Source organism: Oryzias latipes, chromosome 11 (assembly GCF_053564925.1).
Source record: "Oryzias latipes strain Hd-rR chromosome 11, Olatipes_Hd-rR_3.1".
NCBI lineage: Eukaryota > Metazoa > Chordata > Actinopteri > Beloniformes > Adrianichthyidae > Oryzias > Oryzias latipes.
Genome location: NC_136247.1, coordinates 8,443,319 through 8,514,237, shown reverse-complemented (window position 1 = coordinate 8,514,237; position 70,919 = coordinate 8,443,319). Strand labels below are relative to the sequence as shown.

Below are 70,919 nucleotides of genomic sequence, written 5' to 3'. Positions count from 1 at the left end.
TAATATGTTTTAATAGATTGGGAGGGGCTGGTGCTCAGAGAGCAGGTTTTTGGAGGAATGCTCAGAAATGCGTAAATGGATCAAAATTCCTCTTTGGTGTTGTTTATAGTGAGGAACGAATAGAATAATATACTTATATAGTATACTAGTTCAAAAAGTTAATTTTACCAGATATTGGCCCGTTAACCCTTTTCGGGTAGATGAAGAGCTCCTGGCCCGAGTGGAGATGTTTGGTTATCTTGGGGTTTTGTTCATGGGCGAGGGAAGGATGTAGCATGAGATTGATATGGTATAAAGGAGCTGATCTGAACTGGTCAGTCAATATTTCCACATCCACCTGTGGTCATGCGCTCTGGATCAAGACCAAAAGGACAAGATCCTGAAAACATGCAGCTGAAATTAGTTCCTTCCGTTGAGTTGCTGGGGACTCACTTAGAGATAAGGGGGAGGAGCTTGGCATTGAGTCGCTGCACCTCCACATGGAGAAAAGCCAGTGGGGGTGGGCCTGTCTATTAACTGGCCTGGGAGCACCTTGCCGAAAAGAGATATGCAAATGCATAAAAACCAAAGGCACTTGATTTACTAAGATTTTGTACTCAATGGACATCAAACAGTCTCCAAGAGCTCAAACCTAATTTTAATACTGCCGTTTGTCTAATGTGCAACCATTCTCACACAATTGTTTCATAGTGAGTCTCTAGTCACGTCATTTTAACATCCTGTGTGTCTGAAGGCCCGTACACACCGGGATGAATTTCACGCGCGATATTCGCCGACGTTTAACGCCTCGTGACTAAACAAAGGGCACCAATGTGAGTCTGCACACCGACGCGAAAAAACGCCACGCGTAAAAGTGTCATTTTTTTGGTTTGACGCGCCGCGTCAAAAACTATACGACCAATGAGAATGGCGTTTTTGCACACGTGTCTGGAGCTTCTGAAGTTACAGTAAAACACAACTTGGGGGCGCTCAAACACAAAACTGTCTTGCTGAGCACACATACGTCACGGCGAAGAAGATATACGCCAAGTAGCGTCTGCACTGCCGCAAAGAAATAAGACGAAGAAGATGCACTCACTGACGGACATTCTAAAATATCCCCGAAAAACACTCATGATACATTTTCAGCTCTTGTACCAGTCGATAAAACTCCCCATGTTCTTCTCTTCTCGTAACTATGGGATGTACCCAAAATCTGCGTCTTTTCCAGCGTCTTTCATCATTCAACACAACAATAATTTCTTCATCGCTGGAACTGGAGCGGGAGCTACTGGTGCTGGAAATATTCAGGTTTTCTTTGTTTAATTCTGACAAGCGCGTAAATACTTGCTCTCTTCTTCTGAGTAAAAAGCAACTTTAAGAAGCGTAAGTTGCGCAGCACCACCTTGTGTACAGGAGTATTTCTGTTTTACATTAAGCGCCATTTAATGTCAGGGAATGAAATTGCATGTTCGCTCGGCTCATCGTCAGCGAAAATCGCCTGGGTGTGAACACAAAAGACGTGGCGAAAAACGCTTCGTCCCGGTGTGTACGGAAAAATTTTGTGCTCGTTTTTCTATAGAAGCTATTTGTTTGTATTGTGTGTAGAATAGATGACTTTATACACAGATGACAACAATCACTCTTTCCAGGCCCCCCGAGCACCAAGATGACCATTACAAGTGTTGGCTTTTTGCTTATGTATTGCTTCTGCTTTATCATTTTAATTAAGGTTGTAAGGAACTGAAGCCATGAAGAACTGTTACAATGACTCAATCAACAAGTCCTCCTCTTTGTTTCCTCTACTCCTCACTTAGTTAAGCTTGTGCTTTTTAAGATGAACCTTCATAAACTCGATATGTAAAGGTGTCATCCGTCACTTCTTTTACAATAGATTCAACCCGCACATTGATAAAGATGCCTGAACCTTCAGTATAAAGCTGATGAAGTGTGTGCGAAACAATGTGAGTGTGTTTCCTAAGGAAAAAATATATATATATTCTACATTGATTCACCGTAATCAGTCTTTTGTTGTTCTACAAAGGATTAAAATTCACTGAAAGACAATTGTAGTAGTGTCTCCACAGGACCTTGACAAACATTGTTTTTTTCAGTTTCTAAAAAAGTGTGCAGATTAATCAGAAACAACCTTCAGCATCATGGTTTTTATTGTGTTTCCCGCTACACTCTTTTGTCAAACCGATTGAGTGTTTTCTATCTGTTTTTAGTTTTAAAGTGTTTTCGCAGCACATCAGACTATCAAGTCAAATGCAGTGAGTGGGATGTTAACTACAAAAGGCAGCATCTGTACATCCACTTCTTGAAGAGATGCACAATTTTGGCAGAGATTTGTAAAAAAAGAAAAAAAGGAAAAAAAAGAAAAAAGCAAGTCAGTATTGGCCCGTGTTGTTTTCTCAATTACATAGTTTAGCTTCGACAATAAACTCTTCCACCTTCTTGTTCAGTTAGAGGCGCAAACACTGACTTAATTTCTATGTCCAGACTTATAATTCCCAGAGGAAAAAGAAAGTACATAAATAAAGCTTGTTTTTATGTCTTTTGTTTTTTGTTCAGCATCTACCAGCTCAGTGGCCTTGTGATAGTGTCCTCCCTGTGACTGGAAGGTTATAAGTTCAAATCCAGGCCGAGTCATACCAAAGAGTGTGAGGGGGTTAATCCACCAAATGGTTCCTAAGCGCGGTTGTATCTGCAGCTCATCGCTCTCCAGGGGATGGGTCAAATGCGGAGAACAAATTTCACACACCTAGGTGTGTGACAGATAATGGGATTTTAACATGACAAAACTTTGGAAGAATTAACGGGAGTCAAAAATAGCCAAGTATTGGGTGTCACTGAGATGAAATGACTTGTGAAGGAGATGGACCAAGAAGATGGAGCCCTCCAAACGGAAAACATGGAGGACTGTGGTGTGTCGAGTCGCCTCAAAGCTCCAAGATTGTTGATTGTGTGTTTCCATGGTGACAGGGCCTGCTCGCGACGCATCTATGTGCTGATTAAGAGCAGATGGAGAGCTGTGTGAGTCAGCAGCATTGAGCAGGTATTAGCAGGTGTCACAAGTCGCTCTGAGTAATCCTGGTCACACATAAGGTGGAACTGAAACAAGCCTAACCTTTCAGCTGCTCAGATCTCTGCTGCAGTGAGAAGCAAGAGCAGAAGCTGCAAATGTCACCGCTGATGCATCCTCTGAGATAACTGCTGCACACAAAGAAGCAGCACCCTGAGGTGCAAAGAGTTTGTCATCAAGGACTGAATGAGCTCCTCCTGTTTGCCTGCTGTTTGGATCTTCAGAGGGGGCTCTCAAACTTAGGGCTTTTTCTTTAACCATCTGGATTTGGAAGGAAAACATGGCACTGATGGAGTACAGGCAGTTTTTTTTGTATGTATCATTTGTTTACTTGTTTTATGGATGGCAATTGGAATTTTTAATTAATGGGAATTCCTGAATGACAAATGTTTTAAAGCAAAAGTAATAGTGATAAAACAACAACAATATTTACAGTTTTCTTAATGACGAGATGTAAAAAATTAAATAGAGGAAAACTTAAATGTTGAGTTTAGATTTGAGAGTACATCTGAAGTTGATGTTTTTGTACATCAGATGGAAGTGAGATCATTGTGCTGATGCAGACTGATGCCACAATGTGATGGATGGTGAACAAATGCCCGTGAAAGAGGACAGACGTGACGATTTGCAGGAGATCAGGCAAATGTTTAGGAGACAGGCTGTGTATAACCTGGAAAGCACACAGAAATGAACAGGAAGTTTGGATGTTCTGGACGGTGATGTGATCAGAAGTAGGAGTTCTGGTAATGATGCAGGAAGCAGGGTTCTGAACCAAATGGAGTTTATGGGGCAATTTTTGGGGAAGACTTAAGAAAAGGGACTTGGGGCCAAAGTTCATTTGGGCCTAAAGTACAGCTTTTTTGTTTGGAAGCTGTGATTGCTCTGGTGCCGACCCCAGGCACTGGCCCTGCACTTTAACACCTAAATGACAGACTCTTTGACATATCTTAAATTCCTCGACCCTTTCAGAGTTCAACGCAATTCTGAAACAGAGAGAAGCAGCTTTTTATGTTGGCTTTGCACCGATGAGCAGCTCATTACCAGCGTAAAGTGTCAATGATGTCAATTGGGTAAGCACATCACTGCCATGCAGTGTTGCACATCAGGCTCCTTTTCCCTGATGGATCCATTCAGGATCCATTGGAATTACGTTCATTTCGTAAACAGTTGAAGAGTTACGATAGCCGAAAGAATGTCAACGCTGGAGCTCAAGCTCTGGTGTGAAAGGGTTAAAGACATGGGCTATGGTACCGGGGCATTGGAAATGGGATAGGGGGGCTGTCAGCGCACGCCAAGAAAAATCTCATGGGCAACAGACGGAGTAAACACCGCCCCCTACGGTTTCAGTGTACCTGTTAGCCCTGCCTGGCCACCGACTGTAAAAATAGTTTATGAGTGAAGCCAAAGACGGCGAGCAATCAGCCTCCTGTGGCGCTGTAAACCAACAGCCTAACTGGTGTGCTAGGCTAGGAATAGGCCAATCAGTTAGGAGCTGATGAGGCTGAGGACAAGAATAGGAGGCAGACTGGGGCATTAATAGTTTGTACAGGGAAATATGCAGACCAAGTGATGTTACTGACATGAGGATGAAAAGATAGCTGTCAAGAATACCAGCCAGACTCATAACCTTTTGGAGGAGGGAGGGCTGATGAGAGGTCAATGTTAACAACTTTTCCACTTTGCAGACTGTGGATTTGATGCCAAGAAATAGATTTACAGTTTCATTTCCATTTAATTTAAGGTAATTTGAGGTCAACCAGGACTGAACTGTGGGGTTCTTTTCTTGAGTTTCATTGCTATGCAAAAAAAAGACCCCCCCCCCAATTCCTTTGGCCAGTTTGAAATTAAAAAAACCTGGAATTTCAAAGAGAGAGGGATTTTTACTTTGAAATTCTTGAAGGAGGTCGACCATTTTGAGAAGAAAGAGCAAAGGGAGGCGTCCATTACTCATTTCTAATCACATTCAATGAAAGCTTCATAATTGAGCAGAAAACAACGGATCTATTATAGAAATGGGATAACTCTGAGGAGTGCCAAGAAATACATATACCAGACAATACCTATAGTTTCAAAATTAAAAAAAAAGCCAGTCTACTTATCAAGATTTTCACTGCATCAATCTGAGCTTCAAATTCTATTCTTGTGTCAACTTCATGTTAAAAAAATGTGAATCTAGTGTGTTCTCTCCCCCTTCACCTTTTGTGTTCTTGCTGTTTTGCTCATTTTTCTAAAGCATTCGTTGTATGTGACTTCATTGGATGTTTGTGTTAACGAAGGGAGGAAAGTAAAAGGTGGGTTGGTTTTCTATTTTAATTTCTGTTTATTTTTTGTTTTTAATTGTAAAGCATTTTAAGCTGCGACATGATGAATAAAGTTCGATTTTGATTTATTTCAGTGCCATTTTGCATGCTTTTGGTTGTTGTTTTTGTTTTCTACAGAGTACTGTGTTCTGTGTCTTGATTGGCTGGAGATCTCTTCAATCTCCTTCGTGCCATGCTTCCTGTACAGAATGCGTACAGTTTGCCACATAAATCAATCTTTGATCCCAATCAGTTTCTTTCTGTAATACTGGGCTTATTATTTTTTATATTTGAAAGAATTTAAACAACAAAGAAAAGTGTTAAAATGTTAGTCTGTCTGAAAAAATGTAGAAAGTGTTTAGTGAGAGGTTTTATCAGCATTAAAACATCTATAATCCTATCTTGTGGATTTCACCTGTCGTGGATCAATTTGAAAAACATAACTTCTGTGATAAATATGGGACCAAGAGAGAAAAAAATCCTGACGGAAGAGTTAAAAAAAGAAGAGGAACTGGGATCCGAAAGATAGAACTTGACCAAAGCATTGGAAATACATGTCTGACTTTTAGAAAAAAGGGTTGCCAAGTGAAAAAGATGATGAAAAGGAGGGGCCATGGAACACCTGAAGTGATGAGGTACGGCCTACACCTGAAGGTTTTGAGCTGAAAGAGCTGAACGCAGCCTGAAAAAAGTCCAAGAAATGCACTGTAGGTGGAGCGGGTGATACCAATGGAGGCGATTGAGAAGGAAGGTGTGAAAGATGCTGTCAGAGGCCACAGTCATATCAAGAATGATGAGCAGAAGCAAATGAGAATTTGTTGCTACAGGAATGTCTTTGGTGAATTTAATACGAGCAGCTTCTGTGCTGTGGTGAGGACAAAAACTGGACTGAAATTGTTCACAAAGTTTTAATTTGGTTATGTGGGAGTGGAGTTGACATGGCCCGACTTTTTGAGTATTTTGCATAGAAAAGCTAGGGTGGAGAGAAAATTAAGGTAACAAACGTCGGTCGTTTTTAATATTCTTTTAGCTGCTGTTTGAAAGAGAGTTACAACAAGAAAGTTTGAGTTGAGGTGGATTATCAATAATATCAAAGAGAGGAAGCAGAATTGACCAAAAACCTACCAAAGCTTTGATTTCTATTCAAGATTTTTGAGAAATGTAAAAATTGGAACTGCGAGAAAGGATTTGAAAACAGGAATTCAGATGACAGAGGAGGTGTGGACACAGCATAGGGATGAGTCGATTGGCTTCAGTGTTATTAAATACAGAGTACAGAATGTAAGTGTTATCTTTGTTGGAAACTAGAGATAAGTAGTTAAAAGTAGTTAAAATCAGGTAAAATTTGTATATTTCTTCATGAAAAGAGGGAGCAGTTTTCTTTAAGGCATTGAATTTTGCGACTAAACTAGTTTCCATGCAGCAGGGTGTGAAAGTAAACCGAGGAGCAGAGGAAAATGAGACGGAAATATCAGCAATGCATGAGGAGAAGGTATCAATATTAATGTCCTTAATATTTTTGAAATGAAGAAGTTTCATTACTTTGAGGCAGGCTGACATAAAAAATAAGAGCAGAGGAAATAATCCAATATTATAGAGAGATTCAGTTGTGCATTTAGCTGAGCTGAAGCCAGGAATGAAGGTAGACTTTGTAACTCTAGAGATGGAGCATGGTGAGGCATCTTCCGTGAGAACATGTATTGTGAATTGAACAAAGAAATACTCAGAAACACAATTCAAAAATAGGTTTTCGTTGGAGTGGGTCTTTAAGTTTAGAAAAGTCTTTGGGTTGTTGGTATGTTTTGATTAAAAAGATAAAAATGAAGCTTAATAGAAAAGTTTAGAGGATCTTATTTGAGGTACAAGGAGATTGTGGAGTTCACCAATGACGGAGCAGATGTTGCAGAGACTGAAGGCAACGCTGGTTTTGTCCTGCTTGACGTTAATGTTGTCCGACCTGGCTAGAGAGGCTAATGTCCTGTGTCTGGCAACCAGAGCAATGATTTTGGAAGGACAATGAGAAGGTAGACTAGACAGACATGATTGCATTTGAGTTGTCATTTTGGAGTGTATGAGTGTGCAAGTGTTCTGAACACGGAAGCCTAAAATCTAGGTCTACACGTTTACATACACTTTTTATCAAAAGTGGCCGTTGAAACAGGAGTCGACGCATTTGGTGTGAACGTGGCTTCACCTGAATAGTTCAAATTTGTCCAGGTTTGGCTGAAGTAACTGGCAGAAACAGAGTGACTTGTGCCTGTCATTTATCATCTTCAGGTCCAGAGGAAGCGTGTGTACATTTCACACTCGCTTTATTAAAACGTTTTTTTTTAAAGCAGCAATATCTACAATCAGTTGCTTCATGTCATCCAGTTTTTTCAGAAATTATGAATAAAGTTATAACAAGTCCAAAGCAATCACAGGTAACTGTTTTATTATCGGTCCCACAGCACGTCTTCTTTAACAGCGGAGACATTCCACCTCCAACCAAGGGTTACGCTCCTCACTTTGTTAGCTGGCCAGCACTCTTATTAAGACAAAACAAAAGGTCGAAACGCTGTCACATTTAGTGAGGCGTTCTGTCTGAGCATCTCTGTAATCAGTGCTTAGCCCTTGTGCTATCTTGTAGGGTCCAGATGACCCCACAAAATAGAACCGTTAACTTTGGGAGTGGGGTCATCTGGACCCCACAAGATAGCACAAGGGTTAAACACAAACACAGTGCTTGAACCTTGTCACTTAAGTGATCGGATTCCTGGCACAGTCTGACTCCTCCAGCCGGCTCTGGCCTCTATGGCTACTGGGTGGCTGGCTGAGCTATCTGTGGTCCTTGTCTGTCTGCGGTGGGTCTCTATTGCGTATTGTTGACTTAAAAAGTTAGAACATTCATTAATCAATCAGAATGTTTATATCACCTGAGTCATATGTGCGTCTGACATCCGTCCCTCCGCAACGCAAGATTCACGCAGGAGTTTTATTTCCAGTCCACTGACTCGTCAATGGTGCGTCAAAAAGCCGGAGAAACGGGCAGCGGGTCTGCGTTTCAAAATAAAAACTCCCGTTTTACCTTCAAGATAAGAATGAATGAAATAATATTTTATTGGCGTGACGTGATAACCCAAGTCACTCCAGGAACAACACCTTGAGGCGTGGACGTCGAAAAGTTTTATTTTGGAAATACAGAAACATCATTTATGACACAGGACATGCATTTTACAAGGACTCAGTGAGGAAGGAGAAAGGATGGGGGACTGTCAAGGTTAAGGATGAAGTAACTGACACTGGGGTGGCAGGCCAAGTCACACCTCCAGGACAAAACGGAGGAAGGGGGACGGACCGGAGACGCAACGGAGACAATGAAAACTGAGTGTTGTGATGCTGACTTCCAACACAATGAAAAAGAGATGCACTGGAGACAGACTGGTGTAAGTACGAAGTGGCTCTGGTAGCTAAATGCATGGGGTATTCACTGTGTTGAGCATCAGTCTCTGATCTTTAGCCTGGTAGAATCTCCAAATTGTTTTTCAGCTTCGCACCGAATGCTTGGAGGTCTGAGATCATCTCCCAATACTCCCAGGATCCTCCCGCTGTTGTTTAGTCACATGCTGACACAGTGAGAAGGTGACGGCATAATTACAGCCACATGGTACAGAGTGGGAGGAATGCCTCCAAAGTTTCCTCCCTATCAAAAGTGTGCATTCAGCTCCCTGACTCCTTCACTGCACACCATCGTGAAGTGAAAAGAGCTGCTGGAAGTCACACTGAGCAGCACTCTGGTACAAACCGACCCCCTGCTTCAGTGCTGGAAACATCTCTGTGCCTCCCATCTGTCAGGAGGCTGAGGCAAGTCAACAAGCAGAGAAAAGCTTTCCCAGAAAGAAAATAAAGCAAAGCGCCTAAAATGAATAAAAAGTAGATTTTTTCACAATCAACTCTGTGATTCATTCACTTGTAAAAGCCAAACGAATGTCTCTTAATTTACTAATAAAAGAATGCAAATCAGGTTATGGCCCGCTGACGCTTCTGGAGAGAGCTGGGAAATGGCTTCTTAATCACTCAAGTTTGAGGAGGACGAATAATCTCCCGCCCTCACACACTCCCCCCAACACTGAGTGCTCCTTGAATTTTGAAGACCTAATGATTCGGCATAGTTTTATGATCAATTTAGATCTCAATAATGGCTGAAGCCCTGAACCCTTGTTTGCACGGGTATTTATCCTCATTTTTACTTGGTCTAGTTAGGGTTGTGTACGACAACACACAGTACTTGCAAAATTATTGACAATTCCGAAGAACTCACCTGTTTAGCAACTGGTACAGTAGAAAAACATCTGACTCTGACACCAGGTTTTATGTGCACAGCAAGGGGAGGGAGGTGTCTTCTAATGACTGGCTGATGGTGCACAGTAGGGGGGGGGGTTCTAATTTCCCAGCAGCTGTCTGTACACATGCTGTCGGCTGATGTTGACAGTTGTGTCCCCTTACAAATGGGGAGGGCTCAGGTGAATTGGAAGGAAGCACAAAAACTCCACCAAGCAACACTGACGGGCCCACCACCCAACGCTCACATCAGAAAAACACATTTCACAAACTGCAATGCACACTGGGAAAGCGACAGATGTGGTTGAGGGAAAACTATGCTCATGAAAGGGATTTGGCTAAAATTCTGAAATTGGCAAATCGCCAAATTGATTTAGCAAAAGTTCTGTTCAGCTGAGTGACTAAAGGCTGAAAGGATATAGTTTAGACGACGATATTGCTCTTTTTTGGAGGCACTACATTTTGGAATGCCTAGCTAGGTGGGAGGAGGCTATTTTCACACCCCAAAATGTTTTAATTATTAAAATGGCAACTTACTATAACATTACCAAATTTACATAAATGATGGCACAGAGGAAACAAAAATGAGTTCAGCAAGTGAAAAGAGCCCATAAACTAAACTATCATCAATCACTATCCAGACTACGCAATGTACAGCAGCAAACACAAGGAGGGACCTCCACTTGTCACACTGTATGCTAGTGTGGGATCATTTACATTCACAAAAGCATACTAACCACACTACCTTTGGTCATGGGCTGTAACCAGTGGTTCCTGTGGTCTAACAGAGTCCACACATAAAATTTGGATGACCCAACATGACAACACAGCTGAAAGAATATCGCTACACAAGTCCAGGGCCTTAGTTGGATGGTCGTAGCTGGTCGTAGAGACTTGAGGCTCTTGCGGCCTCAAGAGAACTGCAAAACACCCCTGCTGATGCGTCCACACCTAAGGGATATACGCAAAATGGAATGTACGATTGTTGTGCATGTGATAAGTGTATCGTGAAGTACAGTGGGGCAAAAAAGTATTTATTCAAGCACCAATTGTACTAGTTTTCCCTCTTAAAAAGATGAGAGAGGCCTGTAATTTTGATCATAGATACAACCGAGATTTCTGGCTCTCACAGGCCTGTAATTTCTTCTGTATGAGGATCGTCTGTCCTCCTCCTGAAGGAATGGCATCTGTTTGCACACAAAAAGACACCTGTCCAAAACCTCAGTCGCACTCCAAACTCCACTATGGCCAAGACCAAAGAGCTTCTAAGGACACCAGAAACCAAATTTTTGACCTGCACCAGGCTGGGAAGACTGATTCTACAATAGGTAAGCAGCTTGGTGTGTCAGCTGTGTGAGCAATTATTAGGAACTGGAAGACATGCACGACCACTGATTATCTCCCTAAATCTGGGGCTCCCCGCAAGATTTCACCCCATGGGGTCAAAACGATCACAAGAACGGTGTGTGATACTGATGGTAGGTAGCCTTTGTTACTTTGGTCCCAGCTCTCTGCAGGTCATTCACTAGAGATCTTTTTGAACCCCGCGGGGTGAGATATTTATAGGTATAATGTAAGTTGCATGCACTTGTCACGTAGGGGTGATGCTGTTGTACAGTGTCCTAAAGGTGGAGTCTAGTCCTTAGTAAGGCACCCATACTGGTCCCTTATTGACCGCAGAAAAATGCTGCACACAGGGGTTGTGTGCATGATATGCAAGTGCCTGTAGTACTGTACACCCTGTACACACTGTAAGATGCCAACACAGACTACACTCTTGTAGTTTTTCTAATTTCTAACTGCCAGGCTGTCTGCAAGGAGTACGTAAGGGGCCCGCAAAGGGCACACAAGGAGCATGCGCTTATCACTTGAACAGCACTAAAGGGCCCTTTGCGCTGTCCCCAGGTTTTGGGAACTGAAAAAATGAAATATCTGTACAACACACCAGCGTTTCACATACTTCACTCTTACGTGTTATTTAAATGTTTGCAATGACCGGTCACCTGAACAATGTCTGTAGAAAAAATGTGCATAAACATTTACACCCTACTGGCTCACTGAGTGATCTTTGATCTTGAAATTTTACCATTTTCCCGTTTTTCACCCGCAGACAGCCCATATCCACCAGTAAGGGCAGTCGTGACTAAAGCATAAGGTGTTTAGCAGAATGTTTTCATTTGAAGGTGCTTCAGGGGAACATCTGAGAGCAGGCAGAATGGAGGAGCACAAAGTCAATCACCAGAAAGTTCTTTATGTTTGACGGCTGCATGGTTTAGTAAAAATACCAAAAGCTAAAACAGCTAATTGAAAAGAAAATGGCTGTAACAGCCAAAGCTTGAAACTGCATTTAGTAGCAGTTGAGAAGTTGAGAATGGAGGATTGACTGAATCCGTCACTTGAACAGCTGTAATGTCAAGCAAGAAGAGTATGATAATGCAGCTCATGTCTCAGGTATATTGACTTGTCTGAGGTCAGGTATAAGTCACTGCAAAAACACCTTAAGTCCACTTCCTCAGTGGGGTAGGGGTGATGTTGGTTGAGGGAAGATGCCCATTTTGTAGGTAATTAAATTAATTGATGAGAATGTGACTTTGTCTGATCACACGGCGACTTCCTGGGATTAGGGATTTAGATCGATCGACCCCATGTGACATCCAAAGGCTCTGCTGGGGTTTTCCTTTGCTGATGCTTTGCGGGACAGAGGATCGATCGTGACCTTTGCCTGCACCCTGTGATGATCTGCTGTGTGGGAATGGAGCATTCTCAGGTCTGCAACAGGACTTTCTTCACGTCATACATTTTAATTTGACTCATCTCTGCTGTAAAAATAAAAAGGCAGCTTTGAATCTTTTATTTGCTTTTATTGCACAGATTTTTGCCAATATATTTTCCCCCCTTTTTTTAATAGAAAGGCCTGCATTACTTTACTGCCCAGGAGTTTCAAGCATCATCAAAAAGACACTTCCTTTAATTAATTTTTTCCCATGTTTATGGTAAAATGATACACTGTTCAATCTACATCTTCACTTTAGTCTCATTGTTTCAGAAACTATGATCTTTGTTTAGAAGCATTTTTGTGAATCGAACTATCTATGCATTTCTATTTCTAAACTCTTCATACATTTTCTAAACCTGCATCTAATTCTAAATTACTAAGGCAAACAACCACACACGCACATATGTGGGACAATTTAGAATCACCTATGAACCTATCAACCATGTCTTTTGACTGTAGGAGGAAGGCCTGGAGGAAACTCCCACAGGAATAAGGAGAACATGGAAGAATTCAGAAAGAAGAGGTTTAAAGTAAGCAGATATTCATGGCTACTGAGTTAGCAGAACCAAGCTTGGCTAAAAAGCTGAGAGAAAACACACAAGGGTGGGTTTTGTCTGCCACTACTGGAATAAGTTTGTTGTTTCATAGAAATATGACCAAAAATGCACTTTCTTAGTTATATGCAGTTCATTGGGGCGATGTGCCCTAGATTGTTTTACAGATGCTAGGTATGCCTCACCTAACCGCTTTACATAAGAGGGACAATGCGCTCAATTACACATGCAGGTCCCATTTTATTTAAAGGTTGTTATTTGTCTGTTGAATCGGTTAGTTAAAAAGGGGTCCAAGTCCACAATTTTTCAAAATAAAGATATTATATGTTCTATAGTCTTCAAGGGAATAGCTATCTGATTATGTGCAAAAAAGTTCCAAGTCCGTTGTAATGTATTGACTATGCTTGATATTTAAAATGCATTACGTAAGTGCAAAATTCCTGGATTTGGGCCTCTCTTGCATGGGTTTTGCTTTATCCCATAGATGGCAGTACTAGTTATCCGATATGGCACCACCCCTGTTTAATTCAAGAAGGGCCCAAGTCCAGAGACTTTAGTTTGCTAGTCCTCTGAAATCATAAAAGTGAAGTGCTTCATATTATAGCATTTGTAAGCTATAAACTGGTGCTAAATCTGGGTAAAGTATTAATCATTTGGTGTAGCCTCCCTTTAAGCTGTGCAATTAAAATCATTTCCTGGAAAAACAAACCTCTTGGACTTGGGCCCCTTTTGAACTAACTGATTCAATTATATCCTAACAGAGATTGTGTATCAATTTCAAGTGACTTTAATTCCAGCGCCCCCTTGTGACCACAAAATTATGCAGTAGTGCGAAGGGTTTTAAGAACCCACACTGGATGACGCTCATCGCACCCCTTTGGAATCAAAATCTGATTTCCCATATATCAGTCTTGCGCTTAACAAGCTGAGATATGGGGCTCAAGCCCCACCTGTTACCTACTGAACACCTCATAAAATCACACAATGATAAATTCTAATCTATTGTAGTGACCTGGGGGTTAGCCCCGCCTTCAGCCCCTAAGGCTCATGGGAAGTGGGGAGCTTAGGTGAAACCTTGAGTCAGAGGGCTGGAAGCTGAAGTGACGCTCCATGCTGTTTGGGCTGTATGTGTGCTTGATTAAATGGGCTCTGTGCTGAAAAGGAACTTCTAGTGCTCTGCCTGTTTATTTCCTCTCTGAGACTGTACGGGGTCGTGTGGTGTATGGGGCACGGACAGCTCTCCAATGAAGCCATCTAAATGGCAGTCTGGCTTTTGCTTCCCCACTAAACTGACGGTCCGGCTGGATCGTTACATTGGTGTCAGAAGTGGGATGCTAAGCCGCTGCTACATCATGGAGGGCTGTGTGGTGGATGCTGAGCTGGAGCATGAGATGCTGGAGGCAGTTCGGGACAACGGAGGAGCAAGGGCGAAGTCATCTCCGTGATGGAGCGAGCACCCACCGTCGTCTGCAGCCTGGCCCTGCCCGACGCCAGCGCTAGATCATCTGGACCAGACTGTGATGACGGTGCGCAGCCCAGCTGAACTTTATCGACTCAATGGCTTCACACAGCTGGAACCACACCTGGCTCAGGTCAACCTGGCGACCGGCCATGAGGGCTGGACGCCGAAGGGGACTTCTCACACACCCAGGCCTGGCGTTAGAGGGCGCTACACTGCTGGACCTCCCACCTGCGGAGCTGCGAGACCTGTCAGCACGGACAGCAGAGCTTCGCTTTGGGGAGGAGGGTTCGACGAAACGGATCCGTCAGCAGCTGGAGTCTCGTCGTCGCAGCGATGACCACGAACGCCTGGGATGCTTGGGGACCGTTACTGCTGATGTGCAGCTCTTCGCTTGAAGAGAGTCTGCTCCCCCATGGTGATGTGCACCTTGATGGCGGTGTTTCCACGGAGGTGGGGACTGATTCTCCTGGCTGGGCACATACTGGCATGGGACTGTGTCAGTAACGGATGTGCTAACCCAGCCAGTTAAGAGGAGGACTGTACACTGTGGAGGGCGAAACCCAGGATTGTGCAAAGGAGTCTTCAGTCAGTGTGTTCCTGTGTTTTGCTGTTGTGTTGTGTTGTTCAGTTCTGCAGTTATGTGAGGGTTGTGGGGACACTAACCCTCTTAAGTGGGGGCAGTGTAGCGACCTGGGGGTTAGCCCCGCCTTCAGCCCCTAAGGCTCATGGGAAGTGGGGAGCTTAGGTGAAACCTTGGCTGTGTCCGAATTACCGCCCTAACCCCTATATAGTGCGGTCGCCATTTTGTAGTGCTGTCCGAATCTACAGTTCAAAAATCATGTGCACTAGAAATTTCCCAGAATTCTTTACGAAAAACCAGTGTGGATCGATGCTCACTCGATCGGCGAATATTGCCCAGAATGCACTGCGTTCATACCAGAATGCATTGCGTGTGACCCACAATACACTGCGCTTGAATTATTCGAAGATGGCGGACGGTTGCGCGAGAAAGAGGACTTAAAAATGTAAGTATATTTAAAAGTATCAAGTATCTATTGTAAAATATATTTGTAAATACGTTAGATGATGTGTTTAATATGTTATATTCCTCAATCGACTATCTACATTGTTTGGAAGCTCATCAATTTCGGTAATGCTAAAGCTAACGCTAGCGCGAATTAGCGCCGAATGCTAAAAAACAAACGCTGTTGATATTACATAAAAAACGAGTGAGTTCTAACCGTAGTAATTAGTTATTAAAACATTTTTTAAATGTGTTTATAGTGTAGCGACTAACGTTGTTGGGGCTCTGTTAATGTGTTCTGTGTTACATCGTTGCTCCAGTGTGATTGGATGAGCGGGAGAATGGGCGGAGGAGCAGACAATAAAAGAGGGGTCGTGGGTGCATGAGGGGGGAGAGGATGGACGCGTTGATGGAAAGTTCTGATTATCGTTGTACTGTATTTGGCGTGGTTACGGCCGACAGTAACTGTTCCTAAGTCATTAAAAAGCCTCACGGTTAGAAACAGTCGCCTCCGCTTCATTATTGCGTCGGTGGGACGCTACACTGGTGTCAGAAGTGAAAGAACGGCGTTTTCGGCTAACTCAGTCAAGCTAGCGCGGCGCACGACATGGCCGTTCAGCGGGACAGGACCGGCGCTCGCCCAAAAATCAAGGAGGAGATGGAGTATGGTGATTATGCGACTTCTCCGGGACGAGAGACGGATTTTTCCCGCGAGTATGACCACATGCTTCGGCTGAAACAAGCGGCCAGGAGGATGGCCGCGGACGCTGGATTCGGCGCGCGCGCGGCTCACGTTGGCGCCGGCGCGAACACCGCCGCCGGAAGTGACTACAACATACCGGATGTAAATAAACATGGCGGCGCCCTGTGCAACCACCTACCAATGAAAACGCCTAAATACTCCGGTAAGGCTGACTGGGAGGCTTTCTATGCACAATTCGAACTGTTAGCTCGGGCCGCCGGATGGTCGGAAGACACTAAAGCTCTCCAGCTGGCTCTGTGCCTCACAGACGAGGCCTCCCATTGTCTGTTGCTGCTTAGTCCAGAAGAACGGGGCAACTTCCAGGCTTTAGTTGGAGCTCTGCAGCAGCGTTTTGGACAGTTTGGCCAGCCTGCTATTTTGCGCTCAGAGCTAGCAAACAGACAGAGGCGAACAGATGAGCCACTGCGGGTTTTGGCCTCTGACATTGAAGCTCTTACAAGAAGCGCCTATCCCCACATGCCCGCTGCGGTCCAAGCTGAGCTGGCGAGGGATCAGTTCATCCGAGCCCTGTCTCCGAGGGACCTGCGAGTACAGACGCAACTGGCCCACCCCTGCACCCTTCGAGAAGCTTTGGAGACGGCGCTGGAAAGAGAACTGGTTGGAGCTGCTGCTGAGAATGGTGCCATTGGCTGCAACCCTGTTGTGAGGGTTGTGGAAAAAGCAGCCCCCGACCCAGAGGAACCAGGATGGGTCCAAGGGCTTACAGAACTGATCCGAACCGTGGCCGTGCAGCCCCCGAAAAAGGGTAGCCGCTTCCGCCGCGACGCCCCTGTCTGTTGGGTGTGTGGCCAGGCTGGACACATCAGTGTGCGGTGCCCCAAGCGTATGAATCCTCAGGGAAACGGCCCGGGGTCTGTGTAGGAGGGACGTCACAGGCCCGTTTTCGCATGTCCCACCCTGATGATCTGCTAGCAGATGGAGCCCACCTTGACAGCCGGGGGAGGGAGGCTCAACTCCCCCCAGAAGCAGACGACAGTGCGGAGTGGACCAGAGTTGTGGGCTGGACCCATGTTGGGGACTTTTGCCACGTTCCCATAACCATAAAGGGGGTGTCCTGTGTAGCACTTGTGGACACAGGGTCCACTGCCACCCTGCTCAGGCCTGACATGGTCCCAGCTGAGATGCTACTGGAACCCACAGCTGTCAAGCTACGAACTGTGACCGGGGACTTGACTCCCATGCTTGGCCGGGGGACAGCGAACATTCGAGTGGGTGGCATGACGGTGGATTGTAAGGTGTGGGTTGCAGCTGTGCAGGATCAGTGCATATTGGGCTTGGACTTTTTGAGAGCAGCCCGATGTGTGTTGGACCTAGGGGGGAATACCCTGGAGTTCCCTGGGGGGCCTAAGGTGCCCATGGTCCGACCCATTCGGGCCCAGTGCTTACCCCGAGAGACATCAAGGGCGGTAGAGATGCAACAGGACCTGTCCCCGCCCTACTCTATTCCGCTGCCCACCACTCTTCAACCTAAGATCGAGACGCAGCCACTGCCCTCAGATCAGCGGAACGCAGCAGTTGAGGCTGACAGAGTGACAGCTGTGAAGGAGATCTGGAGGCGCAGCTGTGATGGGTTGCAGCCGGGACAGAAGGATGAACTGTGGAAGGTGCTGTTAGAGTATAGAGACATTTTTGCACTTTCTGAGGATGAGGTGGGGCTGACGCACCTAATTCATCATGAGATCGATACTGGAGATGCCCGCCCCATTAAAACACGCCCCCGCCGCCTCCCCCTTGCCCACAAAGTGGCTGCTGACAGTGCGATTGAGGAAATGCTGCGTGGCGGCATCATCGAGCCGTCAGACAGCCCCTGGGCTTCAGGGGTTGTAATGGTCAAGAAAAAGAAGGGTCCGAAAATGCGGTTCTGCGTGGACTACAGGCCGCTGAATGGGGTGACCAAGAAGGACTCGTACCCGCTGCCCCGCATAGATGAGTCTCTGGACTTGGTGTCTGGCTCATCTTGGTTCTCCTCATTGGACCTGCGCAGTGGATATTGGCAGGTGCCGCTCAGCCCCGAAGCCAGACCAAAGACTGCTTTCTGCACCGGGAGAGGGTTGTGGCAGTTCCGCGTGCTCAGTTTTGGCCTGTGCAACGCTCCTGCCACGTTTGAGCGCCTGATGGAGAAGGTGCTGGCCTCCATTCCCCGTCAGGAATGTTTGGTCTACTTGGATGACATTCTGGTACACGGGGGGTCTTTCAAGGCTGCGCTGGAATCGCTGAGGAAAGTCCTGCAGAGGATTGCTGCAGCAGGTCTGAAGCTGCACCCTGACATTGCTGCTTCATGAGAAGAGACCTGGAGTTTTTGGGTCACAGGATTGGGGGCGAGGGCATCAGCACTTTGGAGGAGAAAGTGCAAGCTGTGAGAGACTGGCCAACGCCCACCACTCTAAGAGACTTGAAGAGCTTCCTGGGGTTAGCCTCCTATTATAGGCGGTTTGTTCGCGGGTTTTCCTGCATTGCTGCCCCTCTGTTTCACCTGCAGAGGAAGGACTGTGACTTTGTTTGGACGCAGGAGTGTGAGCAGGCTTTCAGCTCTTTGAAGAAGGCTCTGACAAACTCTCCTATCCTGACCCCCCCAGATCCCAAATTACCCTTCATTCTGGATACGGACGCCAGTGATGTGGGAATGGGGGCCGTGCTGAGCCAGATGGGGTCAGCAGGAGAGAGAGTGGTGGCTTACTTCAGCAAGACCCTCAGTAAAGCGGAGCGGCGCTACTGTGTGACTCGCAGGGAGCTCCTGGCTGTTGTCAAAGCCATAGGCCATTTCAGATACTATCTGTGCGGCCTCCCCTTCACAGTCCGGACAGACCACTCTGCTCTGCAGTGGCTGATGACCTTCAAGGAGCCAGAAGGTCAAATCGCTCGCTGGCTGGAGGAGCTGGCTTCATTCTCCTTCACAGTGGAGCATAGACCGGGCTCCCGCCATGTTAATGCTGACGCCATGTCTCGACGCCCCTGTGCCCTGGCAGGCTGCCAGTACTGTGAGAAAAGGGAGGCTCGGGAAGCAGTAATCAGCAGAGAGGAGCAGAGCCACACCGGTGAAAGCAGCTGGCCAGTTTGCAGACTGGTGCAGGGTGTGGACTCCACTGAATGGAGAGCGCATCAGGAGCAGGATGTTGACCTGCAACCAGTGCTGCAGTGGGTGGAGGCCGGCCGCAAACCTGAGTGGGGGGAGGTGGCAGGGTGCTCCCCCGGCTCCAAAGGACTCTTCGAAAAGTTTGATGCTTTGAGACTGAAGGATGGAGTACTTCAGAGGGCCTGGAAAGAGCCGGCTACCGGAGAAGAACGGTGGCAGGTGGTGGTCCCTCGTACGCTGAGAAACTCAGTCCTCCAAGGTTGCCATGGAGCTGCAGGGTCTGGACACTTTGGCGTGTCAAAGACCCTCCGTCGCATCCGCCAGGGGTTCTACTGGGGCCAGCTTAGGAGGGATGTGGAAGACTTTTGCCGCCGCTGTGACATCTGTACAGCGCATAAAGGCCCCCCTGATCGGTCCCGCGCTGAGCTCCAGCAGCTGGCAGCAGGGGCACCAATGGAGAGAGTAGCAGTGGACATCATGGGCCCGTTTCCACGCACAAACAGATGTAACCGATTTGTTCTGGTTGCCATGGACTACTTTACAAAATGGCCGGAAGCATATGCCATCCCAGACCAGGAAGCAGTGACTGTTGCAGATGCCCTGGTGGAGGGCATGTTTTCTAGGTTTGGCGCTGCTGAGGTCATTCACAGTGACCAAGGGAGGAACTTTGAGTCTGCTGTGTTTTCCGCCATGTGTGAGCGTTTGGGCATGCGGAAGACACGGACCACCCCCTTACACCCCCAAAGTGATGGCTTGGTTGAACGTTTTAACAGGACCCTGGTGAAGCAACTAGCCATCCTCACCTCAGCACACCAGAGTGACTGGGACGAGAATCTTCCACTCGTTTTGATGGCATACAGGTCTGCAGTGCAGGACTCCACCTTATGCACACCTGCTTTGCTCATGTTGGGACGAGAGCTACGCACGCCAGCAGAAATGTCTTTTGGGAAACCCGCCGATGCCCTGGGAGCTCCGCCTGGACCTGAATATGCCAGGAAGCTGCAGGACAGAATGGACACGGCTCATGCCTTTGCCCGCAATCAACTGGAGAAAGCCGGCATAAGGCAGAAGAGGAACTACGACCTGAGGGCCAAAGGCAAAGACTTCAAGGCAGGAGACCTGGTGTGGGTGTATAACCCGAAAAGGAAAAAGGGTAGGTGCCCTAAGTTGGACTGTCAGTGGGTGGGGCCCTGTGAGGTGCTGGAAAAGCTGGGAGAAGTGGTCTATAGGGTTGAGCTCCCACCTGGAGGAAGGCGTGTGACCCTCCACAGGGACAGACTGGCTCCGTACAGGGGTGATGCACGGCCACAGCAGTACTTTGGGAGGTCGTTGCCCCCCTCAGCTACCCCCACCCATGCTAGGGCTGGTCCCCCCGCCAATTCCCCACATGCACCCCCACAGCAGCAGGTGGTCTCGGGACATCACATGGCGCCATCCGTGCCGGCTCCACGGAGGCCCAGGAGACTGAGACAGCCTCCCCCCCACCTCCGTGACTTTGTGTGTGACCCCACGGGACGTGGGACTTTGTAGGGGGGAGGCAGTGTAGCGACTAACGTTGTTGGGGCTCTGTTAATGTGTTCTGTGTTACATCGTTGCTCCAGTGTGATTGGATGAGCGGGAGAATGGGCGGAGGAGCAGACAATAAAAGAGGGGTCGTGGGTGCATGAGGGGGGAGAGGATGGACGCGTTGATGGAAAGTTCTGATTATCGTTGTACTGTATTTGGCGTGGTTACGGCCGACAGTAACTGTTCCTAAGTCATTAAAAAGCCTCACGGTTAGAAACAGTCGCCTCCGCTTCATTATTGCGTCGGTGGGACGCTACAATATGTAGGGACTGACGAGGATAAGGAAAATCTGATCCATCTGTGGATGGAGAAAGATAGCCTGTTTGTTATCAGGCAAGCTCGTGCCGGATGGGAGTAAGAGACACTTGATGATCAGATTTGTATTTATTTATCATTAAACTGTAATCGTTGTCATGTTGGGGTAAAGGTTGTTGTTGAAAGAGGAGAGGAGGAAAGAGCACGAAGGGACAAGGAGTGACAGGAGAGTCTGTTAAGCTTACCTGAGTTTAAAATATTGTTCACAAAATGTAACGTCGTCGTTGTTTTTGCAATTTGTTTAATAAATGCAGGAACAAAAATGAATTATTTACATGTATTATTTAAATCTGAGCCATTTTTAACAATCTCAAAAGAATTTTCATATAAAAATCAAATGTACATATTTACATTTTCGTTTTATGTTAAAATTTATTTTTATACATCTTAACAATACTCCTGGTCTTCTAGAGTCATGTGTGTCACAGTTGGAGCTGAAAGGAAAGCAGAGATTTGACCTCGCAGACGGACGCCACTTTACCCGTCCTACTGGTTCCTGCTGTGGCTCAACATCTGTGGCTCCCAGCAGTCCCCTTCGCTGATGCACAGATTGTGCAGAACTGACCTGCAGGCAATGATTTTCATTGCAAAGGTTGGTTTTACTTCCAGTGCCCCCAGAAATATTGCTCTCCTCCTCATATTCATAATGCCAAATGCTCTCTCTCCACCACAGAGCATGCCTTGGCGTGGTGCTGGTTGTAACGGGCCTGAAGCGCATTCCTCATGGGTTCCCTGTAGGGTGTCAGCAGCGTGATGGGATGAGCAATGCAGGGATACCCACCATCACCCAAAAGAATCCTTCAGGTGGGTAATGTTTGATTTACATAAATTGGGCTTTTACGTAGAACCTGTGAACTGTGGACTGATCCTTGATTCCCAACAAAAATATCTCTAAATTTGGCATTAGTCACGTACAGCCTGCAGTTGAATGGAATAAAAAAGCTTCCTGTTAAAATAACAAGCTGCATTTTCTTTTAGGGCCTTTATTCTTATGTGGCAGCCATCAATGCTCCTTGTGACCCTTTGGAAGGAGAAAGACCAAGCGAGCTGCTAAAATCCAGAGGCGACTTATGGTAGTTCATTCCCACTGGGAAGCTGGGTGACCCTGCTCATCAGCTGGAGGATGCGGTCTGCCGTCCTGTGGACAACGTCGCTCACAGTGGACCGTGGCATGTCAAAGGCTCTGGTTACCACACCGTAAGATGTGCCACACGCCAGCCAGAAAAGGAACACCAGGACCTCAGTCTCATGTGTCTCTTTATTCTGGTTACTGTAGACCGCAACAAACGCCGTAAAATTAATTCAGCAACTCCTGAATCTCTCCCGCCGAGACGAGAGCGCTTCTCCCAACTTTATATTCCCCCGTCCTGCTCCAGCCCTCCCATTTCCTTATTCGGCCCATGGCTGAACCCCATTGGTCCAAACTCCCTAACAACAGGCTGAGCGACAGAACTGAGGGCCAATCAGATCTCTGCTTGAACGATGCGTTCCATGAACTCCAGAACTTTTAACGCGGCCCAACAGCCAAGTTAAACTCAGTCCGCGACAATATGTTTAAAACTAAATATACAAATGAATGTGTGCATTTGATGTAATTTCAACATTTTTAAAGTCCAATAAGTCTGTGGATTCTTTTTAATAACATTGTTATACTGTTGCTAATAAATGATGAATATTTCTCGTGGTGGTTTTGCTGATGGTCTAGTCTGGTTGATACGTGGTGAGTTTCTGCTTCATGCAGGTGAGACTTTAAACGTGATCGTAGGTCTGAATGTTCTGTAGATGTGAGACAGACATGGAACCAAACACACACACCCACGCTGCAGGAGTGACGGGCAGCAGGTTTACGTTTTTACCATCTCTGCGCGATTCACCTGCTGCCGGTCCCCCCCACCCCCTCTGCTTTCTTCCTCACACATCCCGTCCCCAAAACTGCGCGCTCTTCCTCAGGGAGGCAATTCAAAGGTTTCCGGGTGGTACAAACTCTGTGAAATAATAGATAACAGTAAACTGATATTTTTTTCTCCAAGCACCGCTACTACTGCGCGCCTCTGGCATTGCATCGCGCCCGAGAAGGACTGGTCTAATGAAAAAAAAAAAGTATAATTAAGGATTTGTCTGCGAGCCACATGTGACCATCAAAAGAGCCATATATGGCTCGCGAGCCATAGGTTCCCGACCCCTGATATAGGGTTTTAGTAGTTAGGGGTTAGGGCGGTAATTCGGACACAGCACTTGAGTCAGAGGGCTGGAAGCTGAAGTGACCCTCCATGCTGTTTGGGCTGTATGTGTGCTTGATTAAACGGGCTCTGTGCTGAAAAGGAATTTCTAGTGGTCTGCCTGTTTGTTTCCTCCCTGAGACTGTCCGGGGTCGTGCGGTGTATGGGGCACGGACAGCTCTCCAATGAAGCCATCTAAATAGCAGTCTGGCTTTTGCTTCCCCACTAAACTGACGGTCCGGCTGGATCGTTACACTATGATCACACATTCAATTCCATCCCACACCACTCCAGTGTAAAAGCATAAAATAACAGATTTGTTTGATACACACATGAATATATCTTAACATATCTTCTTAGTAGTTTTGTTTTTACAGAAACCCCAAAATAAAACAAGAAACTCGCCTTCCAGCCTACCTGCACTCCTCATTTGTTGCATCACAGATCCTCAGTAACAGATTGCAGGCTGAAAGCATGGGGAACTTTTATTACCAACACAACAGGGTTATGTCAGCAGATTTTTTTCCCACTTTGTAGACCGCTGACTCCTTTAGCACCCTCCACATTTACTGCATGCGTCAAGCAGGTAATCCTGGCGCTCTAGACTTGTACCATTTCAGAATTCTACGTGCTGGAGCTAAATGTGGACAAAGCTAATGAACTGGTTCTCCACACTGCTGGGCTGGTTCCCCTAACCCCTAATGACACAATTATTATCCTCATAATCACCTCAAACTAACTTTTTTATTATTTTTGGGAGGAAACATCACATTATCTCTTGATCCACATCTCATAATTCTCACATTTCCCATCAACACTCCATCATCAAGACCAAACACATAAAGAACTCATAAAAACCCACACATTGGATTAAAATAATCACTGGCTGCATGCATGCCCATGTGACACTGCATGGTGTTACCCTCAGAGTTGAGGTGGAGTAAGCCCCCCTTGGCAGAAGCATCACCTACTCCTTGTGTAAATGCTATTATTCCCCCTGTTCTTTGGTGTTATGGGTCATACTTTCTGAAAGAGTAGAAACCCATTTTCTGATGGGGCACCAAGGACTTTATGTCTATGCAATCTCTCTGAAAATTGGAAACACGTGTCCTCGTTACAAGCAATCTGCTTTTTCCTGTGCTTATGAAACCACGGTAGGGCTGACATCTGGGCCGCATGTAAATAGACTATTAATATGTACGCTTCAAAGAGAGGAATTAATCTGAGAGATCCTGAATGCTCTGTGTGCGCAATTCCTTAGACTTCCATCTGCATGTTAACATGTTTTAGGAGGAAAAGATGTCGACAAAATGCAGTCAAAATTTTCTGTTGTCACTATTCAAAATGAAGTTACCCGGAGGTGTCAAGGCTTTCTCAAACTCTCAAGGCCGCGAGCTTTGAGGAGGTGAGCAATTTCTAATCAAAATATAATTATGTTTGGCCTCAGAAGAGAGGAATTTTTCACATCAAACCTAAATGTTTCTGTCATAAAAAGGGACAAATCAGAGATTGGTTTTCCATGTTTACTCTCAGAAATAAAATGAAAAATGACAAGAACGCTTACAAATCCATCTCGGAGTTCAAAGCTATGCTTCGCCCGTGTTGTGCAGAAATCGATGTTGACAGAAACGCATGGCTTCAGAGAAAGCGAAGGTATCCATGGGGACATGAGAATTCTATCATCCGTGTTTGTCTGTACACACATCAAAGAGTGCAACAAAAACTGAAGACCATTACAAATATGAAAAGTGGGAAGGAGAAAAAAGTCAACCTGAGATAAATGCAGCAACAAGTTTAGAAACATCGGAAACCTGAGAGAAGCTTCTGTGTTCAGCTCGGCTGTTAAAGGTCAGCGGCGGTGGCATCACTGTTTACTGAGGAGGACAGTGTTCTTTAGATTCTGATCTGTTCCCTGTCAGCTGGACCTCAGAGAAGCAGAACCAAGGAAGCCCAGTCTGTGGTTTTACCAGCAGACAGAACATTTACCAAGTCTACACCTGAAACAGTGACTCCGTTCAAGCAAGTTTGAACGTTGGAGGGAGGTTACAAATGACAACAATGTCCCATTTCTAATGTTAAAATGTCAGATTTACAGATTTAGAATAAAAGTACATTCTGTCTGGTTTTAAAAAGTCTATGTAATGTTTAATGATAGGCAGGTGAATATACTCCAGTAATAATAAAACTAAATTATCTAAAATAAAATCTCAATTTTTATTTATGTAAAACTTCAGTGAGTTTACATTTATTTTAACATTTAATTGAAAATAATTCTGTAATCCTAATGCACATTTAAACAATTTCTATTATGCTGTTAGTCTTGCTGATCTGAATAACTGGTTTTGCTTCTTTTTTTTGCATTTTGTTTTGTATTCTGAATTAAAGAAGTGAGCAGACACATTTATGTGTAAAGCTGAAGAGTATTTGTCCCTGACGGTTGATCTGAAGATGGAATAATATTTGAAAGCAATGAACACATTTGGCTGAATCCAGTTTCTTGACAGTGGAAAGGTCAGGGATAAAGCTAAAAGTTATGTATCTATGAAAAAAATCTAAATGTACTTCTCATTTTGTTTTTTTGTTGGTGGTGGTTTTATCAATAAAATGATGAAGTTTTTCAATGAAACTATGTATTCTAGTAGGTTGGCAGTTTTTGCAGATCTAAAGTTTAAACCTCACCACCCCTGCTGCTACATTCAGGAGTCCAGGATGGAGAAAGCCGGAGTGCAGAGCAGAGGAGCGAGCTGCTGTCAACAAACAAGCATCCATTAACACTTCAGTGAAGATTTCGTCCACGCCGCTCCATCCGCCGACCTTCTCGCTCAGAGAAGACCTCTCTGTTTTAGTCTCATCGTGCTAAACCAGTCTGTTCATTTTGCCCCCTAACAGGAGTGCGCGTGTCCCACCTGTGCTCTGACACGTGGGGGACGTGAAACAGCAAAGTCACGACTTTTTAACACACACACACACCCTGACACACACACACAGGGTCTGCAGAGCCCGCAGCAATGAAGGAACGTCACAGTGATCTGCATTCTGATTGGGGAGGAACCCAAGGAGGTTTGTTCTGATCATCTACAGATTCATCAGTTCAACTCAGGGACAGTTCCAATCGATGGGATAAATGTGGCGTCACTCTCAGCTCTGGCTAAAGCTGCTTTAATCATAGTTGCTCAGCTCTGTGGTGGTCATCCTCCCAACAACAAATGAGGCTTTGGAAATGCACAGGTGGGACGAACAAAGAAGAAACAGAGTTTAAGGCAGATTCTTGACCTGAGGAGTTCATGTTAATTTATGAACCTCATCCCTGCATGAGCCAAGTCTCACTTTTCAAGTGGAACAGATTTGTATTTTTGAATCAAATATTTTGTGACATTTTTACTTGTTTATAGAGAACAAACACACAAAGAACAAAAAACAATGACCATAAAGTGATCTGAGCTATAAGACATAAAATGAAAAGAAGCAAACATCTATACATTCACAATCTCTACAAACAAAAATATTACTAAAAGGGGCTGGAGATGAGGCAACAGTCACCGGATGGCTGTTAGGATTTCTACTTTCCAATTTAAGAGAAACATAATCAACACGCTGTTGAATGTGGAAAGTAGAGAGTTGGGCAAAACTCAATCAGGAGGAGCTAAAGCAGCCAAGAAACTAGACAAGAAAAGGAAAACAAAACCACTCGGCAAAAAAACAACAAAAATGCTGCAGATCCTGAATTTCCACATATCCTGTGCAGCTGTTGCCACAGGAACATCAAATCTCTTGGAGAAAATCATACTCTTCCACCATGCAGCTCCAAAACACCCTATAGTCCCTTTGGTTTTCTTCGTCCTCTCCTGCTGTGCTACTGAGATCATTTTACTCACCTGGTTCCTCTTTGTGTCTCTACTTAAGCTCCAATTCATGGTGGATTTTCTGCTTGTTCCAGATTGTAATCAAATTTAAATCCATGTTGCCATCCACATTTCTATCCTATACCTGCCGAAGTCTACAGTGTGACGCAGCTCCGGCCTTCAAGTCTTTTTCACTTCCTCCCTAATCAACCACTGGATTTTATTCTTTGATTTCCATTTGGTGGACTTGTCCTAAAACATCCTTACGAACTAAAAAAAAACACAGGTGGACTTCTTCTTCTTCCAAGAGATCTCTAGATCTAACTTCCCTCTCCTGCTGCTGCCATCTTCAGGAGGGGCGGGAAGTAAACAGTAAAGTCTCTTCGCCTGTCAGTCAGGATACTCATCGTCCTCAGTCTGCCTGTATCACGCCCGCAGTTTTAGTCATGACCACCAAGTAAGAACCAATTCATCTGGTCCATCTATGTTAACATATTTTGAAATCTCCAGTTCCTCAGAAACAAAGATCATCATTACAAAAAAAAAAATTAAATTCTTGCTCACACACATTTAAGTTGTTTCTGGGTCGTCCATCCATCACCAACGTTCTAACATAACAATAACCTTTACTTTTAATATGATTTTCTGTCTTATGCTACGTTCAGGTTCATCGACCTCAGAAATGCGCATTCAAGCAACCACTTCCAATGCAAATTCTTATGTAAATGCATATAAAATGCGCGTTTTGGGCTTCCGCACGTTTTCAGGTTCTACGATTGAACACAAGTGCCAACCGTTTGAAAATTGATCATGGAGGAGAAATTAATAATTGTGGTTTGTTCCTGGCTGGAACTCTTTGACACCAAGTCTTTCATGTATGAGAATAGAGCTATGAAAGAACAAAACCTGTAGCAAGACTCGCAATATTTACAACGCTTGACCATGTTACACCAAGTAGGTACAGTAGGTGTGAACTCTGCATGCTAAACACGTGCTTAAGATCCCGTGTTCAGCACATTCTTGAACGCGTATCACATGCCCGGTGTGAACGTAGCATGAACGAAGCAAGATCCATGATTTGATATCTGACTGTAAACCTGCTCACTTCCTTTGTGAGGTTTTATTGTTTTTCTTTGAAGCCAATTGACTTATTTGTACCAAAAAGCCCTCTAGTGGTTACCTAATGAAATGTCATGCTTACCTTGGTTTTAATTCCCACCCTAAACAAGGAGAGGTTTACCTGTTCACCTGTTTGCTTCTCTGAGTTTGTGATAACTATGCAGAAGCGCTTCACAAACAGGTGGATTCAATCCAGCGTCCCTCTAGTCTGTTTTTTTTTTCTCCCCAGAAACCAGATCAGGTCTCAAACTAGTGATGTTTTTTCTGCTGGAGTTCCAGCTTTTGCAGAAACGTCCGGAGCTTCAAGCAGGTCATCCGGGAGGGCCGTTTAAGTTTTATGAGAGTTGACAGTGTCATAAATCATGTACAATCCATAAAAGCTGCAGCCCCCCCATCCAACACAACACAACTTATTCCACCGTGAACCTCAAAGTTCCAGCTGCCTGTCACAGCAACAAGTGTTGATTATCGTGACAAGCAGATGCACGAGCAGCTCAGAGGAGCAGAGGAGCCACTTCATATTGTTTCTGGATGAACTCCTCCAAAGCAAACTCCAGCTACACACCAGAGGACGGAAGAACAGCGAAATCTTCCTGTGCTTGATTTCATATGAGACCGTGGTGTCATGAGACTGTGGTATGAGCAGATGAAGACAGGACTGGAGACGTTCTGATGAAGACTAGTCACTGATCAACCTCAAAGTAAAAGTCAAGGATTTTATTCAGGTACGTCTCACACTAATGAAAAATTGCACACAGTTCAGTATAAATTAGGACTTTCCTACACAAAGACAACAACACTCATGTGGGGAGGTTGGTTTAATGCTGCTCATTCCAGGGCTTTTGCTAAAAAAAAAAATGGAAGAACTGTAAAAGACCATTACAAGTCAGCTAATTTTGGTTTTTATGGCATTTTCTACCCAAGAATGGAAAAAAAATACACAAAGTGCCATAATAAAACAAATTCCCTCCATCATCTGGTTTGGTTTCATTCTAAATGAACTAAACATCATTTAGTTCCAGCAGCTGCTTATATTTAGAGAGAATTTACTTCTTTAGTTCTCATGTTTGATCCTCACCAGAGTAAAATAAAGAGGAAACAAGTGTGAAAACTGTATTTTTGAAGATCTGGAGTGTAGTTAAAAATTAAAAGCACAGAGCATAAATGATCCATCCATAAAAGACATTTGATGATGTATCTGCACCCGCTCCTGGAAGTTTTATGTTGACTTTGACTATCCAACAATTCAAAAAGTTAAAAAAGTTCTGTCATTCATGCTTTGATATTTAAACCTAAAATGGTTTCTACAAGAACTATGTCGTCATTAAGCTTAGTGGTATGATTAGTAAAGCTGTGAGGTCCTGTTCTCTGTCCCATACTCATCAACATAATTTGACAAAAAGTTGTAAAACAAACAGAACCATGAGCTGGTTCTACGCCAATGCAACTATAGCTATAGCCGCACGTTCAACTGGTTAAAAACGACTCCGTCTTTTTTGCTACATAAAAACAACAGGTAGGGGTCCGGATGTTTTAGGATCTTTAGCTTCTCCAAAATACTTTGGTCTCATCACACAAAGAGGGATTATTTCATCAACATCATTTAAAAAAAAACATTTCTTTCTGAGGGTTGGCCAACTTAATATGGAGAACTCATGAAGGACGTGGAACAGGGCTTTTGTCCGTTTGGATGTGTGTCTTATAATGAAAAAAAAAGCAAGCTGGTATCTTCATCCGGTTTCTGGTGCTTTATTGTCAGTGAAAGTCTTGACTGCAGGGTCAGATGAGACGAAACACGGGCTGGGTTTCAGTTTTCAGCCTTGCTGTGTTCAGTATGAGCGTGGTGACGGCAGCTGCACATCGAGGCTGCAGCAGCTTGATGTTCTCATCATACATTCAGTTTCACGGCAGCTGCTGCTCTGATTGGGTTAAACTTTTTTCCTCAGTGATTTGATAAGGTTTAAAGTTTGTTTCTAACCTCCAAGTGGTCCTCTGTTTTTCTTTTTCTTTTCAGCAGCGTTTCTTGTTCTTTTGTTTCAACAACCTGTTTCTTCTCCTCTGTTTGGGTGATGGCAGAGGGCTGCAGATGAGGTTTCTCGGCTTCATCTCCCTATTTGACTTAATTGTCCTTCTAATATTCCTGCTTTCTTTCAGTAGCCCTCCTCATTTTCTATTAGTGGGCTTAAATATTTTCTATTTCTCCTTTTGGTTTAGGAAAAAAATAAATAAATGTCTTTCTCAGAGGAACTTCAAGACTCTTGGTGTTGTTGTTATTGGCCCTCGCCCTCCACAAATGGTTATTTTTAATTGTCTACACTGATGTTCAGCTGCTCTAGTGTCTAGTGTTCATGTTTTTGTCAGCCTTTTGGGAGCAGCTTTCCTTGTTTTTTATCGCAACAGCTACAATAGCGCTTTCGTCAGAAGCTTGTGAAGATAGCATGAAACAAAGATCTAACACAGACCTGCACAGCTGAAAGTACAAGAGGGACCGCTGCACCAGTCCCTCCACAGGGAATGGGAAGCTGACGACTTTCCAGCTGAACAGTTGGAACTGGCAACTATCCTTCCAGCGCAAAATGCTTCCCTTTTTTTCTTCTTCTACTGAAAATCCAAATGCAAAGCAAGAATCAGCATATCTGGGATACAATCCAAACAAATTTCTATTTAAAAGTGGAAATTAAAGGCTGCATGGCGGCACAGTGGTTAGCAGCTTCACCTCACAGCGAAGAAGGCTCCAGCTCAAATCCTAACTGGGTTCCTTCTTAGAGGAGTTTACATATTCTACCACCAGAGTGGTTTTCTCCGGGCACTCCAGCTTCCTCCCACAGTCCAAACTATGCATGGTATATCTGTTGGTGAATCTAAACTGTTTCTAGGTGTGAGTGTGCCTGTGGTTATGCAGCCTTCACCCATGGTGTACCCCGTCACCCTCATGCATGTTGTCATTTATCTTTTTATTTTTAACCATCCATCTTAACCAACACTGGCATAATGATGGTCATTGTGTTCTTAGGCAGGACATTGTCTTTAATTGTAAAAACCTGTGCTCATCATTGATAAAGTGACACCTTAATAACTAAATGGAACTCTTGCGTATTTAACCAAAAGTGGACCCACTGGTCACTTTTGTGTCTTGCTGAGAGCTTTCTCTGCTCCGCCATGTTTGATTGGAAGCCCATCTTCTCACTCTATGACCTTCACTGAACTCCAGCTCAGTTCTGACCCGTCATTGTGACTGAAAGGAGGCAGAAACCCAGCGCTAATGCGCTGTGTCACATCAGTGGCCCTCCCACCCCCACCGCCATAGCTAGCCATGTCTGAGATCTGGGGTGTGAGCGGGTGGCGAGCGTTTGAGAGTCGGAGGCCCGACCCTGCGGGACAAAACACGGCCGGATAAAATGTCATGGCTGCTCATGAGGGCGTCACTCAGGACAGGCTCCTTCTCCCTGCTGCCGCTTCACATTAGGCTCCTGATTACTGCCCCCACCCCCCCATGTCCTGATGTAAAAATATCACTACACAGCCCCACTGGTCTCTCAGTCCTACTTGACGGAGGAATTACAAATGAGGAACATAGAAAGCTCACAATTAAGCCAAAAAGGAAGCTCCTACGTAAGAAAGCTGGGGGTCCTTCCTCTCCCCATCTGCACAACCACTCCACATTACTACCACACCACTGCCGTGCGGGAAGGTGGAAGTCTGCCCAAAAAAAAAACAAAAAAAAACTGGGTTTGCTTTTATTCTAACGTGATGATCTTAACTTTTCAGGACTCTACTGATGCAGTTTGGTGGAACTCAGTCATTCCTGTCAGACAGAAGATTCTTATTCAGGAGTTTGCTGAAGATCCCAGCGGTCAGCCTGGAGTCGAACCTTTCCTGTGGCCCTGTCAGGTGTGAACGGAAAAGGAGCGGTTACTCTCTCAACTCCTTTCAAGACCACAACTGTTAAGGTACAGTCAAACCTTAACTTCGATTGTCAATATTTACCATTTCTTCCAACTTCAAAAATAGAATCAACCAAACCAAAAAACAGGATTTGGTGCCAAGAAGTATTCCTGCAACAACCAAAATTCTACCTAACCGAATTTTATTTTTCTGTTCCACAGACTTCCTCAATCCTCTCCGTTCATCTCAGTCTTCCCGATGAAGACTGCCGATAGACTGAGCAGGCAGAAGGATTAGAAGCATGAATTAGATTTCTGGAAGTTCCTGTTTGCATTGGCTCATCTTTTTTTGGGTTAAAATGTTTGTTAGATTTTTTTTTTTTTTTTAAAAAGCTCCAGCTTTCCAGTCTTTTGTCCTGAGGCTCGGATGCACCAGAGTGCCTTTGGGCACCCAGCGGGGACAGACTGTTTCAAATCTGTCAAAAATAATAAAATTCTTTTATGTTCTTCTCAAAGAACAGATGCTCTCTGGGATAAAAATGGTCCGGGTCCTCGAGGCGTCAGGGAAACGTGTCTGCATTTTGTCTTCCTCTACTTTTTTTTTGCTCAACGGCAGGAAATACTTGGAACGTTTACGGAGGAACACCAACCACGATGACACTTGGAAGCACCGTGCTGGTGGATGAAGCAACCACAGGTGGAGGTAGAGCAGCAGACCACCAGAGGAAACCATAGAGCTGAGGGGTCAGATGGACGAGGAGATAGTGACTCTGATCTGTATTTGGAGGTTGGGCCTTTATTAGTTCGGAGATGTGGGTTTAGATGAAATAATCTGTTGAGTGGTCATCTTGATTTTTCTCAATAATTATTGATGTTTTAAGGCTGTAGAAGCCCTCACTGTAAGAGGGGGTACCCCGCCTTCGCCCAACAGTAGCCAGGTTGGGCCTTGGAAAACCCGTGACCCCGTAGGGCAGTGCTAATAAACTCCAGGCTTCGAGAGACGACCTCCTGCTGGTTTTCCAGAAATCCTGCCTATCTGCTGCTGATTACCTGGATCAGGTGTGTTTAGCCAATGAGGAGCTTCAATGGCAGGTTGGTTAGAAAACATGTAGGACACCAGCCCTCAAGGCCTGGATTCTGACACTCATGCCGTAAGGAATACAGCGGTTGAGAAAATAAATGGATGGAAACCCCCTCACTACACACTTTAAACCCTTTTCTCTGTTGTACATTGTTATAGAAAAGTTATAGAATAAGAACAAAGATCTGCCAGCAATCAAAGATTTATGTCGATTTGGCAAAGTGAAGGCATTCTGTACAGGAGACACGCCGTGGAGGACATTGAAAATGTCAACAGCAAATCAGGGTGCAGAAAACAATGTGTTGTAAAAACTACATAATGCTACACTGCACCAACAGAAAAGCGACGCCACAAAATAGCGAGGGACTGGATTCTGTTTCTAAGGACAATTTTGGATTTCCGTCTCTGTGGAGAGTCTCCTCCTCTGGGGACAGAGCCAACTTTAGCATTTGTCAGCTCTGCGTCAGGATGAGGATGAAGAGGGTCAGAAAAGGGGAGGGGCCTGTTGGTGTCTGAAATCCATCTAAAGATCTAAAGAAAGTCAAATTCATGACTCAACGGTTTGTTCTTGGGCATTTAATGACTGACGTTGAATAAATTAACATAATTCCAGATTTCCTGTCCTCTCTTTAGGCGGAGTGAGGTCACCTATCTAAAGAAAAGTGTTCATGCCAAGGAGTCAGATAAAACCTTCTCTGAGGCAGACTTTATTTTTACTTCTGCCCCCCATAGGTCCCACTGACCCCTTCAGGAGTCCTTCTGCCATCAGAGGCATCTGAAACGGTCAGAAGCTTTGAAGATTGTTTCTGTGAAGCAAAACACAGTAAGAGATCTCCAGAGCGCCATGAAGCTGTCGAAACCCTCGAGACTTTGTTCCTCTGAGACATTGTCCCTCCTCCCCCTGCGGTCCGCTGCTTCAGCGTTTGTCCTCGCGGATGTCGAACTGTTTGTTGGGTTTGGTGGACTCCAGCATGAGCTCGTACAGCTGCCCGATCTGCTCGTTCTGGAAGTCGGCAAGCTTCTGCTCCGGCAGCTCGGCACCAAACCTCACGGAGCCGGGCCCCCGGCCCGCCGCCTCCAGCACCTGAGCCTGCAGGGTGTCCTTGTAGTTCTGGGTGAGACACACAACAGAACAGGGTCAGCACTTCTGCAACACGACGGAAACAAGCTTGGTGTTGGAGGAACTTCAGAACCATAACTAGAATGTCGGTCCTGTCGGGGGAAGACGCTCCTCTGAATGACTTTATGGGAGGAGCTGCGCCAACAGAGGATGGTTGTGGACGCAACCTAAACACACAGAGTCCCTAACATCACACCGACCTTGGGGGTTCTGGTTGGGACCAGAAGCACATCAGTGTGCTGGGATAATAAGAAAATGGTTCTGGTGGGATCACAGCAGCTCCCCGTGAAACTCAGTTTAACAACTTGGAGCAATGTTTTTCTTCTGGCCTCCAAAGCTTTAATCCATTTAAATTCAGAGCAATCTTCCATGATGTAGCTTTAAGATTTGAAGATCATTTCTCAGATGAAATCAAAGCCATCCCCTCACTCTGTACGCTCTCCTTCGCCTCGTTCTCAAATGCCTTTGTGTTCCTCCTCTCAGAGGCCATTTGGCCCACGGGAGACCGTTTATTGGAGCCCTCCCATGGGCGCCACTGAAATAAATGGATTAGAATTGCAGCACTCAAGCCCGGTAATGTCATTTGGGACCTGCTCCTCATCTGGTCCCAGACTCGCGCTCGCCGGCGAGGAAGCTGAGATCCTGCTGCGCTGGTGAGCTCGGCACTCTAACGCCGCTTGTGTTCTGGCAGCTGCTGCAGCGCGGCGGGTCGCAAACACTTACCCGTCTGCTTAAAGTAACCATGGCGACAGCGTGCTTTCAGATGCAAAAGACTTCAATAAGCACATCAGCTAAAATACAGAGAAAAATAAAATAGTGAGAATTCAGTCTCACTTAGGTTTAAGTCCCACTATTGTAAAAGCGTTCCCAGTGCTCTTCTAAATATGATTATAAGATTTTTATGAGCAGCAGAAGTTCATTAAAAATGTACCCCTGAAATGTGGGTGGGACCAATGGCACAAAGCAACCCCGCCCCCTTTCCCCTCCCCAATACTTAGAGTTCTCAAACTGCTCTTCTGTTAGCTTACAGCCCCTCACACCCCCAGCCCAACATTACCAGAAGAAAAGTTCGGATGAGGAGAACAAAGACGTCCAAGGATCGTCGTCCATGGATCTAGTCGTCTACAAGTGGAAGCATCAGAATGAAGCGGTGCAGGGAGATTGTGGCCCCGCCCTGCGTGGTTTCTATGTCCCAAATACGATGTTTTTCTAACAGCCTTTTTTTCCTCTGCTCCTGACTCTCAACAGTTTGAATAAAGAAATACTCGGAAATGCAATTTTAGGAATGTTTTCTTCAGATATGTCCATCATCATCAGAAAAATGCAACAAGAAACATGTTAAAAACACCTAAAACACAATTTTCATCTGAGTGGGTCTTTAATCAAAGAGTGACGAGATTTTATAACAAAAAACCCGGGAGCCTGATCATGAAAACCAGACTTAAGGACCTGATGATCGTTTGCTTACTTAGAAGCCATTTTCGTGAATTGTTGCCCAGCAGGGGTGAACGGTGGAAGGACTGCGTCTGTCCTGGTCACGACTCGGCTTTGGGTTCGTCATCACAGGGCAGAATGTGAAAAGAAAGTGATCCGACGTGGCACGAGCAATGCCTGCAGGTCTCTGGCAGCTGTTGATTATAGACTTGTCGCTTCTGCTTCACTTGTGAGGCAAAAAGGGTTTGTCAGCACATTGCCTCAACAAAAGAGCAACGAGGCCCGCTTGGACTCAAGTGTCTAATCATGAAGCTGGTCCCTATCAGACCGGGTCCTGCTCTCATCCTCGTCGGGGTGTGAACATGAACCGGGGTACTCTGTGTCGTGATTGGACAATGATGCTGCTTCCTCATCAGTCATGGGCCGGGGCGAGCCGGAGCTGCATGGGGACTGCGGCTGTAATCACTTCATTATGCCTATTAGCGGCTCAGCTGAGCTCGGCAGAGTGCTCCTCTGTGTGTTCTTTATACTTTCATTAAACAAAATTAAACGCGTGCGTGTTAGTGGACGGGAGGTAAAAAACTCAATTTACTGCTCCTGTCAGGAAAATGAAAGTCTTAATGATGTCTGGGGCCGTTTAATATTCAGTCAGAGCAAGACAGAATTTGTGCCGTGATCCTGAAGGTTCATTTTATTTTACTTTGCAGAAAACATGACAGTCTTCATCCAGACTGGCCCGTGGAGTTGGTAAAAGTGATGAAAAAGTTCATTAGACATCACTTCCTGTTAGTTGGTGGTTGTTAGATTTGGAGAGACTGTAAGGTAATAATATTAGAACAGTGTCTTTGTTCATTTGCTGCTGTTTGAGGTGGATCTACACCTGTGGAATAACACAAACTTTCCTCATTTTCTGCTGTCATTTATCAAGGCTTTCTACAGTTGATAATCACAAATAAACCTTTGATTCACTAAACGCAGATGCGGTTCGAAGAGTGGGCTCCAGACGTTCCTGTTACATCAGGATCTGGTTGTGATCTCAAGGTCTTTCCCAGCTCAGTTCTGCCACCATGTGGCCACTTTCTGCCAAAGCATCCACACTGTCCAAGCGAGAGCAGTTCAAGTCAAGTCAAGTCAAGGAACTTTATTTGTCAAGATCTACAATGTTGACACATACATAGAAATTGAAATTGCGTTTTCTCTTCATCTTCAGTTTAACGGGGAGACACCGTCAAATTGCACAATAAACAAACTATAAATAGAACAGGCCTAAATATAAATAGTATAAAAAATAAAAGTAAAAAAAAAACGAGGAGAGAATAAAGTGACTAGAGAATAAAGTGACTGAAGTACAGTTGCTTAAATTTTTAACTGCACTAGAGGACTGGTGGAAGGTGCAGTCAGTTGGAGGAGACATTCTGCCATGCGTTTGCCGTACATAGAAATCTGTTAAACAAATTTGCAAATGTTAAATTATCTAATTTAAAAAAAAGATTATATAAACACACACGCACACGCACACGCACACGCACACGCACACGCACACGCACACGCACACGCACACACACACACACACACACACACACACACACACACACACACACACACACACACACACACACACACACACACACACACACACACACACACACACACACACACACACACATATATATATATTGTGGATACAAAATGCATTTAAGCGTGCAAAAAAAAAAGGTTTGCCACACTTGCAAAAACATTTTAAAGATGAGCAAGAACGAGGCAAACAGGAGCGTGGAGATGTGAAACTCTGAAACTAGACCAGATGGACGTCATGTCTGTCCGATGCAGCACCGGAACATTTTTTATTAACTAATCGGAGTGCCACCAGTGCAGAATTTTCTCAGGAATGACAAAAGGCCCGTGTGAGTGCAGATTTTGGAAGATGTCCTGGTGTCAAGAAGGGCAGCAAAGAAGCCACTTCTCTCCAAAAAAAAACACATCAGGGACAGATTGATCTTCTGCAAAAAGTATGGCGAATGGACTGATGAGGACTGGGGCAAAGTCATGATGTCCCATGAAGCCTCTTTCCGATTGTTTGGGGCATCTGGAAAAAGGCTTGTCCGGAGAAGAAAAGGTGAGTGCTGCCATCAGTCCTGTGTCATGCCAACAGTAAAGCATCCTGAGACGACTCATGTGTGGGGCTGCTTCTTATCCAAAGGAGGGGGCTCACTCACAATTTTGCCCTAAAACAAAGCCATGAACAAAGAATGGTACTAAAACACCCTCCAGCAGCAACTTCTTCCAACAATCCAACAACAGTTAGGTGACGAACACTGCATTTTCCTGCATGATGGAGCACCGTGCCTTAAGGCCAAAGTGATAACCAAGTTGTTTGGGGACCAAAACGTTGACATTTTGGTTCCATGGCCTGAAAACTCCCCAGATCTTAATCCCATTGAGAATTTATGGTCAATCCTCAAACAAAAACCCACCAATTCTGACTAACTCCAAGAGGTGATTATGTGATTATCAGTCAGGATTTGGCCCAGAAGTTGATTGACAGCATGCCCAGTCAAATTGTAGAAGTCCTGAAGAAGAAGGGCCAACACTGCAAATACTGACTCTTTGCATAAATGTCATGTCCATAAAAGCCTTTGAAACGTATGAAGTGCTAGTAATTCTGTGTCAGTACATCTCAGATACAACTGAAGCAAAGATCTAAAAGCAGTTTAGCAGCAAACTAATATTTGTTTCATTCTCAAAACTTTTGGCCACGACTGTACAGTTGGTGTGAAATGTCAAAGCGGTATAAATCTGCAGAATCTTCTTCTAGTTTTTTTCTTTCACAGCTCTGTTCTGATTTATGAAAGACTTGGTGTCATTGAATTCAGACACCAACTGCATTTATTGATTCCTCCTCCGTGACCAATTTACAAACGGTTGGCACTTCTGTGAATGAAAAGGGACGCCATTCATATGAAACTACCAAATCCGAGTCCCCCGACTGGTCAAAGTTTGTATCGTGTGATCAGGCCGCGCTTTTTGTATGTAGTGCCCAAAGGGTGTTGAGTATTTAAGAATACATTTCATTTAATCCCAAATTATGACATCAAGCAAAGGGTCAGTGAAGGCAGCACGATAGATTTATGTAACTTTGAGTGGCAGCCAGCCTCATATTAAACCAAACTATTGAAAACTGAACATTTGTTCTTTTGACAACATTTTATTCATCTTACAAGTTAATGAGTTGTGTAATATTGTGGAAATTCATTTAATTGTAGGAGGGATTCAATATAAATGTACAGAGGACCGTGTTAGATAGACAAATCAGTCAAAACAATGTTGTGTAAAAATAAATTTGTTTGAATAATTATTATGTTTATTGATTTTATGAGAAGAATCTATCTATCTGTTGGATGGACACTTTGTCAAGCCAGTGGAGTGGAGAGGGAAAGCTCCTTTTAAAAGCTCGGACCCCGTTTAAAGGGGGAATCTGCTCACCTCCCACTCTGCCATGAAGCGGCCCGCCTCCACCTCCGTGACCTCCTTGTGTCTCCGGAACTCGCCTTTCACGTACTGGTCTCCCAGAGCTCGCAGGTGGAGCGGCAGGAACCGGTGCAGGACCAGAATCCTCTTGTAGAGCGCGCGGACCCTGGACACGTGAGCGACGCCCGGCATTTCAGGTTTCTTTCGCGCGCTCACGGCGTTCACCTGTTCACCAGAGACCCTCAAGCCAGGACCCGAACCGTAGGAGCACAGAACCTGCAAGCTAACGCCATGCAACGGTTATCCAACCACGACCTTGTTTACACAGATGTTTCCTCTCTGGTTTGACCTCTTCTGCCTCTCGGATTTCATACAGCATTGTCTCCCCCTGGCGATGGGAGGGAGAACTACAGAAAATAAATACACTGAATACAAGAGGACTTACCAGCTATGCCTGCCCAAATTCAGTTGAATTGGCTGAATTGAGTGATTTTAGGTTTTAATTGAACCCCCTGATCCAAGTAGCACTTCAAGAAAGAAGACTTTGAGTCTAAATACCATAACTTAAATTAAAGACAATGTGATCTGGATAAAATTGAAGTGGTCTCAAAAGCTCAATAAAAACATAAAAATAAACCAAAGTTTCCTATTTTTTCGGGGAAAGATTGGACAGGAGAATTATGTAGATTCATTCATCAGATGGGACGTAATATTTCTGCCAAAAGTCCAAGGTTTTGCCAGTAGTTTGAGCCTGTAGATCTGGGCACGTGTAGAGAAAACACTTGTGAATGTGGATGCTGTTTTGAGCCCCTAAAAGTCTATCTGAAGACAGAATGTTTGTTTTTTTGTGTGCAAGTTTGCAGAAAGTTGTTATGCCTGCAAAATGCAATGCTGATACAGCAGAGGAGAAAATGCACAAGATCTTTTTTGACAAAAAACTTGGCCACCAAAACCAAAATAAATTAAAACAAGAAAACCAGCTGATGTTGTTTTGTACTACCCCCACACTATAGTAAAGTTTATCAAGCAATCCTTGCTTTCTGTGTCACCTGACACCACAAATATTGCCTCCGCTCCCAGGTTTCCTATTTAATATTTTTCATCCAATGACTTTTTGGCTTATCATCTTTAACAAACAGATATATTTGAGGTGTGGACACAGTCTCATTCTCTCTGTTTACCTGTGTGACAGAGCTTACGTTTGTGAGTGCGAGCGCTCACTTAACCAAGAAAGAATGAGGACCACCACGATAACATTCAGTATTGGACTGATGGCTGGATTTGTTTTACTTCACACCGCACTGAACTCACTTCCTGCCACAAAAATGCCCTCTGTTTTACTCAGGGGTGTTAACCAGAGAGGGGGGGTCCAGCCTGATCCTAAAGGTAAGTGTTTATCTGCTTAGTCCACAAGATCCCCTGTTCTTTTCTGTTTAAACGGATACCATCTTTACTTTACCTTTTGTAAAAACAGCTTTTTTGTCCATCTCTGAACATACAATTAGACATTAGCATTCCAATAATATATATTGTTTTCTGATTCCATCAGAGGATAAATGAAGGGAAGCAGATTTAGATGGTTTGCACACTTTAAGAGGAGGGACGGTGATACTGTTTGTAAAACGATGCTGAAGTTGAAGCCATTGGGAAAGAGACCACAAGGAAGACCAAAGAGTAGGGTGGCTGGTGTAAGTGAGGAGGAGGCAATTGATTCAATGTGGAGATTCCTGAAGGGAGCAGCCAAAAGACAAATAAGAGTCTACACGTTTTTGTGATAGAATTCGGTGGAAATTTGCCATTTAAATTAAACTAAATCTTTTACAAACAGACTCAAAAAAAGTTTTCTTTTCATTCCACAAATGCTGCATTTTTCAGATCAGCTACGAAATGATATACAAAATGCATTCATCCTCTATTTAATTTAAGGAGGTAATGCAGACAAAGTGACTCATCAACAGTAAAACCTGCTCCTGCTCATTACACACCACTATAAGCGCTGTTTACACTGTCATGTCTGTTGACACTTTCATAGTGCTGCAGGGATGAAGATGTGGCGCTACCTTTCGCTGCGGAGAAACTGGTCACCATTCTGAAATTTTGAGCAGAACAAAACGGAGGTAACAGGCAGCTGAAAGAAAAACAGAGGACTCAAATCCAAAGAAAATAAAGCACAGGAGCGTTTTGGGGGAGAAGGCGCAGGGAGGAAAAACAAACACTCAATGAACACTAAACTGGTTGAAGTGCAAACACAGAGAACGCACATGTGGAGGAACGAACAGCAAGAAGTCTTTTTGTTTACTCCAACTTGTCCTTAGGAAGTCTGTCCAACTGAAGGGTTAAGTTCCAAATTTCAATGACGCAAGACTGCTGGGAGGTGTCAATTTAATGTGAACAGATTTAGATTTACAGCTGAAACCTGGAGGACAGTGACAGAGAGAAACACCTACAAACCTCTGGACAATCATTCAAGCATCAAAAATCAACTGATAAATGAAAAAGTAAAAAGATTAATGTCTGTCTGTATTTGTGTAACCCTTGTGCTATCCTAGGCACTTTAACATTGGGAGTTGGGTCATCTAGACCCACTAGACAGTGCTCTGAACCTTTTTTCTTCAATGATTTGTGAACCTCACTGGTGTCCATGGATTACATGAAATCTTTCCACCTTTATCCACCTTTGTCATGGTAGGGAGAACACGTCAATGTAAGAGTGGGGTCATCTAAGATAGCACAGGGGTTAAAAAGGGAATTTGTGTGCTATGACAATGTCTTAAACTTCAATGGGCAGTCCATCTTGAATTTTATTTTGAGTTTTTCCCAAGAAAAGTAACTGTGGTTTTGTTGTCTTTATGCTGCCAGCAGGGGCAAACGTCCACTCTGCTGGGAATGTCCCCCAAACGGGGCGGATCTTGTGTTGGATCATGACAGCACCTAAGAACTTGGAGACCCGAACAAGACACGTCAGGGAAACTTGGGCCAAGCACTGCTTCAAAGCGCTTTACATGAGCTCAGCGAAGACCGAGTTCCCGACTGTGGGGCTAAACGTGAGTGAGGGCAGAGGCAATCTCTACTGGAAGACCATTCTGGCCCTTCAGCACATCCACCAGCATCACCTGGATGAAGCGGACTGGTTCCTGAAGGCAGACGATGACACCTATGTGATCATGGAGAATCTAAACTATGTTTTGTCCAAACATGATCCAGAGAGACCTCTGTACTTTGGCAGGCGGTTTGCACCTTTCGTCAGCCAGGGCTACATGAGTGGAGGGGCAGGCTACGTTCTCAGCAAGGGGGCGCTGAGGAGGTTCATAGAAGGCTTTACCACAGGAAAATGCACCCACTTCTCCCCCATAGAAGACATGGCTTTGGGGAAATGCATGGAGACAATGAAAGTGGAACCGGGAGACTCCAGAGATGTGATGGGAAGACAAACCTTTCATCCTTTTCCCCCGGAATATTACCTTGTTCCACAGCTACCAAGACCTCGACCTTGGTTTCTGAATTATGAATATTACAAGCCAGTGGAGGTAAACCACACCATTCCACTACAATAACTGCCTACACAGCTACTGATCTATTAAAATTCTGGAGGAAAAAATGTGAAATTTGTTTTCCACATTTGGCCCATTCCCTGGGGGAGCAGTGAGCTGTACACACAGCAGTGTTCAAGGACTTTGCTATTTGGTGGTTTAGCCTGCCAGTCGATTACTTTTGAGTGTCCAGCAGGGAGGCCTTGGGTTCCATTTTTAGTCTTTGGTATGACCTGGTATGAGCCTGGATTTGAGCTCACGACCATCCAGTCTCAGGGCAGACACTCTCTCAGGTGCTTATCAGGTACTTATCCCGCACTTTTGGGCACCTTGCGAAGTCCACTGGATTTGAGGGAGGTAAAATAAAATAAAAATCTGTACAACTCTTCTGGGTCTCACCTTCTTGACCTTTACTTTACCGTTAAGTGTTGTAAAAGTCTTCGCTATGGCCTGTCACTCACATCATGCCTGAAGAAAAAATGTCCATGAACATTTTTGCCCAATTGGCGCAGTGGTTAGCGCACTTGCTTCACAGCAAGAAGGCGCCCGCTGGGGGACCTGAAACAGAACACCAATGGGGGACCTTTCTTTGTGGAGTTTGCATGTTCTCCCCGTGCATGTGTGGATTTTCTCCGGGGTCTTCGGCTTCCTTCCAATGTCCAAAAAACATGCTTCATATCCACCCCTAAGGACAGGTGTCACTAAGGCTTAAAAGAGATGCCTTGTGGTGGTGCGATAGGGCAGTGTTTCATATTCGAATGCTGAAGTATGATTTGAAATTCAATACAGATCTGCAGCTTTTGGGACAAACTGATCAAAGATACAGATTTTGTCAGTCGAGGCTAAATTCAGTGTACCCTAGGATTTCTGGTACAGAATATTGTTCTGTGCAATCTAGGAATATTCTAAATGAATCAGTGGACAAACTGTGCAGCTTTGTTGAAAATAATGTATAATGGCACCCCAATACCTTATTTATGCTGTAAAACATTTTATAGACAGAGAGAGTAGCACAAAATGTGGGTGAAAATACATCCCTGGACTCCAACAATTAACAGCAGGTCAAGAACAGAGAATTTAGAATGCAAAGAGTAGAATTTCCGGAAATGTAGAATAAATTTAAAAGAAAAATCTGATTATTAATCTGTTTTCCAAATTAGAAGTAGAACAGTTATCTACATCCTTGTGTGTCTAAGTAACATTGGCTGGAAACAAGAGTATCCGTAGCTCAGTTTGCAGATAGGCTGCTCTACAACCAGCTGGACCTGGTCTCGGTCCTGGATCTGTTCCAAGTTTTTTCTCAACGCAATGTCTCCTCTGGATCAGTTTCCCAACCATTGTCCTGCATTTTTCAGCTCTACCCAAACACACCTTTCTTTGATAAGTGCAATCATCTGTCTTCTGCAGAGCTCAATCCGGTTTGCTAAAGCGGGGCAACAAGGAAGACATGCAGGACAGAACACTGTTCTATATGTCATCAAAAGCTAGAAGGGCATTCCCTGTGATGACTTGGGAGGTTTTTGCGCCCTCCTCCATATTATATGATCCCCCCATGATGTTGGAGGAGGACCATCAGCACAGATTCCTTCGCACATTGGTGCTTTTGTTTTGCCTCATCAGGTGCGTCCTCCTCTCTCTGCAGGGTCCTGGGTGCTGCTCAGACTTTGCGGTGTCTTTCCACTACATTTCTGCTGCGCAGATGTACGTGCTAGAGTACCTCACGTACCACCTGCGGCCTCACGGATACAAACATAGGTTTAACCCTGATGATGACAAAGCCAGTGGCCCGGTGGCGCTGCCTCCAGCAGCTCTCGGATGAAGTGCACACAGACCGGAGCTGTGCTGGTATACATCTTATATCGGGTATGTCCGTGCTCACTCACTATTCCTTAACCCCTAAAAGACTATACAGAGTATACAGTGGCCTGGATTTAAACACCTGAATACTGTTTTGTCTTTAAAACTGTCGCCCAACTTGTTTCTACCCTTTTTCAAATGACATATCGATCAAAAGCAACGCATTGTGGTCTACATTTGACATTCTATTGAGCATTTATGCGCACTGGTTTTTTGCAGAGGCTTCTTGGACATTTCCAGGACATTGGTGGACTTAGCAGTTTGGGGGCCCCAGGCAAATAATAACATGGGGCCCTCTACATCGGTTGTATAAATCATTTTATAAATCTTAAGATAAAACGTCCATCGAACCACTTCTTCACTATCCGCTTTTAGTCAGCATCAGTGTCAAAAACCAGAGGGGATGCAAAAGGGATAATAAATGTGGGCAGGGGTAGGGGGGCATCCTTTCATAAACCTGAAAAAATTGACTTTATAAAATATATAATGATATAAATATATATAATAACTTCTTAAAAATCTGTTTTTTCTGTGCAGATTCTTTTTAGGAGTACCTGTTCAATGACCAGAGGCTGTGAAATGGAAACCACCCCATGCCAGAACGTTTGTCCCAAATCTGGAACTGTCGGAAAAACTTTACAAATTAAAGCTACAATATGGAAAATACACACAAACATGAAAATAAAGTATTTATTCAAAATACAGTTAAATCAAAGCTTCAATTATATAAAGTTCTTTTCGAGCTTTACATGAGGGATGTTATATTTATGGAAACTTTTGCTTATTTTGGGGTTTCCTGCACACAAAACCTAGGGTTCAACTCCTTGATGCATGAATTTGTTTCCAGCCTTGAAAAAAACTTATTAACCTATGTTTTGCTTTCACGTAGATGCTAAATTAAAGCCATTTTGGATCCAAAGAGGTTTGATGCATATTTGTATCAATAGACGTCAAGGGTTTAAACTGGAACAAAGACCCAAACAGCCGGAACTAGTTGTGCCTGAGCAGCTTAAGCTGCTGTAGTGAGACAAAAATATTTTCAGGAAACAGAACTAATAGGTGAAGTATAAGCAGTGTGATTAGTCCAGACTGGTCAGAGATGTTTCCTCTGTGTTGGAATTAAGCTGTTTGCACCTGCAGAGTCCACCATATTCTCCTGCATCCAGATGTCCCATCAGCTTCATGTTCAGAGTAGAGAGTAGGGTTGGGCTGTGAGGGTGAATGTGGTGAGGGATGCAGAGAAGGAAGGAAGGAAGTAAAGAAGGCAGAGCACACCGAAGGGCCCCACACAAGACTGGTTTGGGTCCTTCCTACATGTAGTCATGGCAGCTCGGAAGCAGGAAGTCAGAGTGAAGCTGCAGTGAAACAGCTTTAAGGCACAGAGATGCCCCCCTCCCCAGCTTCTAAGTCCTTTCTGTCCATAAGAGCTGCCGATGGAGCCTGTGAGCGTAGCTCACTTTTTGACCCCTCCACAGTGTGTTACGTGAAGACACACGCCTTCCTGCAGATTTCTTCGGTCTCAAAGTTGTTCTGGTTGCCATGGCAACCTCCATACCAGAACTGAGCGCAGGAGTTGGCCTGGGGGTCAAAGTACCACCTGACTCGATAGAGCCGACAGGGACCTGGATCCAAAGGCTGAGAACAGCCCCCACCTGGGGAGAGGAAGGATGGGTGAGAGGCCTGACGGAAACATCAGCTTCATCCGTGCTCTATCCATCCTCTGCTTTCAGAGTAATGTTAGTTCATCTGCAGTACTGTTGAAGCTCACTTCAAGCTGTGTCACATCACTCATCACTGCTGAAACTGGTATTAAAAAAAAGTTTGAGTTATGTCACTAAGTACAAACTTTTCATAGAAAAAAAAATCAAACGTTTGTCGCTTTGAGACCCTGGTTTTATTCCAGATGAATTGCAGTCGGTGGCACTAAAACCCTGAGAACCAGCAGAACTGGTGCATGTCCTGGCACTGGATTCTTTTAACCTTCCTTAAAACTGTCTATGAAGACTCTCATTCATCCCGGTTGGTTCCATTGTAGTAGGTTTAGGGGATGTCATCTGGACTTGGTTTTTTAAAGTTAGAAGACGTTTCGCCTCTTATCCAAGAGGCTTTGTCAATTCTGAATTAGCTGGTCTAAGAGCTGGTATATATGTGCGTTCATGGGGGAGGAGTCAGACCTGAAACTGGAGGTATTGTCCACTTAGCCTGCATGGTTTCAGGTCGTTAATAGTCCTTTGTCAGCGGAAAGAGAGGATACTATACCAGCTCTTAGACCAGCTAATTCAGAATTGACAAAGCCTCTTGGATAAGAGGCGAAACGTCTTCTAACTTTAAAAACCAAGTCCAGATGACATCCCGTAAACTTCCTTAGAACTGAAAATAGAGCCTTAAAAACACTTCACTAAAACCTGCCTACACAATGAGGAGGAGGAGGATGCAAAACGGATGAACCAAAGAGACAACCAAGCTGTCCAGAGGAAACAAAAACACATTAACATTCCAACTGGAGGTCACTAAAAAGCCCACAAACTCACAGTAAGTCACAGCAACTTTCTGCATTCTCAAAAGTAAAACACTTAGCTCCATTTTTATTAATGCTCAGAGGTTTGTGATGTCTCACTGCTCTGACTGACTGTCTGCCTGTCAACCAAAAGGCTGTATGTCAAACAATTGTGCACTTTGCAGCTGCAATAGTGAAAATTTGGTCCATGTTCTCACAAATAAAGTGGAAACAGTGCAGGAATAAAGTTGACATGACAAACCCATTCAGGGAGCTGCTGAACCTCTGGACTGTTGCCATGGTGATGTTAAGGTATGGGATAGCTCCTGAAATAAGACAAGCTCCCTCTGCATTTCACATTCTCACATCTTTTGGGTCAGTGGGCTATCTTCTCTGAACAGGAATCACACAGAAAACTTAAGTGAGCTTCTTCAAAGCAGCTGTGAGAACTTCAGCCCATGTCTGATGTACTGCTGACTGCCAAAAGCACAGAAAGGAAACACTGCAGGGTCCCCGTTATGTCCTGAGGTGTCAATATGAGGTCTGTGAAACACACGATGGTTAGCCATGTTGACTTTCTGCCATCTTACCTGACACAGGTGACTTGGTCAGCGCTTCAGGAGAGTGGGGCCTGATGGGAGTGCTCTCCTGCAGCTCTTCAGGTGTGGTCTGTGGGCTCAAAGTGGAGGTCAGCTCTAAACCCTCCTGCTCCTCATCATCTGGTGGGGTGAACGTGGCATTCAGCAGGTCATTCCAGAGATCCTCCATGGATTCGGTGTTCATCTCCACAGGTGGGACTGTGGGGGTCTGCAGCTGAACAGAAGAGCAGAGCTGCAGACACCAGTTCTCCAAGTAAAACTCATCAAGTTCACATCAGAGTTACAGTGTGAGTTCATGAAATCGTATGGGTAAAGAGATCTGCTTAAAGAAGTGGGTCAATGGGGAAGGAAATTTGGTAAAAAATTAAGTTATGATTAATCATGTGATGGTGGAGATATTGACTATTGGATTACCTTTTTCATCAAGCCTGAAACTTTGCAAATTTGGGAATTCTTAGGTTCAGAGGGTCACATTCAGATGGAAAATACAAAACCTGACAAGTTTTACCAAAAAAAGAAAAGAAAAAGTCTCTAACAATGAGACTAATTCCCGCACCATGAGAACAGAAGACATTTGTTCGGGTTTTTTAAGCATAAAGGAACAATAGTAAAGTTCTTTCTGATCAAGACAATAGATGTTTCCTCTTGCAAAGAACAACATGAAGTGATGTATGTTCTGGTGTAGGAGGAAGAACTTGGCTCATCGATCCAGCCGTCTTTTCTCGCACCCTTAAAGTTCAACTCAGACTATATTTTTATCTGTTGTAAAAGCATTCCCAGTGTTTTAATTTTGATTATGTCAAATATTTTAGCCAAAATCAGAAAAGCCTGAGACGTCTTTTTCAGAAAAATTTCATCAGAAATTCCTCTGAGTTGTGGGGAGAACTGATGGCGCGATTCTCCAGTAAGCTTCCAGCACCTGACAACCCCAACTTAACATTAGCGGTGAAACAAAAACGCCAGGCAATATCCAGCCATACAGTTTTGAGCCAGATGCCAGCTCGGACGTGGAAAAGGAAGAGGTTAATGGATCTATTTGTCTGGTGGTGGATGTATCAGAATGGAAAGGGCCAGGGAGACGTTGGTTCACCAATTTCAGCTTCTACATCACAACTGAGAGCTTTTTCAAACGATGGGTTATTGTCTGCTCCCGATCCATCCCAATTTGAATAAAGAAAATCTCAGAAATCAGCTTTAATCCTAAATTATTTTATAGATGTCCTTAATCATGAAAAAATGGTGCTAAAAACACCAAAAACTTGTTTTTTTATTGGAGTGGGCCTTTAAGTGAAGTGCAGAGCAGTCATACCTGCCAGTCTTCCTCCTCTTCCTCCACTTCCTCCTCTGCTTCCTCTCCTACCTCCTCCTCAGGGTCTGTCTGAGATGAGGAACCCGGACGGGTTTGCTCTGGTGGGAAAACATCGTTTGGAGGAGAGGTTGTCCTGATGAGGTAACCTTCATCACAAATATGCTTCAGGATGTAACTCTCCAGAGCTGTTGGGGGACATAATAAGCGGTCACATGACTACACACGCTAGCAGTTTGAGGCCAGGAGCTCTGCAGAGAAAAACACTGATAGAACAGCTTGATTCTGCGACAATGTGTTTTTATTTGTGCACAGAGGAACAGGGTGTGCAGCTAGATGGCTGGGAGTAATGAGATACAGCAATTGCAAACTGACTGAAGAAATGTGATCCTTGTAAAATCGGATTCATTTTGGAGAACGTATGCAATGACGTAGTTTTAGACCTCCTTTACAAAGTTCTGTGCGTCTTTTCTTGATAAACGGCCAGAGCAGATGGTTTTTGCGTCATGGAGGTCATTGCGTCTGTGAAAGCTGAGAAAACTGAAAACATCCCACTCTTAAGAGCCGAACGTCATGTCAACTATTCAACGTTGAGTCTGGCCTGAGGACTATGCTTTAAACAAGTGCACGCCACATCCAGGCTGCCACCCCCATGAACCATCTGCAAGGCTAAGAATGACTGCAAAGACAGAGGCTGAAGTGTGGCTTTGTTCCTGACACTCTGTGGTGACTCTGCAGAGCTGACGTGGCCTTTTCTCCTGAACGTCAGACTTCACAGAAACCAAATAAGGTTGTAACCACTTGAGTTAACATCACTTCACGATTAGTGAAAGTTCAACGAATTATTTTTAGGCTTACTGTGCAGCGATCTGAAGTCTTCCACGAGGTAGATGTGGTCTTCATCTGGATCAGAAGCTATTGTCTTTATCTCAGCCAGGAATTCCTCAAACAGAGGTTTTCTTTTGCTCCTCACTCCAACAGCTATTGTCTTAATCCCGTCTGCATGGGCCGCCGCCACCGCTTCGTTCAGAGGCATGCTGTCTTTCGGATCGGTCTGTCCGTCCGTAAACACCAGGGCCATCTTCCTCACGCCAAGACGGGAAGCCTGGAACAGCTGGGTGGCCTGACGGATGGCTGTGCCCGTGAACGTGCCTTCGCCCAGATATGGCATTCCTCTGACGGCGTCCCTGATGGCTTGCTGGCTGAGCTGCTGCTGCAGGTTGACCACTACCACGCCCTCGTGGCTGTAGAGCACAACGCCCACCCGGCTGGCCTCCCAGCTCACTGTCATCTGGTCAATGAGGGCGTTCACAAAGTCCTTGACCATCTCAAGGTTCTCTGGTCCAACGCTCTCAGAGCTGTCAATCACGAACACTAGCTCCAGAGGGCTCCCCCTGCACTTCACACCACAGCCTGAGCAGCAGACACACACAGTCCAATATGAGTGAGACTTTTCGTCTACAGCAGGTTACAGTAGCTATGACCATGCTACAGAAGATGCTAACACACTGCCTTTTACAGGCTGTCATGGTCGGAAGTCTTCCCTCCTGCAGCAATATCATTGTCTGTACGCTTAAAAGTGTGAAAATTTAGTTGGTGAAAAATTCTATTGAACAAAACTTCACAAGAACAACATGAGGGTCCTGTTGTTTGATGTCAACAAAGCCCTCAAGATCCTGACAACCTGAAATCATTCCTGGTCTCCATGCATGTTGTTCTCAGTATATCTCATGGTTCTTGAGGAACCACTTTGTTCTTTAAACAAAGGCTTCTGCAGCTTTCCGGTTAAGTTCTGTAGTCGTGATTGTGTGATTTACCACAGATTTCATGGATGATTCTGATGACTTCTTCTTTCTGCACAGGAAAAGAAGAAGGTAAGAGATGTTCTGTCTTCAGGGGTCATTTGTGTCAAGTAGGTTCTCACCGTGAGTCCTGGCCCTCCCTTCTCTCCAAGCGTTCCCTGTGAGATGGAAATTTGACTTTAAACTGTTGACCTGCCCTCACCCCACTGGCAGTAAAGCATGATGGGAACAACACAAGCTCACTGAAGACAAAGTGACTGAGTTCAGGCCTGAACTCCTGTCTGGAAACCAGTTTGATGTCTTGATGGATAAAACTGCTGCAACCTTTTTGGTAACAAACAGAAAAAGCTGTTACCGAGGGTCCCGGTGAGCCAGGTGCTCCTGCGTCCCCCTGCTCTCCCTTCTTCCCTCTGTCTCCGGGCTTCCCCTGATCTCCCTGCACAGATGTGAAATCCTCCTCATGTGATCAAATGTCTAATCATGCGTGCATTAAGATTCCCATTCATAAGCTAAGTCTTGTACCTTCTCCCCAGGAAGACCATCACCTGGAAGGCCCCGAAGACCCATTGGCCCCTGAAACCCCGGCTCTCCCTGAAACAAAGACGGAGGGACAGTGAGGTATACAGCCTCCAACACCAGCATGACTGATGTCTGTTACAAGTAAGAAAACCTTCACATCTTAAGGAATAAAAAAAATGTCTGAGCTACCTTTGGTCCAGGCAGTCCCTTCCCTGGCAGCCCATGTGGTCCTGAAGGGCCAGGCTGTCCTGGAAAGCCCTGAAAACCCACACACATCATGACACTAATCGGGAGGAATGAGGATTTTACAAAGAGTTGAGAAAATACTGAAGACAAAAGAGACAAAAGATCATCACCCCAAATGACAATGTTCACCTTTGGTCCATAAATTCCAATTCCAGGAGGACCCAACAGTCCCAGGACACCCGGTGAGCCTCTGTCCCCCTGACACACAGATAGTGGGTTTAAACAGGAACCGGAAACCTCAGTGTTGTTTCAAAATGATTCAAGAGCTCACTTTCGGTCCGGGCAATCCTCTCCCCTCAGGTCCGGTTTCTCCCTGAAGTCCAGGTGGACCAGGCTGACCCTAAAGAGAACCGGACACAATCAGACCCAATACTGAAACCAGATCCATCTTCAACGAGTCTTTCTCCCACCTGTGGCCCCGGTGAGCCCTCTCCCTTGTGCCCTGGCGGCCCCACTGATCCAGCACTGCCTTTATTTCCCTGGAGAGAGGAGGTGGGACCAGAACAGAGTAAGGAGTTGCAGGTTCTGTCTCAGTTCACGCACTACAACAGTTAGCCATTCTGAATGTGTAGCATGCGTTACCTTGGGCCCCAGGATTCCCATACCAGGTGCTCCAACCGGTCCTGGGGATCCCACAGAGCCGGGGTCTCCCTGTGTTTCGTTAAAACATTTCAAGCTTAAGTCAATAAAAACCAAATGTTCATTGGAATAAAAAAAAAAAAAAACAAGCGCAGCGTGGCGTGTAAATCAGCAGTTCTCCTCTGTGTAGTTTCTGCAGAACCTAAACAAAAAGCTCAAAATGTGTTCACCTTTGCTCCTGGGAAGCCCCGCCCAGCAGGTCCAGGTAGGCCGCTGATTCCTGTGCTGCCCGGTTCTCCCTGTCACACACAAAATGAGGAACACGTCTGTGTGAATACAAGCTGCAACACCTGCATGATCGATGAAGAGCAGAAGACACACACTTTCTCACACAATGATGATGTTTTTGTTTAAATCTGGAGGTTCCAGACTGAAGCTGCCTGCAGAACATATAGAGGAAACACCTGACACCAGCAGGTGGAAAACACACAGGATCTCTGCTTATATTTCTGCATCAAAACTCTTTGTGTAGGATCATCACTTAAAAAAAAACGTTTAAAAGTAATGGCTCTTGTTTTGTGTGTCTGACAAGAATTTATTGTTAATTTCTGTTCACAAACCTTTGCACCAGGAGGTCCAATTGGGCCTGGAGACCCTGGGAGACCCCTCGGTCCCCGTTCCCCCCTGTCGCCCTACAGAAACACAACATGACAATTCTCTGCTGTTTAAACCTCTTGATCTTTTCCATTCGTAAAAACTGAGGTTTACCTTTTCTCCAGATATGCCTGTGCCTGGCTCTCCCTCCAAGCCTCGCTGTCCCGGTGAGCCCATCTCTCCCTGTGTCAGACACACATCATGGCATCAGCAGACTTAAAAAGACCACAGCACTGAAACACGGGACTGTTTTGATGTTTTGAAACTGAGGCCTCAGCAGAACTCATAACCTGTGGGTTCAGATTAAAATTTGTTCAATCAGATTAGGTCAGGTGGGTTTGAATCAGGTCAGGTCAAACAGATAACATTATTTAAATGGGATGGGGTGAAGTAAGATGAAGAGAGGTGTGATCATTTTAAATCAGACCATGTTCAAAAACAGACAAATCTGATACAAATAGATCCAATAAAATCAAAGCTTCTTATTTTGCATTATGTCAAAACAGATCAAAGACTTTCCTCTATCTTATCACATCTTTCCTATCTTTCAGATTTCTTCAGATCCTAAATAGTATTATGAAAAAAGATTGAAACAAATGAGATCTTCAATGAGTTTTCCTATATTGTAAGACAAGATTGGACTATATTAAATCAACAAGTCAGATCAGATCAGATAAAGTGACATAAAAATTAGATTGTGTCAGATTATGTCAAATCAGATTTGATCCAATTACATTAAATCAAATTTTATCAGATTACATTTAACCAGGTTAGATCAGATTATATTAAAGCGGACTGGATCAGATCCCTTTAAATTAGGTTGGATCAGATCACATCAAGCCAGATTGGATGAGCCAAAAAAAAAAAACCAGATTGTATCAGATTACATCAAATCAAACAGATTGGATCCAATCCAATCTTGAATCAAACAGGATCAGATCACATTAAACCAAGTTATATTAGAGCACATCAAACGAGATTGGATTGGATTAGATTACATTAAACCAGATTGGATCAGATTATGTCAAACCAGAATGGATCTAATTACAAAATCCAGATTGGATAAGAAAACGTTTAGCACCTTTACCATGTTGATTTAATACTATGAAGCTGGGAAGGTTTAATTATAAGAATATTTCCTCAGTGCGTATTGATTTTGATTCTGCGGCACGATTCTGTCAGGTCAGACTCACCTTGGCCCCCACAGCTCCATCTTCTCCAGGAATGCCAGGTATCCCAGCAGCTCCTTCAGGTCCAGGCTCACCCTGGAACAGAACTTGCATGTCAGCCGAGAGCCCGGTTCCCATCTGCCTTGCTGAACGGCTCTTTGCTCTTACCTTTGATCCTGGTTCACCCATACCCCTCTCTCCTGGAGCGCCAGGCTCTCCGGGGAAACCCTGATCACCCTGGGGGGAAAAAGGAAGAGATGTAAGTCCGATGATACAGACTGAATGGGAGTTTCTGATCAGAAGAAACATGACCATTTGTCCAAAAAGAAGATGCGTCAGAGAAAACAGCTTTCATGTTTCATTTTTAATGTTTTCTTCAATCCCCTTTGTTATTTGGCTGCTCCCTTTAGGGGTCTTCACATTGAATCATCTGACTCCATCTTCATCTGCATCCTCCTCACTCACACTAACCAACCTCATGTCCTCTTCGACAACATCCATGAACCTCCTCTTTGGCCTCCTTCCTGGTAGCAACAACCACACAGACCTTCTACCAACATACAGTTCTTCCTCTCAAAGTGCCCTGACGATCTCAATCTGCTTCTCTTGATTTATCTCCAAGACATCTGACACAAACTGTTCCTCTGATGTACGTCCATATAGCAATTGAATGGTCAGCTGCACCAGGGGGCTTGGACTAATCAGTGTTGCAGCTCCCCATTGGTGTGTGACAGAGATGATGTTTGTGAGCACGTAAACAGACAGACTTGAAAACGTGTGGTGCAGACCACCTGTCTGTACTTGTTCAGGTCTGAGTTATTTAATTCAGCTTGATTGGTTTCTCTTGCAGACAGATCTGCTCTGTGTTGTCTCTGATACTGACCTTGCTTCCAGCTGTGCCCAGTCCTGAAGGGCCTCTGGGACCAGAGGGTCCAATAGGTCCTCGTTCCCCCTTAAAGTAGAATTTAAAAGGCCGTTCACACACAAATAAACAAAAAAAGCGGCAAAAGCGGGATCGTGATATTCCGTTTACCTTTTCTCCTTGGAGGCCGGGGCCTGGGAAGCCCAGCATTCCTGGCAGACCAGGGACTCCTGCGTTTCCCTGTGTGTCAGGTATATGAGAGACGTCAGGTCAACTTCCAAACAGCTATTTTGGTCACGTTTGACGCTCTGAGACCAGGTTATGTACCTTATCACCTTTGATGCCGAGTCCCGGAGCTCCCCGACTGCCTTTGGGGCCTTCATAGCCTCGCTCCCCCTAAAACAGGCAGGAAAACTCTTTGACACAAACCAGTGACTACCAAATGTGTTTACAAGGATGTCCCTCAAAATTAAAGAAAAGAATCTTGTTCAAGTAAAGATTCAATTGGCGAGAATTACAAAAAAAAAGGAAAAAAAAAAGAAAAAAGAAATTGACCAGGGGTTTCGGGAATTTGTTTTTCTGGAATTAATCTGCATCTGTTCTTCTGCATCGACATCATATCTAATAAAAAGGAAATCAGAGTCAGACATCATATACATGACACATCTAAATGTATTCCCTCTGATCATGGCTTCCATATGAATTATGTGAAAGAGTTAATGCTACAGATCCTGCAAACAGAAAGTGAATTAAGATCAGAGTTTCTTCAGGTAAGCCTGTGACTGACCAGGCTAGTTTCACAGACTAAGTTACCACGGCAACAAACTCAGACAAGGAGCTTTCATGCTTTTAGAAACCATTTAGTTGCTAAACTACAAGACAACCTCAGCTGGATAAATGAGAACCTTTACAACATTTAGTCTGAATTTTAAAACATTTCAGCCTTCACCAAGTGAGAATTTCCAAAGTCCTTTGGCGCCCCCTTGTGGTGTTCGTGCCTCAATGCTCAGAGTTATCTGGAAACTTTTTATATGTAAAATATTTTAGCTCTTAAAATAGAAAAAGTTTAAGTAAACTCCCTTTTCTTTTGCAGAACTTAGTGTTTATAAGATTCTTCACTTTACATGATGCAATTTCTAATCTGAAGATTGGGAATATCTAATATCTGTCTTGTTCTGATTCCCCTCAGTGTTTCTGCCTCCTTGCTTCTCCATCAGTGACTCTGAACTCACCTTTGGTCCTGCCAGACCTTCACCAGGCAGACCTGGAGAGCCTTGAATCCCAGAAGGTCCTGGAGGTCCCTAAACACGACATAAAAATGACATTGAAGGACCCCTGCTTTGCACACGTAATTGAAAAATCATAATTTCTGCTCCTCTCAGCACAGTCACCCACCACCATATTGTAAATTCTACTCCAAAACCCTGCAGGTTTAGCAGCAGAGGTTTTAAAAGTACAGAAATACAAAATCTGTCAGGAGCCGGGGCCAGGGCGGTTTTGGTGGGCGTTTACTCACTTCTGGTTTTGGGCTTTTATTTTGTTACTTCTGTTCAGCGCCCCATTGTCTCACTAGGTAACTTCACCGGTCATCACCGGCACCTGTCTGCTCACCTGTTTGTCATTCCCATTTGTGTATTTAAACCCTTGTAAGTTTGTTACTAGTCACTGGGTCGTTCTGTAAGTTCGCTTCAGACATTTCGAGTTTAATTGCGATTAAACCTTGTTTGCTTTTGAAGCTCTTTCGCTGTCCTGCATTTGTGTCCCATTTCAACCTTGACAAAATCATGTCTTCAGATTTTAACTTGACAACCAGTTTTGAAATGTTTGAGCTTCAGACTTGACTTTAAGCATTCAAAGTTTTCAAGTCTTTTATAAATAATCTCTGATTTGACTCTGAACTTTACCTGCAACCCCTCCCTCACTCACTTGTAAGCCGGGCTCTCCTCCACCTGGGGCTCCATGTGGTCCTGGCCTGCCCTGGTTCCCTTTGTTGCCCTGAAAAAAAAATTAAATAAAAATAACACCGACTGCAGATTACATTGATTGATCAGCAAAAACACAAGGCAACTTACCTTTGGACCGGGGAAGCCCAGACCGTTCTCTCCAGGAGGTCCTGAGGAACCTCTTGGTCCACGCTCACCCTTTAATATGTAAAAAGTGAATCTTATGAGATCATCTGGTCAATCAACATGCTTGGTTGGTCAAACCTTCATACTTTAGGGCCTAAAGCTCCCTCTGGACCAGGGTCTCCTGGCACCCCTCTTCCTCCCTGAAAGAGAAGCAGAGTAGATATTTGATATTTGACAATCAGCTGCAGCATTTTGACTGCTGAAGCTCATGTAGAAAACACTTTCCTTCATAGAGGAGACGTCTGAATCAAAAATATGTAATCAAAAGATTTTTTGTGTATGTTAAACCACCAGCACCAGCCTCCTCCAAAGAGTAACTGTAGGGTTGTCTCCTTGAGCATCATGATGGCTGTGAGATCTGAACATGTCGAAACTTCTCAAATTCTGTTCAAGACTATAAAATGTGCACATAAGGAAGAAATCTACACCAGCATGCTGATTTACTGCTGCAGATGACTGAAGAACCAACCAGAATCAGAAAATTAAGTGGCATAAAAAGTGAAAGACTCGAAGGTTTCATGGGAACTGGAGGCAGATGGGGCAGATATGACACTAGAATCTGTAATACAGGGGAGACGGAGAGCATTTAACTAGAGAGCGCAAACGGAAAAAATGTTCCCGCCTTCTAATCCGGAGGGAGCCTGGTGCTGAAAAAGCTCGAGCAAACACAGGATTCTCCACTTCATAGGCGGATCAGTTCTAATCCACAGCTCACATTCCAGCAGTGCATGGCAGAAGATGGAGGTTTTAGTAAAGGAGGGAGGGGTCCGTCCCTTTGACCACACACACACACCCGCTCACTCTCACGGATGAGGCCCATGTGTGATGCTTGCAGAGGGCGCACCTCAGAGATCTGCAGTCACAATGGAAGTAACATGCAGTTTTCAAAGACAGTTTTTTGACTGCACCTTTAACCGCACCTCATGCCCTTAATAGCTGCCCGTGTAAGGGCATGTGGTGGATTGCTACTGTGACACAGGGTGAATGGTGAATTCTTTCAGTCAAACATTTCTGATTGAAAATGATGTGAAAACAATGTGAAAACATGTGCAGCAGAGATTGTCGTGCACAAAGAGGTCTGTGAAGTTGAACGTGAAGGTGTTACTCTGGCACACCTTTGTCCGTCAGCCCCAGTGCAGCAGATCCGTGCACGCTCACGGAAGTTTGTCCATGTGACAGCATGGTCAATGTGTTTATCAGAGTTACTTTGTGCTGCAGAAACATTTGACCAGGTGACTCCCCACTGAACCACCCTCTGCAGCAGCATCTACCTGAGAGTGACCTAGGGGGGCGGGAACTCTTCCCTCACAGAACTGTGTCTATCATGTCTTTATTGTGTTTTTGTTGGGTCTTCATTTATTTTTTTCTTGTTTGTGGAAGTTTAGTAATGCTGTCCTTTAGTAAAAGTAGTCTATTACAAATGTACTACAAGCATATTTAGGTCTATAGTAAAATTAAGGCAGTAAACTCAAAGCTTTATATACTATCTATATTGTAAACTAAAAATGTTACAATTTAGTCGGAAGAATTATTTAGTTTGTATACTTCCTACACTATGCATGCAGTACACGGTCTGCAGTACACTTGCTATACTTATACTCAATAATACTTAATAAAATAAACTTCAAGCGTACTACTTTAATGTTTTATGTAAACCCCATGTTACATAGTTGTGATGTGTTGTTTGTTGCATGTTTAATGAATGTTTGTCATGTGTTCTTTATTCTTTGTGTATGTTGCACTTGTTGCATATTGATTGCATGAATGTTGTTCATTTGTCACATATTTCTGTACTTGTAGTGTTATTTACATGTTTTGACGTATGCTTTTGGCACATTCCTTCGATGTTTATAGACACGCTTCAATGACTGTTATGTATTTAACTTGTTCTTGTGACATTCTTTCCAATTATGGAGGACATATGTAAGGAAAATTAATCTCAAAACTACATTTATATGTTTTTCTTTATTCAAATTCTTGTGAATCAAGCGCAGATGAAGATTTATTTATTTATGACATAGCCACAAGGAGAAGGGGGAGCAGGGTTGCTCGGCACCAACGGTCTCTTCCAGAAGTCAGATAAGAATGTCTAATGAACTACTGCCGCTCTGTAGAAAATATGTCCTAGAAAACAACTCGTGTTTTTTGTTTTGTCAAAAAACAGCATCATCATAATCAAAAACCACTGGAAACATTTTGAAAATAGATCGAAAGATTATCGGAGTGAAACTTTAAAGCTTTGAATTTTTCCTGTATATGTCTAACGTTTTTTTGTGTATTTTACGTTTTTTTTGGGGGTGCTGCAAAGCTCACCTGTTCTCCTTTGGGTCCGCTGGGGCCTGGAGGTCCAGGGTCCCCCTTCAAAAGACCAAACAGTAGTCCTTGATGTGCATCACCAGGAAAACTTTCCTCCAGGTCAGGCAGCATACCTTCTCTCCTTTGGTTCCAGCAGCGCCGCACTCCCCTTTTGTCCCCTATAGGACACAGGTAGGAGGACTAAGTCAGACATATATCTAAAACCAGGAGCACACGTCAGTGCACGGATGAAACTTTAGTACACAGCTTCCCAGGGTATTCATTGTCATATTTCAGGGACAGGAATTTCTGTTAGAAAATGAAATCATGCACCTACCTTTTCCCCTTTTCCTCCAGGTCGACCCTGAAAAAAGACACATTTCGTGTAAGTGCACAGTCACAGCCTGACGTGCTCAGAGCTTCAGCATCATCAGCTCTGAGCAGTCGTGTTTACGAGCATTTTCAAACACCCGAGCATCACTCACTAAAACCTCAAAGACAAGTTTGACTTCCTCTGAGCGCTGGGGTTTAAAGGTCATATTTACAACGAGTGCTCATAAACACGAAGATTTATTTGATCATAAACTTCATGACATGATGTCATAACTTTTCAGGAACACGAACAACTTTATCTCAAAACCTGAATGAAAATTTTGCCAAGAATCTAAAAGTTCTCCACTTTGAGTTGAAACAGTTCACAGAAAGAACGTCCAAGAAAAAGATCTGGGGCCTCATTTATGAAACTTTGCGTAGGATTTGCGTCAGAAGTGGCGTACGGATGAAACATAGGATGTGCGTACGCACAGAAATATTCGGATTTATAAAACCGTGCGCACGCACATCCTACGCATCTTTCTCTTAATAAATCACAACCAATTCTAAATGCTGCGCAGCTTTAGCGGCCTCATGACACGCCTATAGTTGCCCATAAATAGTCCGTGAAACGCCCACAAATGAATATTCATTGATTGCGAAACCATGCCAAACACCGAGAGAAAATCAAAAAAACGTAACTTCTCTCAATGTGAAGCAGAAGTTATCGTTGGCGAGGTGGGAAAGAGGAGAAAAGTGTTGTTTGGAGGGCACAGTGTGGGCATTACTAATGCCAAAAAGGCACGTGAGTGGCAAACGGCGGCAGACGCTGTAAATGCTGTAGCCTCACAGCCTCGGACCGTGGCCGAAATAAAAAAGAAAAGGTCGGACATCAAAGTCAAGGCAAAAAAACGTCTAGCGCTGCCGCCCCCCCCCCCCCCCCCCACACACACACCCGTGTCTGCCACGGGAGGGGGGGGGGGGGGGGGGGACACCGGAGCTGACCCCTCCTGATGAGAGACTGGCGGCAATAATTGGGGAATCCCTTTTAAGTGGAGTGGTGACTGAGGCGCAGGGGGACACGACGCGCCAGATGCACCGGGTGACACACCCCCAAAAGCCCGCAGAGGAAGTCGGAACCGGCTCATAAGCCACTCGTCCTCGTTTGCGAACAAGTCTCCTTGCTGTCTAAAGATGCGTTCACTCCGAATTGTTCCATTTGCCACATCTTCTAAGAGCGCAAGATCAGCCATTGTGCGTCATTACGCATTGTGATGGGGCATTTTATTTCCCCCCATTTAATTACATCTGACAAGCTGCAGATGTCGGTAATAATCCACGTGGAAATGGGAAATTGTTCAGCGCAAATGTAATTTCTTGTTGCTTTCTGAATGGTCGAGACATACGCCATACATGGTTTTATCAAAAATAAAACAAACTAAAGGCATTTGCATGAAAACCGTAATTCTGTAGCTTATGAAGAAATATTTTACTATGAAAACAACTTTCCCCAGTGGAGAATTAATGCGTCTCTCTCTATCTATCCATCTGTCTGTCTGTCTGCACCTATATCTGCTCCGCCAGACGGACACATTAACGAGAATATCAGTTTTGTACATTATTTCGTTCTGTTAAATATATTATTTATGAGGATGAATTGCACAACATGCCAATATTGCAGAACATATTTCACTTTTCTTTTTGCAAATAAGTGTTCATTTGAATTTCTGTTGTAATTTTCGTTTGATCTTTTTTGTTTGTTTCACTGCTGATCGATCAAACGGGTGTTTGTGTAGGCTGTTAATTGTCAGACTTGCTTTGTGAAGTCTTCATGTTATTTATGAGAGGCAGTATTGTCATTTTCACTTTCACGTGTTTCTTCCATCTGCCGACGGTGTCGCCGTTTCTCATTTCACCCGTTTTTGTGCGTACGCCTGGGTCAGAGCTTGCGTGAAGGACCGCACATTTTCCCGTCAAGTTTGCTTTTTATAAATCTCAACTATTGCGTAGAGAGTGGCGTACGCCTTCTTTTGTGCGTACGCAACGGTTATAAATGAGGCCCCTGAAGATTACCTCCAGTCCTGTCATCCCAGGGCGCCCATGAACCCCAGGCTCCCCCTAAAGGGACACGCAAAAACTCATTAAAACATCTCTGACCCAGAACAAGGATCATCAAACTCAGGGAAACTTACATTAGATCCTTTTGGACCTGGAGCTCCCTCTGAGCCTGGCTCCCCAGGTTCCCCCTAGGTAAAAAAATAAAAAAATAAAATAAAAATGGAGGTGACTGAGAGTACACAAAAGAAAGGAGTGTTCCTCATTTCATCACAGAGTCGATCTGATGAAATTTCTGATGTTATTCAGTCAGTCTCTGCTAGTTTATCCTTCCCAGGACTTCTGTTCCGGACAAGCCCCCAGTCCTACCTGACGTGTTCCTTCATCTGCAGAGGAAAGGCTCATCATATTCTCTGGTCAAAGACAGCAGCTTGACAGCGTCGGAACTGGTTTTGATCTCTGGCATCTCATCAAGACAAGAGTGACCTGTCTGTAACCTGGGTCCAACACAAACCTGGACCTCACTGGATCAGGTCGTCAGATCATCACAGGCAGTATGTTTGCTTTGCTCTAATCCTCCGCCATTGGTCTTTGATTCTTTCCAACAGCCTTTCTGCTGTTCAAACATCCCTCTCTCCACCTGCTACACTTGCATTGTGGGAACAGCTCCTGCATTCCTCGTTTTCCTACTTGGACACTAGAAAGGTACGCCTGATTGTAGAGTCCGCGGGCCCCAGGGCAGAGTCTGAAATAATGTCTGGCTGTCTATAAAAACAGAGCTGTGTGAAGCTGTTTGGACCAATGAAGTGGGTGTCAGGCAGTGGAAATGGCGGCAGAAGGGCTTAACCTCTCAGTTTTCAAAGACAATGAGATTTTAAACTCAAATAGCTTAAAGTAGCCACAATGCTAAATGGAAAAAGTTCTTCGCAACAATCAAGGATCTTTGACAGTCTCTTTGCAGGCCTGCAGAAGACGTTTGTGCTCTGAAGGACAGAGTATAGTGATCCTATAAAACAGCATTCCAGCGTCTGCAGAAAAACATGCTTACCTGATTTCCAGGGCGTCCTTGTTCTCCTTTCTCACATCCACAAGACTGGGGCTGCTGACACTGAAACACACAGATGACGGGAACAGAAGTCAAAACAAAGACTTACCCTAAGATAACAAACACAGCTGAATCATGGGTAATGTTCATTTGTATTGGTCATGCTAGGTTCCTCACCTTGGTCTTTACAAATGCACTCTGAAAGAGGAAAAGGAGAGACACTCAGGTTGAGGAGGAGCAATCTTCATCTCACATGGCTAAGTTATCAGACCCTCACCAGCTCTTGGAAAAGTCTGTCCTCCAGCTGGCTGTCGCTGAGGCTGAACATGTGCTGTTGAGCAGGGATGCTAGCCATGGACCTCAGCTTCATGCCCATGGCGCCCTGTTCCGGCGCTCCAGATAGCCGGATAGTAAACATCCTAATCCCATTCTGCTTGGCGGTGGCGGCGGCCATTACAGAGCTCGGGCTGCGTGGGTGGTCCTCTCCATCCGTCATCAGCAGCACCACCCTCAGGCTGCTGGACGAGGTCTCCTGCTTGAACACCTTGGTGGCGTTGGTGATGGCATAGGCAGAGTAGGTCCCGTGGCCGATGAGAGCCATGGAGGAGACCCGACTCTGGAAAACATCCAGGTCCTGCCAGTCCCTGAAGTTGTGCTCAACGGACACGGTGCTGCTGTACTGCAGCACAGCCAGGCGGAGGCGCACTCGCCAGCCGGGTGAGTCGATGCGCACCAGCCTGGCGCTGAAGCCTAGGACAAACTGCTTCTGCTGTTCAAACAGCGTCAACGCTGCCTTCTCCGAGCTGTCCACCAGGAACATGATCTCCAGCGGGCAGATGAGAGCTGAGATAAGCACACACGTAATAAAACCAGAACTTATCAAGCTGTATTTGTGAGCGAAGACTGAGTCAAACTGAATTCTATAGAAGCATGCACATCATAGGACAAATATGAGCTCAGAATTTAAGAGTTTGAATCTATCGATTATCAACCGCGGAAGAAGCCCTTCTTATAACACCTCCACCTCCATGCCCCATTGCTTTTATTCTTATCAGTCAATTTCCGTTTTTGTTTTCAGGTGTGTCTTTGGATGCTGTGTAGGGAATAACATTCATCCTTCCACATGCTTTTAAACAAATTTGTTTTTCTTCATTCTCCTCCCAACTGCTTTTGTTTTCGTTTTTCACATGTTTCTTCAGCAATCACCAATGTTTATCCCAGTTTGTCTATTCTTGACGCATAAAAAGGAAGCTTTATGAAGAAAACCTGCTCACTCACATTTAGCCTCGTACATGATGACCTGGTTGTCGTCTCTCTGCCCTTTCTTCCTTCTCTTCTGGCACTGAGCCGGAATCCACAAAAGCAAAGCAAGGACCCACACTTTCATGAGCCACTGCATGGTCGCTGTAGAATCTGCATATATAGAAAAACACACAAAAACTTGGAAAAGCTCTGCAGGAACATGAACCTAAAAAAAGCTTTGCACAAAAGGGAACTCCAGAGAAGTTCTCTTGAACCACAAACTTCATGCAAGTTTCCAGTCTAACACTAGGGGGGGTGGCTGCTTGCAAGGACCTCTGCAGCAGCTTCATCCATCATGCATCAGAAATTCCCATACAGAGCTTCTGATGCCACCAGCACAACTTACCTCACGCCCTTTCATAGAAAACCTGCAGGCCGTGGATGCAAGCCGGCTTTTAAACCAAACCCTGAAGTCACAGTGCTGCTCCAGCAGATGTTCAAGATGTTCATCACCATGCATACCATCATCATCAACTATAAAAACAACAGCTTTTTTTTCAGAAAAGCATGTGTGAACGCTTTCAAAAGCAGATCACTGAAGATGCTGAAGAATGCTGAGCCACAAAATAAATGCAAAAGGGTGCAATAGCTTCTAAAACTTACAATTAACTTGTTCAAATGAATAGGGAAGAGAGAGAACAAAAAAAAGTAACTGAAAACTGCTAAATATTGCAAAAACTGCTAAGTTAAAAGTACTTAAATAAAATTGGTGTTCTAAAATCCAAAATATCATATATATTTTCAATGATTTAAAGAATTTTCCGTTGTGTTTTTCTATTGACTTGAGAAAACTTACAATTAAGAAAGTACTAACTGAATTTTCTCCATTAGAGATCATTTTTGATAACAAACAATAAAAAATAGAAATGATTAAGAGTTCAGAGAAGCGTTTAAAAATTCTGAAGCGCATCATTTCAAGAGAGTAAAACGTTTTCTAAAGATATAAATAATGACGTGAGAGTCTTTAAGAAATTAACGTAAGTCCACGCGCACCTGTGCGTCAGTGTCCGTGGGTTCCAGGTGGGTCGGTGTGAGGTGGCTCCGTCGCGCACTGCAGCTCCTGCAACGCTAGTGGATTTGCTTGAAGTCTACAGTGGCTGTGAGGCTGGCAGGAGCGAGGCAAGCGATGAAAGAAAAATAAAACTTCACAATAAAAGCCCAGATGAAGCACCGTTGAGTGGAAGTTGGTTTTTATCGCGCTTGCGGGTCCTAATCTTTTGTTTATTAAAGTATGTTTAGGATGTAGGATTGATATATTCAGGAAGACAAAGGCTCTGCCTTCTTTTCTGAAAGCCAATATAGCAAGCTTTTATTGTGAAATCTTTTTATTTTGCTGCAAGTTGGGAGAAAAAAAAGAAGTTTTACGACCACTGCTGCATCTGCAAAGACACTGGATTTACCGGAGACATGCTGCTGCAGTGAGGCCCAGAGGAACAAAAAAGGAAGAATATTCAATAAATGATGTTTTTATGCTTTATGATAGTGGACATGGAGATTTGGAGACAACCAGACTCACTTCTCCAAAAACTTTTGTCCTGGTTTATCTTTCTGCACTTTGACCGACTAGTATTTTATGTGGTATCACTGTTATTGTTGTGCATTAAAAAAATCCAACAATATCTTCCAGTTTTATTTCAATTTTAAATACATATAATTCAAAGGGAGGTAAAGGAAAATAATAGAAATGGTAAATAAGTGCAGTAAAAAGAATTTATTTAATCCTTCACAGTACAGAATTAGGAAATTTACCATCACTAAAAATATTTAAAACAAAGCTACAGTTGTTCATTGTTAATATGGTCTGCAGTCTTTAACTTTAACAAAATAATTATCCCATTATTTGTTGTTTTTTTATTTGTTATATCTACAGGTCCATCTCAATACATTAAAATGCTTTTATAAAAAAATAATTATTTTAGTTTGTCATGAAATGAAGTTCAATCACTTTCAACATTGATCATCTTGTTGTAATAAGGGGGTCCAAAACTCAAATCTGTGTGCGTCAACCCTGTCTCTGTTTTGTTATTTGTCTCATCCAACAATGGAGAACATCGAGACAATGGGAAATTTCCTTGGGGGACATTTTTCCCATCTTTCAATAAAGCAGTAAAATCAAAATATTAAATCAGGCACCAGGAGAAAAAGATGTGAAACTTTCTTTGTTTTTAAGTCTTAAAGAGGATGCTCCTGGAAAAAAACAATGAAAGAAATGTGTCAAAAATTAAATCATTGGGCAAAACTAGAAAAGACTGAAGAGAACTAAGCAGAGTTGATAACCAGTTGAAGAACGTGACCTGATGCTTTATAAAGGGATGGTCAGCCAATGACACACGTGAACGGGGTGGGGGAACATTACATCAACACACAATTTTACCCTCTTAGATAGCTGAACCCATTTAGCACCATAAGAAGTACAGTTAAGGAATCCGCCCAGACATTCTCACTCACTCAATTCAAAAAAGTTTGGGAAAAATGCTGTTCTCTGCCCACTATGAAAATGCTATGTCTCAGATACCACTTGGCACCCTGGACTGATCATTTAATTCAGTTTAATTAAATGTTTGCACAACTGGAAGAAATTCATTTGTTCTTAAATCAAGTTTATTGTAAAAAAATGATTGTAAAAAGAAAAAATATTTACATTTCAGAGTATCTGGCTGAATTGCCACACACAATGCTGGAAGATGTCATAAACACCATTTGATTTTTTATATCACTCTCTGACCAATCAATAGCTCTGATTCAGGGTGCAATCCTGTCGGTCTGGTCTGCAAGGTTGGAGCCACAATCTCAACCATTCAAGAATAACATGGTCCAGTGTGCAGTGGCAATGAGAGTGGGATAGAATACATACAAAGAATGGGAGAACCATAAATCAGCGCAGTGCCAGACAGTGCAGAACAGTTTTGGCTTAGCGGCTAACTGAGATAACTTAAGCCCTAGGAGAAATTAGAAATAATAAGCCTTTAAGAACTTTAGGGAGATTCACAAAATGTCACTTGAGTCTTACCTGGACCAAAGGTAGAATAATTAGACTGTTGCTCAGTGGTCTCAAGTCTTCTTTTACTGAAATCAAGACCCCAGTCTAGATGAAGGTCAGAAACCTGCTTGAGGTCCAAAATAAAATGTTCTAGTCAGTGGTGATTTGAGCATCCGTGTCATCTGGTGGTGTTGATCCACTACGTTTCTCTAGTCCAGGATCCATGCATTTATACACCAGGAATTTACCTTTGTGGTTTCCTCTGCTGACCAACTTCATTAACATGCTGATTGTAATTTCCAGCAGGACTTTGGCTCTACCCACACTGACAGAAGTATCAATTTCTGGTTTAGGGACCATGGAATCCCCATGGTTGGCTGTCTGGCAAACTAATCCGAGCTCATTTCAAAACATATATAGAGCAGATTGAACACATAAAAGAAAAGGGAAGCTTTCAGAGCACTGATCTAGGAATAGAATTGAAGGAAGCTCCAACAGAGCCTTGAGTGACACTCATGTTTCCAGGGTTAACTTTGACCCGGAGGAGGTCTCTTACATGAAAGCTGCAACAGCTGCTGCCATAATTCAAAAAAATCCGACCACATATCTTCAGTTCCTGTTCAGACATCATCTGTCGTTTTCTTAATCATTTCTGGAATTTTGTTGGCATCACTGTACACTGGTGTCAAGACATTTATCAAACATTTATTTAAGAAAATGGCAGGCGTCAAAGTGAAGCTCCTCTATGGTAAAATGCTTCTCTGACAAATCCACACTTCAGATTAAATACTTACACGAATCTTGATTATAATCCAAAATACCTAATTTAAAGCTGCTTTACCTGTGAGATACATGTGGAGATGATATCATATTTACAGGCAAAGTGCAAGCCAAATTTCTGTATCAAATATGAGAACTATTTAAGGTTGTGAGTGTGATCAGTTTGCAGACACACTTTTTTCTCTATTTTATCCACCTTCAACAGAGGAAATCAAGAACGTTATAACTAAACTTTCTTAACACTCACATTCATCTTCAGCAGACCTGAGAGGTGAAAAATGAACGAATTAGCTGTTGCCGGTTCATTTGGTTACACTGGTAATTCAATAATACTGAGTTTGTGATAATAGGGACTAAAACCCAGAGGAGTTAGCTGCTTAGAACAATGTGATATTATCATTAAAATGAATAGTTGCAATAAAAGAAGATCTGCTTTCCTTATTTTTCTTTTACAGAGTTGTTTTAAGCAATGACAACAGATTAGAACAGGTTAGAGTATTTTCTGTGGTTGCTTGAACCAATGGAAGGAACTTCTTAGGTGAAAAACTAATTTATACATCCTTGTATACTTAAAACAGTAGATAGAGATCGGGAAACCTCAGGAAGTGGTAAAAACAAAAGAAACAATTAGAAGTGCTTTGCTGCTTAAGTCCAAGGATGCATGTGGTATCAATTAAAATGTCATGTTTCACATGAAGACACGTCAAAATGATGCATGAGTCAGCATCAAGTTTTTCCATCTTCCTAGATTAATGGAACAAAAAGTAATTTAAAAAGATAATTTTATTCAAATTTGTGGGGAGCATCATGATCCCTTAAGCTCAGAGGTTCAGGCTGGTTGAAAGTTATCCTGATGGCACAGGCTGAAACAAAAATGATTGGGTTTGGGGTACATGGGGTCAGAGAGAGATTGAAGAAAGTCTTTGTGCCTGGTAATGGGGGGGGGGGGGGGGGGGGGGGGGGCAGGTTTACAATCTGACAGTTCTCAAGGAGGACTGATGTCTTTAATGAGTTCATGTGCACTTTTAGAAGGAGCTGAAGATGAACTGTGATCTGGTACAGCAGGATTTGCTAAGATCAAGCACATTACTTCTGTTTCCTTTTTTTCTATGTTTTGCAGTTTCCTGGTTTTGCATGTGTTTACTTTATTAAAGCTAATTAATTTCCATTGCATGTAAAGGCTTGTTCCTACCGCCCTCTCAGTTGCTCATCATCAAGTTCTTGTTGTACATTTCCGGTCTCTTCGTGGATTGCTTCCCTACAGGTTTTAGTCATGTTTCTTTTGGCCATGGCGTTTACAGATTTCAGTCACGTGTTTCACTTCACATATCGGATCCAACAACAATTGGTGGCAGGTTTTTACTGTAGAAGCAGAGATACTATGGCTCACTCAGGGCAGGTGTTGGGCATGTAACCTATGAATGGTATGAAATGCTATGAGTGGAGGAGATCAACCCTTGAGTATGATCCATTCTAGTTTGGGATCCATAGAAGGCTGTAGAAGGCTCTTTCCAATCACTTCAGGAGTAAGGCACTGCCTGTCATGGAGAGAAGACAAACAATCCAGGAAGGTTTGAACAGACCTGTCAGGGGTTGAAGATACTTGTCAAGAGGTTGAGGCGTGGTCCTGCTTCCCAACTTCAGCGATCTTCACCCATAAAGGTCGGTTGAGCATTTTTCTTCTCCTTATAACCTTATTCATGTTTACACCCGCACTAGAGCAGCTCCTCTATAACATGCGCTCTGTTCAGAATGGACTCCTACAGCAACAAGCCAAGCATTTGTGATCAGATAGTGATGGAAGCTTCCAAAAAGTCTCCTAAATCTCTTAGATCAACTTCACAGTCAGCTTTGATCTACTCAAAGGTTCCCAGAAGGATCTGATAGATGGAGGCTCCCTGCACATCAGTGTCCACCTATGATGCAGAAAGAATTTGGAAAGCAACTCAAGACACAAGATGCTGAAACCATTCCACAGATTGTTCATGATCTTCATGATCATGAACAATCTTCATGATGTTCATGATTGTTACATGATCTGTAAAGTCTATTCTTTGATGGGTGAACACAACAGACAGCTGGGTTAGAGGAAGGGATCTGGCTCTGCACTGATATGAATTGAATCTGGAGCTAACCCTCAAATGGATTCAGATTACACTTTAAACCAGAGTTTAAGGTGCGTACTAGCTGCAGGGTTCAGCCCTTCAGGGTATGTAGTCCTCCTGAACTCATCGTCAGTCATAAACACTGGCTACTGAACTTTGGGCTGACGGCTTTATGGGGGTTGTCCCGAACCCTCCTGCAAACATGCAGTGTGTATCTCAAATTACTCCATCACAGCAGCTCATTTGAAACAGAGCGGCAGTCAATAGGTATGTAGAGTCTGAACCCATAACTCCTACGGGTCTGACAGAGCTTTACAGTTTCAGAGATCAAGTCTGCAGCGTTTTACAGTTAGGGAGATGATGAGATTACAGTAAGTGACTCCCATTGATGCAAATGGTGATGATATGGATGGATGTTTGCTGATACTGTCCATTTCTCAGAGAGGCACCTTCAGTGGTGTGAGACTGCACTTCAGGAAATGGGACTTGTCTCATTCTGCCTGGAGAGTCTGTTCAGTCTCATCCTAAAATGGCTTTACCAGCATATCTTCTGTCAGTCTTTAAATCAAACATGGAAAACATGAAACTGTGGGGTCAAAGTTCATTTGAAGCTCTCTTCTATGGATGGACAGGTCACTGCAGGACCTCCAGACACAGACGGTGTCTGCCTTTGTGCTGTTACACACAGGAATGCTGGAATGATCCAGTAGATCTCTGTACCTACCATTATGCAACAAACAAAGCAATGCACACATTTGAACAGTTCATACATATATCATCTGTGCTTGTGTTGCATGCTTTGCATATTTACCGTGATGCTTTGCACATATTGGTATTTTCCTTATATATACTTATTACTAAACAAAACTAAACAGATTACAATCCTTTTCACGATGAGTTTAGCAATCACAT

At 44.1% G+C, this 70,919-nt stretch overlaps 3 protein-coding genes across 5 annotated transcripts; 1 reads left to right on the top strand and 2 right to left on the bottom strand.

The window, feature by feature from the left end:
* Window positions 1-33,548: 33,548 nt before the first annotated feature.
* On the bottom strand, window positions 33,549-39,770 carry sdhaf3 (succinate dehydrogenase complex assembly factor 3). The gene is made up of 2 exons (XM_023960049.2): window positions 39,400-39,770; window positions 33,549-34,473 (listed from the first exon to the last, which is right to left on the bottom strand). The coding sequence occupies exons 1-2, from the start codon at window positions 39,574-39,576 to the stop codon at window positions 34,279-34,281; spliced, it is 372 nt and encodes a 123-aa protein (XP_023815817.1). The 5' UTR covers window positions 39,577-39,770; the 3' UTR covers window positions 33,549-34,278.
* An 803-nt stretch (window positions 39,771-40,573) lies between these two features.
* c1galt1a (core 1 synthase, glycoprotein-N-acetylgalactosamine 3-beta-galactosyltransferase 1a) lies at window positions 40,574-44,881 on the top strand. The gene is made up of 3 exons (XM_023959931.2): window positions 40,574-40,770; window positions 42,244-42,911; window positions 44,557-44,881. Exons 1-3 carry the CDS (start codon window positions 40,620-40,622, stop codon window positions 44,731-44,733), a joined length of 996 nt encoding a protein of 331 aa, XP_023815699.2. The 5' UTR covers window positions 40,574-40,619; the 3' UTR covers window positions 44,734-44,881.
* Window positions 44,882-45,447: 566 nt separating this feature from the next.
* Window positions 45,448-65,275, bottom strand: col28a1a (collagen, type XXVIII, alpha 1a). 3 transcript variants are annotated; one of them, XM_011481150.4, is made up of 35 exons: window positions 65,136-65,275; window positions 64,119-64,253; window positions 63,118-63,683; window positions 63,018-63,038; window positions 62,844-62,903; window positions 61,933-61,986; window positions 61,814-61,858; window positions 59,766-59,792; window positions 59,563-59,607; window positions 59,447-59,491; window positions 57,220-57,273; window positions 57,077-57,145; window positions 56,931-56,999; window positions 56,237-56,305; window positions 55,332-55,400; window positions 55,176-55,244; window positions 55,026-55,094; window positions 54,311-54,379; window positions 54,167-54,238; window positions 53,088-53,156; window positions 52,940-53,011; window positions 52,550-52,618; window positions 52,323-52,391; window positions 52,151-52,219; window positions 52,012-52,080; window positions 51,870-51,938; window positions 51,684-51,752; window positions 51,498-51,566; window positions 51,331-51,411; window positions 51,098-51,133; window positions 50,991-51,027; window positions 50,032-50,586; window positions 49,177-49,361; window positions 47,859-48,081; window positions 45,448-46,423 (listed from the first exon to the last, which is right to left on the bottom strand). In XM_011481150.4, exons 2-35 carry the CDS (start codon window positions 64,237-64,239, stop codon window positions 46,251-46,253), a joined length of 3,507 nt encoding a protein of 1,168 aa, XP_011479452.1. In that variant the 5' UTR covers window positions 64,240-64,253; window positions 65,136-65,275; the 3' UTR covers window positions 45,448-46,250. The 3 variants fall into 3 exon arrangements, with proteins under 3 accessions (XP_011479452.1, XP_078811439.1, XP_078811438.1); XM_078955313.1 differs by having other exon boundaries at window positions 49,177-49,274; XM_078955312.1 differs by lacking the exon at window positions 65,136-65,275 and adding an exon at window positions 64,489-64,617.
* Between the last annotated feature and the right edge of the window lie 5,644 nt (window positions 65,276-70,919).

Excerpts from the sequence above, each read along its gene's own strand:
- col28a1a (XM_011481150.4), bottom strand. The coding sequence starts at position 64,239 with ATGCAGTGGCTCATGAAAGTGTGGGTCCTTGCTTTGCTTTTGTGGATT. Across the intron at positions 59,608-59,765 it reads CTGGAGGAAAAGGGGAAAAG|GGGACAAAAGGGGAGTGCGG; the intron begins GTAGGTGCATGA and ends TGTGTCCTATAG. Across the intron at positions 51,412-51,497 it reads ATGGTCTTCCTGGGGAGAAG|GGAGATCAGGGGAAGCCCGG; the intron begins GTACAAGACTTA and ends ACATCTGTGCAG.
- sdhaf3 (XM_023960049.2), bottom strand. The coding sequence starts at position 39,576 with ATGCCGGGCGTCGCTCACGTGTCCAGGGTCCGCGCGCTCTACAAGAGG. Across the intron at positions 34,474-39,399 it reads GCTTCATGGCAGAGTGGGAG|AACTACAAGGACACCCTGCA; the intron begins GTGAGCAGATTC and ends TGTCTCACCCAG.
- c1galt1a (XM_023959931.2), top strand. The coding sequence starts at position 40,620 with ATGAGGACCACCACGATAACATTCAGTATTGGACTGATGGCTGGATTT. Across the intron at positions 40,771-42,243 it reads GGTCCAGCCTGATCCTAAAG|CAGGGGCAAACGTCCACTCT; the intron begins GTAAGTGTTTAT and ends TTATGCTGCCAG. Across the intron at positions 42,912-44,556 it reads AATATTACAAGCCAGTGGAG|GGTCCTGGGTGCTGCTCAGA; the intron begins GTAAACCACACC and ends CTCTCTCTGCAG.